Source organism: Tachypleus tridentatus, chromosome 13, assembly GCF_004210375.1.
Source record: "Tachypleus tridentatus isolate NWPU-2018 chromosome 13, ASM421037v1, whole genome shotgun sequence".
Lineage (NCBI taxonomy): Eukaryota > Metazoa > Arthropoda > Merostomata > Xiphosura > Limulidae > Tachypleus > Tachypleus tridentatus.
Genome location: NC_134837.1, coordinates 196924679 through 196996767, shown reverse-complemented (window position 1 = coordinate 196996767; position 72089 = coordinate 196924679). Strand labels below are relative to the sequence as shown.

At 34.2% G+C, this 72089-nt stretch overlaps 1 protein-coding gene across 16 annotated transcripts; it reads right to left on the bottom strand.

Annotated features, from left to right (window-relative positions):
- Window positions 1-43044: 43044 nt before the first annotated feature.
- Window positions 43045-70647, bottom strand: LOC143237964 (XK-related protein 6-like). Of its 16 annotated transcripts, XM_076477767.1 has the most exons (10): window positions 69950-70410; window positions 66772-66827; window positions 66027-66642; window positions 55494-55711; window positions 51223-51508; window positions 49518-49749; window positions 49364-49417; window positions 48028-48110; window positions 46555-46625; window positions 43401-43587 (listed from the first exon to the last, which is right to left on the bottom strand). In XM_076477767.1, the coding sequence occupies exons 3-9, from the start codon at window positions 66434-66436 to the stop codon at window positions 46598-46600; spliced, it is 1311 nt and encodes a 436-aa protein (XP_076333882.1). In that variant the 5' UTR covers window positions 66437-66642; window positions 66772-66827; window positions 69950-70410; the 3' UTR covers window positions 43401-43587; window positions 46555-46597. The 16 variants fall into 16 exon arrangements, with proteins under 16 accessions (XP_076333875.1, XP_076333871.1, XP_076333872.1 ...); XM_076477760.1 differs by lacking the exons at window positions 46555-46625; window positions 69950-70410 and adding an exon at window positions 70548-70630 and having other exon boundaries at window positions 43045-43587; XM_076477756.1 differs by lacking the exon at window positions 46555-46625 and having other exon boundaries at window positions 43045-43587; window positions 69950-70409.
- Window positions 70648-72089: the final 1442 nt, after the last annotated feature.

Here is a 72089-nt window from a genome sequence, read left to right as displayed (position 1 = left end):
GTAATGTTGTACTTCCTGCACCAGAAGAGTAACACGTAAAAATACATTGTTACTGTTTTAAAAGGAAAACTTTTAGTAATGTTGTACTTCCTGCGCCAGAAAAATAACACGTAAAAATACATTGTTACTGTTTTAAAAGGAAAACTTTTAGTAATGTTGTACTTCCTGCGCCAGAAAAATAACACGTAAAAATACACTTTCTACTGTTTTAAAACGACAACTTATAGTGATATTATACTTCCTGCACCAGAAAAATAACATGTAAAAATACACTTTCTACTGTTTTAAAACGACAACTTATAGTGATGTTATACTTCCTGCACCAGAAAAATAACATGTAAAAATACATTTTTTAGTGTTTTAAAAGGATACCTTATAGTAATATTGTACTTCCTGCATCAGAAAATTAACAAGTAAAAATATATTTCTTACTTCAAATGGCTGATCTCTATAATATTGTGCTTGAAACATCTACGAAGTAACTTTAAAACCTTACAAACATGAGGTTCGAGTTTCCTGCTTAGAGAAGCTGTGTTGTTCCAGTACAGTGTTTTACCCAGTGACTAGAAATAAACAAATATTTGCCACAATTTTGTAGAAAGAGATCACAGACTTTGAAGTACAGAATAAAAGATATAAAAATTGGTCTTCTACTTATGAAAAAAATCTTCAAAATATTACAAACTTTGAGATATAAAAAACTTATTCTGAGTAACGACATTACTAGACCTACAAGAAATATAACAGATGTTCAAAGGAAAAAAATAAAACAACAGGAAAAAAAAACACCACGAGTATCACACTGTTTCCAATTAAAACTAACACATATTAGCTCATGCGAGATTCTTTACTGGTGTTACGTGTTTGGAGGGGAGGCTTTACGTATTCACCACCTTTGTTTTTACATGATATATAACACACTCATTAGAGATTTGAAATAAATATACCGGAAAAGCTTTAATTAATTATGCATTTCAAACTTGACTATTTCTCAAGTGAAATACATATCAAAGATCTCTTTTGCGTCATAAGTTATTATGTGACGTCATAGAACTTGACGCACGACACACTCTATACTAATGTAATACCACAATGAAAATAAGTGATAAATATACGCAAGGGTGACCTCTATCTTTTATTATGAGCTTCGTGGAAGACATGTTTTGTTTTTGTTGGGTTTTTTAAAAGAAAAGTTAATGTAAGTTTTCACACTACAAGAGTTTGTGGATAATTTGTTTCTACATTGAAGCTATATTCAGATAAATAATTGTATAGATATTGTAAGTACTTATAATGATAAACTAACGTAACAATTCTATACAAAAACAGAGCAATGCCTTGAGTGATTAAGAAAATGAATCGAACACTGCGAATTCCGTAAACATTGTTTCGATTAGATCGGCTTGAAATAGTCGACAAATATTATGTAATCATCGCGAAGTTTGACAGGACTTCACATGCTCGCCTTGGGGTTTGGTTTGTTTTGAATTTTGCGCGTAGCTACACGAGAGCTATCTGCGCTAACCGTTAACTAATTTAGCAGTGTAAGATTAGAGCTATTCATCACCACCTACCGCCAACTCTTGAGCTATTCCTTTACCAACGAATAGTGGGATTGACTGTCACTTTATAACGCCCCCACAGTTGAAAGGGCGAGCATGTTTGGTGTGACGGGGAGTCGAACCCGTGACCCTTGGATTACAAGTCGAGTGCCTTAACCACCTGGCTACAATAACTATAGTTGGTTGAAAGTTTCTCTGCACAGTCTTTTAACGGTTTTCATAAATCAAATTACACCATTTCGTACTTTAGTAGTTTAGTGCCCTTGTTTAGTTTTGGCTAGGTTAACAATAATAATATTACACTATCAAAATTTATTTCTAAGTGATACGAGCCTGTAAGTATCACGTGACCAACTAGAGAAGGGGGAGAAAAGGTTATATGCAATGTTTTCCAACAAGTCGAGATGAAGTGCCTAAAATAATTCGTTTAAAAGAAGGTTGTTTTTGTAAAACACACTTGTGTATAATATGGATCTAAACATTATCCAAACAAAGTTATCTTCATCACCATCACAATGGACGCACTAATTCTGCTCTTGAGAGACTTTCCAAATGTCACGGCGCTATGTACATAGAGCTTTAAACGCTGACACTAAACGTTTCAATGTAGTCGTGCTTTTCGGCTCGGTCAAACTATTTACTTTTAGTCACAGCAACCGTCGTTCCAGCAACCAAGCCTCAAGAGGACTGAAGAAAATAAGCGCATTTTTACTGTGTTTATAATGATGAAGTAGCAGCACGTTACGCGATGACAGCTTTAATGGAAAAAGGAAAGAAAACAGTGAATTTACTTTTATATGTTGCTGTAGTTGGTCAGGTACACCAGTTGGTTTGTGTGTTTGTAGTTAAGCTACAGAGCTACACATTGGGCTATCTGCGCTCTGTCCAACACTTTTACCGAAACCCGGTTTCTAGCGTTGTAAGTCCGCAGACATGCCGCTGTGACACTGTAGGGTGGGAAGGGAGAGCTACACCAGTTGGCATTAAACAAAATACCAAGAAAAGGAAATATGTGTAAATACTTATTTTATGTTTGGGTGAAAGACAGACAACCTAATACATGTCATAAAGTAACAACTAAGTTGGTATTAAACATTTCTAATCACTCTGTATCTTGTATGGATTTATGTGAAACTTTTCTATAAAACAGATATGATGTTCTATTGGTGTTCATTTTGTCAAATTACAGTTGCGTCATATGAATGAACGTGTGGCAAAGTTCAGCAGGTTAAAATACAACAAAAAATGAATATTTTTTATTTACCATTCTCTGCTGGTGTTGTTTTAAGAATGAATAAAATTCCAGAACATTGGGGAATTCGAATTATTTGAAATTCGCTCAGAAAGAATCAAAATCAACTAATGGCTTCGACTGTGTAGATAAATTGTTTCTTACTCAGCGAGACAAAAATCAGTACAATAATTACTTGTTTGTTTCGTTGACAAGCGCTAACAAACACAATGGGTTACCATCACCGGGATCGAACCCCGGTATTTAGCTGAGCCACCAGAAAGCGGCAATTAATACACTTTTGAACCATCAAACAGAAAATACCTGCTTTAAATGTTACAAGTTTACAGAAGATTGTAAATATATATATATATATTATAAAGCTCTTTATGTAAAAATCAATTAACTCGACGCCCGGGAGAAGCAAACTGTGTGTGGCCTGGCATGGCCAGGTGGTTTAGACACTCGACTCGTAATCTGAGGGTCGCGGGTTCGAATCTTTATTGTACCAAACATGCTCGCCTTTTCAGCCGTGGGGGTGTTATAATGTTACGATCAATCCCACTATTCGTTGGTAAAAGAGTAGCCCGAGAGTTGGCAGTGGGTGATGATATCTAAACTGCCTTCCCTCTGGTCTTGCACTGCTAAATTAGGGATGGCTAACGAAGATAGCTTTCGTGTAGCTTTGCGCGAAATTCAAAACCAAACAAGCAAACTGTGAGTTCCACAAATAATAGTCCTGAGCTAATATGATTCTACATGAATAAACTGTATACGTGTTTGAATATCCATATGGTTTGGGGATTTTCAGATACCAAACGATCCTACATTTTACTTGGATACTTCAAAGGTTGTTTAACTTTGTCGAGATGAAAAATAGTATATAAACAGTATGATTTGTAACTTCTATAAATATATTCAATTATTAATTTATAAATTTCTATAACAACAGTAGCTTATTTATTGACGATAGGTTAATACATTGTACACTTTAAATTGTAAAGATGTGATTTTAGCCTTAAGAAAGGGGTTGAATTGTTTCCAACAAATGTTAACCCTAAGAGGTATGAATTTACACCTAACATAAATATATTATATATATATATATCATACTATATTTCCCGGCGTCGAAGACGCACCCCCATTTTGACTAGCTAAATTTTCAAAAAAATAAAAACATAACATAAGATTAACATAAGCATAAGGTCACAGTAGTTCCATCAATCTCACCATGATGTTTCCTGGATTGTTTAGTGACTTAAGGTTTAAAGGATTTAGGTTTAGTGGAGTTATCTCAACTAAAACAAGATGAATAAAGATGAACAATTTGGTGAGTTTGTTTGGTTTTTTAGTGATGTTTTCTTGTTTTGTTTTTAGACTTGTTGATAAAGGAACAAATGAAAATGAGTGTCGGTCATCTTTTAAAATAATTTCTGTCATTGTTGACAATTTAGTATATTTGTATTATGCCCTAGGCCATCCCTACATATATATCGTTTACTGGCTATATTGTAGACTGGATAACCTGCCTAGAAATTTGAGTTTTTTATATGTTTCGAATAAATAATATTACTTTGAGTTCGTTGAGAATATCAATACATCACGTGTTAGCCTACCCCTAGTTTTTACGTCTGTGTCACATGCATGCAAATAAATCACATTAGTTTCAGTTCTGTAATACCGTGGAAGAAAGTAGTGCATTGAATACAAAAATATAAGTATTTGTATTTTGTAATCATTTAGTTAATGCAGTGAAATTATAAAACAAAAAACAGGAGCACTAAACAAAATTCAGTACGGTAGTAAAGAAAATGTACATTTCTCTGCACACAATTAAATTTATCAAAGAACACTGCTTCTTAGTAACTTTCATGATTACGTTTGCATTTATAAACTAGACTTTCTCGTTTACAGTGAATGAAAAAAATAAGCTGTGAATTTACTTTTAAGAAGAAGAATAAAAAAAAGATATTAAAGATTTTTTGTTTCTCTAAACACATAAAACTTTCATGTTATTTTGAACTCTAGTTATTCATGCTTAACATGGACGTTTTAAATTGAATATGTATAGAAATAGTTAAAAAACACAAAAAATGGGAAAACTGGAAAGATGAGGATCATTCTTCTTACAAGGAAAACTTTTTTCTTTTAAATTTCGTTTATTTATCTTTAAAAAATCGGTGAATTTTGTGAAAACTAGTTTTTTCTAAAATTTTTGCGAGTCCTTCAGAAAAAAAATAATAAGTAAACGAACAGAATTCGTTCTCTGATTAACTGTTTTAATATAGAAATAGAGTACTTTTCCAAGCTGAGAGTAGACAGATCACAATGGAAGAAAGTCCTGACGTAATACGTGACTAACTGACGTCACTGGTGTCTCTGGATGCTACTTCAGAAAGATTTAACGAGGTGAGCTTGTAACGTCAACAATCTGGCAAGCACCTCAAATCGAAGAATCGATTTATCTTTTTTTATGATTCTCCGTTTACTTTGTGTTTGTGGTGATCAATATATTAAGGCATTATCTGCTTCAAAACGCATTTCTTGTATGTTTGCTTTTTCTTCATATCTGTCTGTTACATCGAAGAATCTCAAACGTTTTACAATTTCAAACAGTTAACACCGGTCTTATAAACTTTAAACAGTAGACTTTCTGCCAGGTAATTGTGGGTATATTGATCGTTTTAGAATTATATTAATATTTTGAAGTCGTTTGGTAACTAAATTATGGATCTAATTAAACACACGTTTATGAACTAATCAATGTAATTCTATACTTACAAGTGCTTTAATATCTGTCTTCCTTTTACACATCTAGATTACTTGCTATCCATATGGAAACTTAAGTTTAGTGCTCAGTCATGAAATTTATATATTATATATAAAAAATACGTTCTATACAAAATACATGTTCATATCAGTTAATAATTATTCAGACAATTAACGCACATGATGACTCGGAGAATTGAGGAAATCCATTTTCAAAAACCTAATTATCTAGTATGCAAAAACGGCTCGTTTGGGTTGAGAAAATATTTTACGTAGAAGAGCGAACAACGACCTTCTTCGGTCATCATCAGGTTCACAAAGAAAGAAAGAGGTAACTGACCGGAAGCTGACCACATGTTTGGAAGGGGTTGTGTAACTGAGTGTCGGAATGTAGAGGGCGGTGTTAGATGTTTGAATATATAATTTTATGGTCATCATCAGGTTCACAAAGAAAGAAAGAGGTAACTGACCGGAAGCTGACCACATGTTTGGAAGGGGTTGTGTAACTGAGTGTCGGAATGTAGAGGGCGGTGTTAGATGTTTGAATATATAATTTTATTTATTTTATTATATTAATATAGGTATAAAGGCGTTCCTTTATATTGGTTTATTTTGGGTTTAAATTGTTGTATAAGTAAGGCTTCTTTAATTTTGCGTTTGTTTATGCTTGTTTCTTTATTTAGTATTTGAGTGTTTTCTATGGTTATGTTGTGTTTATTTGACTTGCAGTGTTCGAAAACGTATGAAGGTGACTTTTTATATTCTTTGAATCTGGTTTCCATTTTTCTACTTGTTTCTCGAATATAGAAGTCGTGGCAGTTATCACATTGTATTTTATAAATAACGTTGGTGTGGTGTTTGTCAGTGTAGTTTTTAAATAGTATAGACCTCAGTTTTGTGCCTGGTTTTTAAATAAATTTGGTATTAACTGGAATGTCATATTTTGTTACTAGTTTTTGCCAAATGTTAGTTATTTGTCTGCTGATGTCGGGAATATATGGTATGCAGCAGTATATGGTTTCGTGATTTTTTGATTCGTGAGATATATTTACTTTTGTTGGTTGATTTTGCTTTCTGTCTAGGTGTGTGCGTGTAATGTTTTCTACGGTTTGTGGAGGAAACTTATTGACGTTGATGAAGTATTGTTTTATTTTGTCTAATTCATCGTTAATTTTATCTGGTGAGAATAGTTTTATGGCTGTGTTTATTTGGTTTCTTAGTATGTTGAGTTTTTGTTTTGTTTCATGTGCTGAGTCCCAAGGAATGTAAGAACGACAGAGACAAAAAGATCTGCCACAACAAAAAACTAGAAAAACTAAGATGCAAACAACAGAAAAGACACCAACACGACAAACCGTTGACTAACCTCATAATTAACAGATCCGACCGACAATTAAACACAGACGAGATACATTTCCTAACAAAGGACTCATCTTCGCAATAGCACCTAGGTACATTCCAACTATAGAAATCAAAACATGTTTAGAAGATCTAGCCAGGAGAATCGTGATAGTTTCTACAGAAAACAAAAACAAGAAAACAACCAACAGAAAGAAGACAACTTAGATAATTTTATTGACATCCAACAGCCAAACTTTCCAGGTAAAATTAAAAATTTATATTTTCCAGAAACACCTAAAAACAACATCTTAAACGATTTTTTAAAAGAATTTTCTCACAAAACCATCAACATAATTTCACAAAACAGAAAACTAAAAAACAATCTTACAAAAAGAGACATTAATTCCATTAAAAACCTAAAACAAGACAAAAACATAAAAATTCTAAAAGCATATAAAGGTAACGCTATAGTCATAATGAACACGAATGAATACATCCAAAAAATGAAGAACATCCTATTAGACACGAACAAATTTAAATCAAGACACACGAGACGCAACTAAACAAATTACTACTAAAAATGAAAAAAGTCAACACAATTTCACAAACACTTTATTCCTACCTACGTAAAACCGACTCACGCACACCACAAATATACGGCATCCCCAAACCTTATAATCCAGATTGTCCATTACGACCAATAATGTCCACATATGAATCGTTTAATTACAATCTTGGTAAATACATAGCATGGGCATTCTCCAAATATGTAACATCAGCCAGCTCATTCATCAAAGACTTTTAATTTCAAGTCTACTTTAAATCAGCTTAATCATAAAGCCTTAATGGCTAGTTTCGATGTTATATCCCTCTTTACAGAAGTTTCAAGGTCGAAACGTTGTTCGCTCTTCTACGTAAAATATTTTCTCAACCCAAACAAATCGTCTTTGCATATATATTTCTCTACAAGTGGGGTTTCTCGACATCACTGACTAATTATCTAGTATTTCTTCGTTTTGCTACAGAAATAATGCTAACATTAATATACTGTTCAATTGTGAGTATCGTGTAATAATTCACTTTCACTTATTATCGCGAAATATTGATAGATTCTATACTACCCTTGTTTGTTTTAGAGACCAAATTTTCTCAGTTATTTATGCATAAAGTTGTTCATGGTTTTAATATTTTGTTGACTGAAACGATCCTAACAACGTACGAGTCACAAAAATACTACAGTTAACATAAGTGGTGCTGGGACTTCTTTTGTATTTTATTGTTGATTGAAACGTTCCTAATAACGTTCGAGTCACAAAAATATCACATGAGGCTCGGCATGGCCAGGTGGGTTAAGGCGTTCTACTCGTAATCTGAAGGTCGCGGATTCGAATTCCCGTCACACCAAACATGCTCGCCCTTTCAGCCGTGGAAGCGTTATAATGTTACGGTCAATCCCACTATTCGTTGATAAAAGAGCCCAAGAGTTGGCGGTGGGTGGTGATAACAAGCTGCCTTCCCTCTAGTGTTACACTACTAAATTAGGGACGGCTAGCGCAGATAGCCCTCGAGAAGCTGTGCTCGAAATTCAGAAACAAACACAAATATCACAGACACTGGAGTTAACCTCACAAAGTGGTGCTGGGACTTCTTAGGTATTTAACCTATTTCAGTCCGTTATTTAAAATAAGTCTTGTAACAGCCTAAAGTTACTCGGTGAACGCAATACGTGAACCTCAACCATAGTGGACGCTGTAAAAACAATTTGAAGGTTAACATGTTTTTTATTCCATATTGTTTGTTTTTCCAGTAAAAGATTTTTGCGATTTAAATGTTTTACTAGATTTCATAATGGTTTGTTTAAGTGCAAAGCTACACGGTGAGCTACCGGCGCCTTGTCCACAATAAGTATTGAACCCCGACAGCTTAACGTTTAAGTCACGATGCTAACGGCTGTCATTGAAATAAATTATGTATATGTTTAGTTAAGTACTAAAAACAGACAATACTCAGGTATAATTTACCTATGCTATTTTCTTAGAGCTTAAGTACACTGGAGAAAGTGAAACCAGGAGATAATTTATATAATGAAAGTCCTAAATGTAAATATATTTATGTTTTTATTAAGGTTATAAAGTAAATATAACGAGTGAAGGTAGAGGACACTTAGGAACACTATACTTTTCGCCATGACAGTTTCATGACATTTTCTCAATATTAGAAAAAGGACATCCTTTCCTTCTAAATATCATACTGTGATATATTACCTAGATATCTTCAAGCTATTTTCAAAGGAAAATTAAGTCTTTGATAAACACTCAGCATGAGTTCCATTAAACGAACGAAACATTTCAGAAATACAACCTTAAATCCATCAGTACGCCCCGTAGTGGCAAGTAGTGTGTCTACAAGTTTACAACGTTAGAAACCGATACAATAGATAACCTATCGTGTCGCTAACTTCATACAAAACAAAACAAATCCGATAGTACACAAAGGAAAATATTATTTATGCCACGAAAATAAAAAAAATTAGATTGTCGGTTAAATATTGGTTTGGTTTGTTTTGAATTTTGCGCAAAGCTACACAAAGGCTATCTACATTAGCCGTCCCTAATTTAGCAGGGTAAGACTAGAGGGAAGGCAGCTAGTCATCACCACCCACCGCCAACTCTTGGGCTACTCTTTTACCAACGAATAGTGGAATTGACCATCACATTATAACGCCCCCACGGCTGAAAGGCGAGCATGTTTGGTGTGATGGGGATTCGAACCCGCGACCCTCAGATTACGAGTCGAGTGGCCATGCCGGGACATTTATTTTATGTCAGTAGATTTTTCATTCGAAATTCAAACGTTTAATAAGTTCAATAAATGTAAGTAAAGTCGTTTGGTGACTTTAAAACGTATTCAGTGACTAGTTTGATGACTTTATAACGTATTCAGTAACTAGTTTGATAACTTTATAACGTATTCAGTGACTAGTTTGATGACTTTATAACGTATTCAGTAACTAGTTTGATAACTTTATAACGTATTCAGTGACTAGTTTGATGACTTTATAACGTATTCAGTAACTAGTTTACTTGAATAAACATCATTGATTCTACCCAAGAAATACATGCTCGGTACCCTCCACTAGTGTATGAAAAATTATAACGCTAGAAACCGGGTTTCGATACCCACTATGGGTACAGCACAGATAGTTAGTAGTGTAGCTTTGAGCTAAACAACAAGCAGACAAGGTTATTTAATGTAGGCTAAAGTTAGAATTAACGAGCAACTAATATTAAATTTTAAAAATGATCTCATGGTTACAATCTCAAATCTGTAAGAAGTGTATGCCATAAAACTTATTTTGTGTATACACCTGCATGTAATCAGATTTATATAAAGCGGATCTCCACTATATATGAAATATTTCACGAACTTAATTCATTACTTTGAATGTTTTAAGTGTGATTCAATTCACTTCATAGGTGAAGTTTGTTACAGCACAATTATTACTCGCTATTCAACGTAGCTTGCAACCACGAAATATTTTAAGATTTTAAATTCAAGTTGCTATACCTAACAGTGTGTACGTCGATATTTTCTTCTTTTATTTTCAAACTACAAGGAAATAAAACCATAATAAACAATGTTATCCTTGTAAAAGACATATATAATTAAGAATATGGCCATAGGTAATCGTATTTTTGATGTACAATTGTGAGTCTCAATTCCAATTTTGCACGACTTTCTTTTAAAATAATCTTTTTAAGTTGCCATTTCACGATCGCCTAAACAACTGAACGAATTCATTCACATTGTTTTGATTTTACTAATATTTTTACACGGTCTGCAACTATCAAGAAGGCCCCTTACCTATCGCGTATTACATTATAGTGAAATCTAATAACACTCTGAAAAGTTGGATGAGGGGTATCGATCAGCATCAGGAACCCAAGAGAATCACTTCTGTTTGCAAGTCTGTTCTTGCACGTGGAGTTTGCATAGCTTGCTAACGATGTTGAATCTTGAATAAAACTAAGTGGAGATTAAATTATAAAAGTGGGTTATAAGAGTGACCGTCAAGTCGCACTATTCGATCATAAAAGAAGTAAGTCAAGGGTTAGCAATCAGTTTGTTGCTTAGCTGCCTTCCTTCTAAACCAGTGACTAACTTTTTCATCTCTGGGCCACTTAGGCAGGGTAAAAAACCCTTTGGATCAGTCCTACAGTACCTATTCTGTTAATCCTTATGGTTTCGATGGTGGCGTTGCTTTATTTTATTTATTCTATTTGCTGTTCGTGGATATTAGTATCCCCCCCTTTGTCCTGTTCGTGATTATTATGTTTATCTAGACTGAACTGTATTAAATGTAATAACATTGGGTTTCAAGATTTTATTCGTGATTTAAAAGTTCACGGAGAATTGGTACAGGCAGATATGACAAAGCAAAGGCCAAGACTGACGTTTAGAATTTCGACAACGACAAATGGCCTGTAATCGGTGTCTCAGGTTAGCGACGGGGGATAGATCCAATGCCTTGTCTGGGATCAATAAATTCAAATTCCATAGAATTTGGGCTTTGCCATAGTTATGTGGGGTTCCACGGGGGAATTTTAGAATGTCAATAGTTTTCCTAAGACTATAAAACTGAATCAGAATACACTGTACAAAAACGTAAAAACTAAAATATATCTTTAATATAACACGTTTATCTCATATTGGTCCAGACGATTTATTTTAGCTTCGGGAAAGTTCTCACGATGAAAGTATTAATACAATCTCAATTAACTTTGCTGGTTGCTAGTAGAAATGGAACCTCAAGTAGAAATCTAGTTGCTAGTAAAAATCTCAAGATCGCATGCGTCATTGGAAATGCAAGATAGCCTGGTAATTTTCGTATGAAACATCGGTCAACCCTGTATTTTAAAAACCAGATTTGGATTAGCGGCTAAATCCCAAACAAAATGAAATATGACGTCATCGCTGAAACTTGTCCAAATTTAAAACATTGTAATGTAATTAGATGCAGTATCAATTGTTTCAATTTCAAAGTATATTTATATGAAGTGTAATTATATTTATAACAATTATAATTGATAGTCAGTGATGTCGAGAAAACCCACTTGTAGAGAAATATGTGTGCAAAAACGGCTCGTTTGGGTTGAGAAAATATTTTACGTAGAAGAGCGAACAACTATATACAAACAAATAGCCTAAGCATGGGCAACCCAGTATCACCAGTTCTAGCCAATATTTTTATGACACAAGTTGAAACACAAGCAATTAACACAGCATTACATCCACCACTATACTGGTACAGATATGTAGATGGCACGGTTGTGGGATTCAGATCTACAGAACACACACTTAATTTTTTCAATCACATTAACTCTATACATCCCAACATCAACTTCACATGTGAACAGGAAGAAAGCAATCAAATATCATTTCTTAACCTTAAAATTACAAGAACCGACACACAATTCAAAACAGAAATCCACTGAAAAATCACCCAAATGCATTCCTTGGGACTCAGCACATGTAACAAAACAAAAACTCAACATACTAAGAAACCAAATAAACACAGCCATAAAACAATGCTTACCAGATAAAATTAACGATGAATTAGACAAAATAAAACAATACTTCATCAACGTCAATAAGTTTTCTCCACAAACCGTAGAAAACATTATACGCACACACCTAGACAGAAAGCAAAATCAACCAACAAAAGTAAATATATCTCATGAATCAAAAAATCACGAAACCATATACTGCTGCATACCATATATTCCCGCAGACAAATAACCAACATTTGGCAAAAACTAGTAACAAAATATGACATTCCAGTTAATACTAAATTTATTCAAAAACCAGGCACAAAACTGAGGTCTATACTATTTAAAAACTACACTGACAAACACCACACCAACATTATTTATAAAGTACAATGTGATAACTGCCACGACTTCTATATTCGAGAAACAAGTAGAAAAATGGAAACAAGATTCAAAGAATATAAAAAGTCACCTTCATACGTTTTCGAACACTGCAAGTCAAATAAACACAACATAACCATAGAAAACACTCAAATACTAAATAAAGAAACAAGCATAAACAAACGCAAAATTAAAGAAGCCTTACTTATACAACAATTTAAACCCAAAATAAACCAATATAAAGGAACGCCTTTATACCTATATTAATATAATAAAATAAATAAAATTATATATTCAAACATCTAACACCGCCCTCTACATTCCGACACTCAGTTACACAACCCCTTCCAAACATGTGGTCAGCTTCCGGTCAGTTACCTCTTTCTTTGTGAACCTGACGATGACCGAAGAAGGTCGAAACGTTGTTCGCTCTTTTACGTAAAATATATTCTCAACCCAAACGAGCCGTTTTTGCATACATAATTATATTTGATAATTGTCAGGTTACGTTAGATCCGTTGTAGTTTAATTAGATAAACTTGGTACCAATGAGCTCTATGACGTCATACGCCCGCATGACGTCATGTTTCATTTCGTTCGAGAGTTAGACGCACAAAAGATTTGGCTTAATATTTTATTACTTGGCTTAAAAACGTTTGTTAAAAAACAAAATCATATTGTAAAAATAACAGGTTACCCTTTTCCTTAAGAAAAATATATTATTCTAGTGGCCTAACCTTTTTTTCCACAAATCTTTATTTCTGACTTCGTTATGACAACACTGATCTCAGGTCAAAATGTCATTGTATGATAATAAACCTCAAGTGCTTGAACGAGTTTTCATTAAAAAGCTATTTTGTGTCCGTGAAAATACTTTTGAAGTGCTAAAGATATAAGAATACGTTTTTAGAGAAATTAATAATTAGTTTTCACCCTCATAATAGATAAGTGGCTAAATACATGTAATAAATCTGATACAAGTAAAAATCTTACCAGGCCAAGGCTTATACGAATTCATCGGCGTTATCGTCGTAACACAGGATGATGTAAGAAGTACAGAAACAAGAAAGAAAAGAAAGTATGATGAAAGTTTTATTGAATATGGTTTAACATGGACAGGTAATGAAGATGGACTCAGTGGGTTGTGTGTTGAATGTGGAACAGTGTTGAGAAACAGTAGTTTGCATCTAGCAAAGTTAAAACCTGCGTTTAGACACCAAACACTCTCTCAATTAAAAAATCCAGCTTCCGAGTATTTCAAAAGAAAGTGTTTGCAATCAAATGCAAGGAAAACTACATTTCGTTCGTTTTTCCATCAGGACAACAAAGGTGCTCTTATTGCTTCATACCGTGTTAATTACCGTATTGCAAAAGCAGATGAAGCTCATACAATTGCAGAAGGTTTGATAAAACCATGCGCAAAAGATTTGGTAGAGTGCACGATTGATGAGAAATTTCTTTAAAACATTAACTCTGTGCTCCTTTCTGACAACTCGGTTTCTCGAAATCAAGGATATGTCAGCGAATTGCTTAATGGACTTAATAAGGCGAGTAGAAGCGAGTCCAATTTTGTTGCTTCAGATGGATGAATCAACAGGTGTTGCAGGTTTTGCAATGTTGCTTGTGTTTGTTCGCTATATTTACGAAGCTAGTTTCGAAGAAGACATACCAATTCAAAACTTTTGTCTACTCAAACAACAGGCAAAGAAGTATTTAAGCTGATCGATTTAGTTATGGAAGAACACGAGATCCCATGGTAGCTTTGTTCAAGTATTTGCATTGATAAGGCTGCAGCTTTGATTGGAAAATTTTCAGGCGCAGTAACACACATAAAAATGAAAAAGCCGGACATTAAGAGTATCCACTGCTGTCTTCATGATCATGCACTTTCAATGAAACGAATGACAGAAGACTTAAAAAGAGGAATTGGGTGAGGTCATAAAAATAGTTAATTTTATAAAATCAAGACCACTCAATGTGAGGATCTTCAGTTTACTCTGTGAGGATATGGGAAGTTTGTATAAAAATTTGCTGCTTTATAATGAACTCCGATGGCTTTCTCAGGGAAAAGTGCTTGCTCGGTTTTACGAACTGCATGAGGATATAGGTTTCTTTTTATCTGACTACCATTTTGAACTTGGGTACAAATTGAGGGACAAATGCTGAATACTTTCAGGGTTTTTGCTTATCTAAATAAAATACTTCAATACTCAGCGGAAAATGGAAGCGCTTCAATGTAAGCTAAAACTTTGAGTTAAATTTATACTTATGGAAGAACTTGAATGCTTCGAAAATCTCAGTGTTTTTTTTTTTTAACTTATGAATGAAATTTCGTTAAATGAAGATGCAAAAGTTTCAGTCTTGCAGCACATGTCTGATTTGTGTACAACTATTGTGGAGTACTTCCCTTCTCATTTAGAAAAATTACTGTGGATTCAAAATCCCTTTGTTGACTCTGCAAATACCAACTATTTGTCTTTCAAAGAAAAAGAACTACTTATAGAAATTTCAGCTCAGTACACCCTAAAAGCAAAATTTCAGCAGGAAAAAATTACACAATTTTGTATTCAAATGGCCATGGAATAACCTGAAATAAGTAATAGAGCTTTGAAATGTTTGATCTGTTTTCCAACAACACATCTTTGTGAGTAAACATTTTCACTGTATACTGTTACAAAGACCAAATTTAGAAACAGGCTAAATACACTGTTGGCCAAAATTGTAAAGCCAATGAACATATGCATTTTATGTTGTTAGACTCGACCACTTATTTGAAAAGAGCTTCAAAAAATGAAAATAACAAAAGAGAAAATAAAAATAAAAAACCTTTTAGCAATTAATACGGAAAATGTGAACACTATAAATTAGCCTAAATACTAGCTGGTCAAAAGTTTAAGACCATACTGAAACGAAGCGTTAATCGCTAAACACGTAACAAAATTTAGTCATTTGTGTTCAAGGATTGATGTTGTCAACATCTCCTGGGTAAAAACATGGCAAAAGCTAAAAAGTTGAGTTTGAACGTGGCAGAATTATCGAGCTGCAAAAGCAAGGTCTCTCTCAACGTGCCATCGCTGGTGAGATTGGGCGTAGTAAAACTGCTGTTGCAAATTTCTTAAAAGACCCTGAAGGATACGGAACGAGAATTTCAAGTGGTCGGCCCAAGAAAATTTGGCCGGCGTTAAGCAGAAGGATTCGACGGCTTGTGCGGCATGACATCAGCCGATCGTTGACCATATTAAGGCCCTTATGGACGCAGAATGCAGCTCAAAAACAATAATACGGCATCTACGAAAGAAAGGCTTTAAAATCCGTAAATGTCTTCAAGGGCCACGCCTCCTTTTACACCACGAAACAGCTCGATTAAACTTTGCTGAGAAGCACCAAACATAGGATGTAGAAAAGTGGAAGAAGGTTTTGTTCTATGATTAGAAAAATTTAACCTGGATGGTCCAGATGGCTTTCAACGTTATTGGAACAATAAGGATATCCCATCGTAAACATTTTCTACACGACACAGTGGAGGAGGTTCCATCATGATCTGCGGTGCTTTCTCCTTCCATGGAACAATGGAGCTTCAGGTTATACAGGGGCGTCAAACAGCAGCTGGCTATATTGGCATGTTGGAGAGAGCATCCTTATTGACTGAAGGCCCTCGATTGTGTGGAAATGACTGGATCTTTCAGCAGGATAACGCTGCAATCCACAACGCCTGCGAGACAAAGGACTTTTTAATGGCGAATAACGTGATTCTTTTGGGCCATCCAGCGTGTTTGCTCGAACTGAATCCCATTGAAAATGTTTGGGAGTGAATGGCAGGGGAAGTGTATAGAAATGAACGTCAATTCCAAACAGTGCATGATCTTCGTGAAGCCATCTTTACCACTTGGAATGACATTCCAGCCAGCCTTCTGCAAACGCTTATATCGACCATGCCAAAGCGAATGTTTGAAGTTATTCGCAACGACGGCCGTGCAACTCACTACTGTGACCTCTTGTTGGGCATTTCCTACCCTGTTTAGGATTTCTTTTTGGTATGGTCTTAAATTTTTGACCAGTTAGTATTTAGGCTAATTTCATAGTGTTCATATTTTCCCTATTAAATGCTAAAAATGTTTTTATTTTTATTTTCACTTTTCTTATTTTCATCTTTCGAAACTCTAGTCAAATAAGTGGTCAAGTATAACATCGTAAAATACATATTTTATCTTTATGTTCATTGGTCTTAAGATTTTGGCCAGCAGGGTATCTTCCATATAATTTTTCATGTTTTTGAAAATATTTCAATTTGTTTCAAACTGTCAAAAATAGAATAATAAACACAATTATCTATTTATTAATATCGACCTATGAATCATTCAACTGCAACCACGGTAAATATATAGCGCATCATTTTCCAAATATGTCACATCAGTTGGCCTCTTTTCAAAGACTCATTTAACTTGATCAGCTAAATCATAAAGCCTTAATGACCAGTTTTGATATAATCTCCGTCTTCAAAGAAGTCCCAACTGCCGAAGCCTGCAAGATAGTTTTAGAACTTTATATCCAAGACCCCAACCCAATGATACCAATTAGCAACCCTTATAGAATTTACTACCATAAAACGTTTTCTTCTATGACCAAAACTGCCTACAAATAAATGGCTTACGTATGGGCCATCCCGTGTCACCAGTTCTAGCCAATATTTTCATGACACAGGTCGAATCTCAAGCAATCAATTCAGCCTTACACCCATCACTATACTGGTACAGATACGTTGATGATACAATTGCTAGGTTCACATCTACAGAACACACACTTGGTTTTCAGTCACGTTAACTCCATACTTCTCAACATAAAGTTGACATGTAAACACGAGAAAACTAACCAATTATCATTTCTCAACCTTAAGATCATATGAACCGATACACAATTCAAAACAGAAATCCACAAAAAAATCAACCATATCGGACTATATATTCCCTGGGGCTCAGCATATGAAACAAAACAAAAACTCAACATAGTAATAAACCAAATAAACACAGCCACAAAACTATGTTCACCTCATAAAATTAACAATGAAATCAACAAAATAAAACAACACTTCATCAACATCAACAAATTTCCTTCAAAATCCGTTGGAAAAAGTATATATATATATATACACACACACACACCTAGATCAACAACAAACTACAAAATCTTACACTGCTGCATACCATATGTTCCCGACATCAGCGACAAAATAGCAAACATTTGGAAAAATACTTTTAACAAAACTCAACATTCCAGTAAACACCAAACTTATTCAAAAAACCAGGTACAAAACTAAAGTCCATACTATATAAAGCTACACTGATAAACACAACACCAACATTATTTCTAAAATATAATGCAACAACTGCCACGACTTTTATATTCGAGAAACTATGGAAACTATATTCAAAGAACAAAAAAACACACCTTCACACGTTTTTGAACACTGCAAATCAAATATACCCAACATAACCATAGAAAACACGCAGACACTAAGTAGGGAAACAAATATAAGCAAACGCAAAATCAAAGAATCCCTACTTATAGAGCAACCAAAACCAAAATTAAACCAATATAAAGAAACACCTTTATACCTATACTAATTAACAACTTAACGGCCCGCCATGGCCAAGTGATTAAGGCACTCAACTTGTAATCCGCAGGTCGCGTGTTCGAATCTCCGTCACACCACACATGCCCACCCCTTATTATGCCGTGGAGCATAATAAAGTGACTGTCTGTCCCACTATTCGCTGGTAAAAGAGTAGCCCAAGAGTTGGCGGTGGGTAGCGATAACTAGCTGCCTTCCCTCTAGTCTTACACTGCTAAATTAAGGACGGCTAGCGCAGATAGCCCTATTGTAGCTTTGCGCGAAATTTAAACCAAACCAAATTACCTAACATCTAACTCTCTAAGACATGTGTCCGGCAACGGTCAGTTTCAAACTCTCTGATTATCTGAAGATGACCTAAGAAGGTCTAAACGTTGTTCTGTTTTTATTTTAATTAAAGTTCTAATACCCATACCAGCCGATGTCAGAATAGTATTTATTTTATTCCATTTCAGAGAGTTGTGTTAATTAACCACGATTACCATTTTGTTTTGCACCATTTCAAGAAACTAAATATAGATTATGTATAAATTTGTGATATCGTAGAAGAAATCGTTAACCCAGTGCTGCCAAAATACACCATTTGTCAAGAGAAGTTTCCAGACTATAAATTAATAACAAATACCGTGTACGAAAGATATCTCACGTTACGTCATGAGATATTGTGGAAATAGTTATTGCAGTTTTTAATTTTAAATATCGTAATGCTACAACATATTCATTCTTTAGCTGAAATAGCAAATTAAATTGGATAAGAAAGCTCGTAATCCTTGAAAGGTTTCTTAAAGACGTTTGTGAAGCCAGAGAGTGTTCGTGAGCGAAGTGCAGTGTCTATACAGAACATCTAAATAGAGTTCTGTTGGAAGAAGTGGCTTTGGAAGTAAGCCTAGCATGGCACTCTGTCTATCTCCAAGCCTTTTACGTAAAATCATTTAAAATTTGGAATTAAAACTGGGATTATTCGTAGTTAATTCAACCTACAACGTCTCTTATAGGGACATTCGTAATTGATTCAACCGTTGTGAACAACGTCTCTATACTAGAGAACATTCATTGTCTACAGAGGAAAAGATATATAGTCAGAAGTGGCGGTGAAAGGAGGTTTACTAACCTCCGCCTCCAATGAATATCGATTACTGCTAAAGCTGGTCCTAAATATGTGTTCCTACTAGATACACAGTTTGCCTCCCCTTCGTTTGTTTAACCAATCTCATCCCTCTCACCAAAAGATAGTTTCTGCCGACACTGTATATCGGTATTCTTAAGGAAACCAAAGATAAAAGTGAAATAGATTATAAAAGACAGAACTTTAGAAACAATAACTTAATTATATTTTCTGAAAAACAGAAGTTTCAAATCATTGTAGAAAAGAGAAAGATATGTTTAATACTGATGACGAAGGTCACTGATTGGTTGGTTGGTTTGGCGTTTCATGACGCAAAGCAGCTAGGCTATCTGCGGAAACAACCGGTAGAAAGCTAGAATTAAAGTAAAATTATTAACATTTGTAAAAATGAATCAAGGTTAAAACAAAACAAAGTTTAACTTATGAATTGAAAACATAAATAACGTTAATTCTAATTTTTATATCTAGTTTACAGTAGTAAGAGAAAAACTACAGTAATACAAGTTGTAAAGGACTTTTTTATAACATAATTTTAGTTATCATAACTCGCCAGCTTGACTGACGGGTAAGTTCAAACATCAGCCTTAGTCACCTAAAGTTGGCCTTTCTAGGCCTGGTTTCGAGTTATTTGACGTTACGGCCGTTTTCTGATTTCAGATCGAACTGGATGGACTTTAATTCTTAAAAGGGGAACACATTTTTTTAAAAAAGTCTAATGTATAAAATAAAAAGCTTACATAGCATTAAAAAGATTAATGGCCTTAGAAAACATTTCCAAGATGGACAGTGTCACCATCGCCAATAAAATTGTCTAACGTTACGGATAAACCTTGGGACAAAACACGTCTAAAATGGTGCCATCGTTGATAGTTGTAAAGACAGCAAGATAGTAAAATGTGGGTTATTGTGACTAGAGTGTCACACAGACAACACATTGGTGAATCAGTCTCAGATAAAATAAAACGATGAGTTAAAAAACTGTGACCAATGCGTAGTTTAGTTAGAACAACTTCGTCTTTCCAATCCTTACAAGACAGCCAAAGTCCAATACAGGGTTTTATTTGGAAAAGCTTGTTTTCATGTTGCTCACTCCAAGTTGACTGCCAGCTGGCAAGGAGCCGAGCCTTGAATATAGGACCAAATTCTACGTATGGAACAGGCATAGTGGTGATAGTGCCAGAGCAGACATATTTAGTTGCGGTATCGGTGAGCCTGTTCCCGCGAATACCAACATGGCCTGGTATCCAGAAAAACTGGATAGAAGTAGATGATAAAGAGAAATGGACCAGTCGGTTTTGAATATCGGCGAGAACAGGGCGAGAACTAACGTGAAGCGATTCCAGGGCCAGTAGAAGACTAAGCAAGTCAGTATAAATAGTGCAATTCTAGGGCAAGAGAAATAGTTTACAATTCGGCAGTGAACACAGAAATTGTAGAGGGGATTCTGTGTGCAAACATCGACCCAAAACAAACCATGGCAGATCTCACAGAGTAGCCTGATTTCAAACCATTCGTATAATTAGGAATGGAGGATGGTTCTAAAGATGTTCAGCAAATAACAGACAGTATTTCCAATCAGGATAATCTGATTTTCTCAGATAACTTAAAGAAAGGTCACATTTTGGGATTGTTATAAGCCATGATGGGATGGGCTGACCAGTGGATACAGCAATGTTATCCAAGGACAGACCTAATTCATCCAACTGCACCTGTGTACGAAGGCCAAAAGGAACAATGGTATATTGTCTGTTCTGAAAAAGTATGGCCCACCAAAGAAGGAAAATACAACCCAAGTGAGATACTGTGGAAAAGAACGAAGTTTCGAAGCATACAGTAAAGACAGTGGCAAACGGCGGAGGTGTAGAAGAGGTTCATGAGACTCTGGACTAAGGAAGTGCGGAAAGACCCGGTGCTGAGCCGAAGTCCCTGATGATGAATGAGGTCCAGCATCTTCAAGGCCGAGGTCCTGGCAGTGCCATAAACCAGTAACTCACAGTTTAGTTTTGATCGAATAAGAGCACGATATATCTTTAGCATAGAGCATCGATCTGCTCCCCAAGTAGTGGAAGAGAGGATACAGCAGATGTTCATTGCTCTTGTACATTGGACTCGTATCTGCTTGATGTGTGGTATATAGATCAGCTTACGGTCAAAGATAAGCCCCAAGAACTTTGCTTCAGGGACCACAAGTAGCACAACTTCACCGATACGGAGTTCAGAATCAAGGTGAATACCCCGATGGCGACAAAAGTGCATGCAAACAGTTTTAAAAAGCGAAAGCTGTTTTTATGTGTGTTTTGAGGTTTTTAAAAATTATATAGGAAGAAAACAACTTTTTATGTCCTAAGACAACCTTTCATTAATCATGAATTTACATAACTTCTGCCCAGATGTCGGGTACTCCAATTTGTGGCCTATACCTTCACTCGTAATAAACTTTTTCACACACTCTAAAACACTCGTCATCTAAAAAGCCAGCTGTGAGGTTAATCTCACTAAAATTACGCACCAATAGCGGCTCCAGTTTAGGTCTAGCGTCATCAAACACATTAGAACGAGTGATGGACGAGTGCACGTAGGGGTGGTACTGTTGGTTGATCAGCATCTACCCACCCTGTCTTTGCTACTCGACACATCCGTATTTCCTTCTACCTGTCTCTAGAATAGATCTATAATCAATCAGACCTTGATGCTCTCGTTGAACAGTTGCCATCTCCCTTTTTAATCGTGGAGGACTTTAATGGACATAATCCCCTCAGGGAAGGTACTGATATTTGTAGGGTGGGGTCACGTATGCTTTCGGATCAAAACTTCTCTCTTTTCAATACTGGTTCATATACTTATTTTCATGCACCTAGTAAAACACACATAAAAACAACAAAACACAAAATGTGAAACCGTAAATTTTCACGTATCTCCTCATGGACCCAACAAACCAAATTTGATGAAGATCCATCAACAGAGGCAAAGTAGTGGTAAAAGACCCTGCAAAAACACTCATAAAAACTGCAAAATGAAAAATTAAAGATTTGTGTTTATTTCTCCATGGACCTAATAAACCTCCATACCAATTTTGGTAAAAGTCCATCCACACCCTGCGAAGTACGGGTGGTTTTCGATTTACGAGAATTCGTTTTAAGCGTTTTTGAATTAACACGATCGATTAAATACAATTTCTCGATCTACGCGCTTGAGACACGATGAGACGTGAGATCTACGAAGTTCGCGATCTGTCAGGTCGTGTGCGATGATCCCGCCTCGAACTTGTCGATAATTTCGCTTTACAGAGGTCTTTTCACTCTCATTCTTCTGTAGCATATTCCTGCAGTATATTAAGGCTTCACTAATGTCATTGCCACTGAGATTGCACGCATCGTGTACATTCTATGGGAAATAGTGTTTGATTTACGTGGCTAATTCCTGGAACGTAAATCGAGAACTACCTGTATGTATGTACATGGACATAGAACAGACAGTACTATTATATCCGCGTCTGACGTATTCATGACATTATATATGCACCCTGAGAATGGAGAAAAATAAAAGATGTTTTCATTGTATTCATTTCCTGAGAAAGGTGTAACTTTATCATTAGATTCTCATTACGCTGTTAATTAAATTTAATGTGTTAATGAAAACAGCGTAATTCACACTCTTCTGTTCTTTTACTCCGTAATATATACTCTTCAAGACAAGAAACGCAAAAGGGATATTTTTGTTATTTTAAAGAGAAATATATGTAATAACGTTACAAGCTCAGAGTATGTGATGTTACACGTGTTAAGGCACTGATTGTCAGACCAAAATGACATTATAAGTTGTGCACTTTGAAAACGGAGGAAAACATCGGATTTTTCGCCAAAACGCATGCGTGTCCAATAAATTTGTTTGAGAGATCTGCATGTTCTGCAAGTGCAACATGTGCAAAATCCCTATAAAAGTGACGGGTTCTCGGTTTCCATAGCTCAGTGTTAAGCCACCGACACGCAATACAGTTACGCCAAGACTGACTGAAGCACAACGCAACAACGCCATTGGTCGCTTGGAAGCAGGCAAATCTCGATTAGATGTTGCCAGAGCTGTGAATGTCCACCCAAGCACCATTACAAGGCTATGGAATCGTCACCAACAACATGGATCAACTCGTGACTGTCCACGATCTGGCAGACCTCGTATGACCACGCCCGCACAAGATCGCAACATCCGGTTACGTCACCTTCGGGATAGGACCACCACTGCGACCTCTACTGCCTCAACCATACCAGGGCTGCGTAGGATTTGCTATCAGACCGTACGCAACCGTCTACGAGATGCAGGAATCCGACCTCGCCGTCCAGTCAGAGGCGTCATCCTCACCCAGCAACATCGTCAAGCACAGCTGCAGTGGACTCGGGCACATCGGGTATGGCCTCATCGATGATGGAGGCATGTTTGGTTCAGCGATGAATCATGTTTTATGCTTCGTAGGCAGGATGGAAGGACCCGTGTTTACCGTCGCCGAGGTGAACGTTTTGCAACAAACTGTGTGCAGGATGTTGACAGATTTGGCGGTGGCAGCGTCATGATGTGGGCTGCCATCTCCTACAATGCCAGAACAGACCTTTTGCACATTCAAGGGAATCTTAAGGCTCAACGATACGTCGACGAGATTCTTAGGCCCCATGTGCAACCCATCATGGTGAACGCCAACGACGTTTTTCAACATGACAACGCCCGTCCTCACACAGCCCGACTCACCACTGTCTTCTTGAGACACCACAACATCAACGTTCTTCCCTGGCCCTCCAGATCACCAGATTTAAACCCCATCGAACATCTTTGGGACGAGTTGAACCGACGTCTGCGACGGCGACAACCTCAACCGCGGACTCTACCTCAGCTTGCAGCAGCTTTGCAGGCTGAGTGTACAGCCATTCCACAGGATGTGATTCGTCATCTCATCGCTTCCATGGGCAGGAGATGCCAAGCAGTTATTGATGCTCACGGGGGGCATACTCGTTATTGACGTTGAGTGACGTTAAACTTCACCTAGTGAGCGTGGACTTCGCCTTTGCAGAATTTGGATGTTCAGCAGTGAATGTGCAAGGTCACATGTCATACAGAACTACCCGGAATAAACTTGTTAACAATTTGTCTCATATTTTGCCTTTTGCGTTTCTTTTTTTGAAGAGTATATTTGCGTAATCAGTATTCATTTGACATACTAATACATTTTTTGGTTTCTTGTAAATATTTTATACGTTAAATTTCTAACAATATTACGTCAGTTAAAATCAGTCTTCACAATATACACGCCCTTACAGCCGTGGGGACGTTATAATGTGACGGCCAATCCCACTGTTCGTTGGTAAAAGAGTAGTCCAAGCGTTTGCGGTGGGTAGTGATGACTAGCTGCCTTCTCTCTAGTTTTATATTGTTAAATTAGGGACGGCTGGCTCAGATAGCCCTCGTGTAGCTTTGCGCAAAATTAAAAAAACATACATTTTTCAGTTTTCACTCACTCTAATGGAAACAAAGAACAGTATGAATCGTGTTTTTTTTTTTTAAGTTTCTGTTTTTATTTCTTTATTGACCTTTAGTAGTTTGTTGGAAAGTTTGAAGACTTATAACACTAAAATTCAGGTATGAAACTTGTGGCGATCTGATATCCATCCTTATCATGGTGAGTAGCCCATAGAATCACTAAAGACTAAATATTAGTTAGTAACCAATACGTTACATTTGGCCATTACTAGGTAATTATTATTTTCCAGTTTACATCATAAATTTCGGCTGCTAATCTACTGTCCTCTTCAAGTAAGTCCTGAGAAAGACTATTTCTTTAATGGCAATGGTCAGGATTCGAACCAGGGTATTCTTGACTCGTCTGGGGCCTTAGCTATGGGATGGGCACAAAACAAACGTCCACATATGGGTTTAACAGCAATCAATTTACATTGTTTTGTGTTTTAAGAGTCCTTAATTTACACCATATGTTAACACTTCGAGGGTGAAGACCGATCAATGAAACCACAACAGTTTAAAATCATAAACGGTTTTTCATCTAATAAAACAACAACGTAATTCAAAAATTGTCAAATATGACATCAATCTTGGAAACTTAAGTGAGGTAGAAAAATTCACAATTTTTTTCTCGTAAATTCTTTAAATATTTACCTTCTGTCAAGTCGGGAAAAAATATAAGGCTGATAGATTTGAACTTTATTGAGTGTAAGACTGTCAGACTACACTGTTCTTAGACACACACAGTGACACGGGTTACCATGTGATCTGTTTAATTCAGAATAAAACTAATTAGTGCTACAGAGATTTTGGTTATGTGTCATTATTAAAACAAAAGCATATACATACACACATATTTTTATATTAATAATTGTGTTTTATGAGATTCATTTACGTGTTGAAAACATTAGTATATATAACTATAAAACCAGTTATATAATTATAATAAAGGAAACCAATTTAACTGAGATCTTATATAATTCAGTTAGCAGTTCTAATTTAACAAATTAATTTTTCAAATATCTGAACCACAAAAGCGAATGTTATTGTGTGCTACTTTTATAAAAATAAAATCTGCAAAAGCCGTTGAACAGATTTAGAAAGAAAATCAACAAAATCGTTGGTTTGAAGGAATTTGTTAATCTGTTTTATGGCTTAACCACACTAGAAACAAAATACGCCTGTTTTCAAAGCAGAAATTAACTCACTAACACGAAACACCAACATTACAGGGTAGTTGGAAGTTAATTTATTAATATCATATCATATCGGTTTATGTCCGCCACTGAGTCCCACGCTTGGTAGAGAAAGCTGGAGGGTTGCCCCCAGGGCGTGTAATCCAAGCGTGAAAACTTTGCAAAACAAATATGCAGAAAAATCACATGATATGCTGTAGAACTTTGGTGCGTCCCCTATAAGCAACTTGTCCCGCTGTTCCCAGGACGGTGTAAAAGGTTATCAACAGGTTCCACTGGACCAGCGAAAACAGCTAACGAAAAGGGCAAGTAAACTTCGAACAGTACATAGAATCTCGGTACAATAACTGGGAAAAGCACTAGACAGAAGAACAGCGAAAATTACTCATGTTCAAGTAACAAGTACGACAGAAAGTCTAAACGACCCTGCTTAGACCGATGTTCCATTCGTGTACAATTCTGCAGGCTCTTTTTTTTTTTTTAACGTTTTGTTTATCTTATGAAAGTCATTAATTGATTTTATGGTATGTCTGTTGTCGGTTTGTTTTGAATTTCGCGCAAAGCTACACGAGGACTATTTGTGCTTGCCGTCCTTAATTTAGCAGTGTAAGATGAGAGGGAAGACAGCTAATCATCACCACCCATCGCCAACTGTTTTTCCAACGAATAGTAAAATTAATAGTTACATTATAACATTCCTACGACTGAAAGGACGAACATGTTTGGTGTGAGAAGGATTCGAACCTGCGACCCTCAGAGTACGAGTAGAGTGCCTTAACCATTTCACCGTGCTGGACCAACAATTTTGAAGCTAATTGACAAATAAGCGACTTTGAGATAGAACATATTTCCCTATTATTCAGTTCTAATTTTAAATGTTCTGTATTTTTCGTGGTCATGCAAAATTGAATTGAAAATATTAATTATTTAACGTATTGTTTGTTTGTTTTTCACTTCTAGTAAATTGAATTAAATAAATTAAAAAAAACAATAATTTAATTAGTAACGAAACAAAATTGGGCCAAAATATTCCATTATAGTTGCCAAATGTAAAAAATATAAACGATGCAGCTATATAGAAAGATTTTTAGTCATAGCGCCCACAGAAGCGTTGGGAAGACGCCATATCTCCAGAAGTCTTGCAATGTCAGCTAATACAGAAGGGCAATAAAATTTAAATTAAGGAGGAAAAAGAGTGCATGGTATTTACAAATTGCAACCCCTACATTCCGCTGCATGTCGCTGTTCGAGGATCAATTGTGCGAAAAGTATTCACTCCTCGATGTAAAGTAAAGAAAAAAAAGAAATTATACTTTCTTATACTAAGTTCGATATTGAACATCCATAGAAAAATAAAACACCTCACTCTAGAAGCCAAATCTAGAGTGAAGCTTGTTATTTACATAAAATATTTTCTTTGGACGAAATATTTATTCGTTAGCCTGAAAAAGGTATTTGAATCAATAGATTCAAATGCTATTACAATTTCCAAATGAAGACAATCGGGACATTATTCAGGCTTTTTCGTCACACTTAGATCAAAAAACAAAAATATTTCGGTTGCCATGAGAAACCATGTTTTTTTCTATTTGTTTTTTATATCTCGTGTGTTTTCGAGGGTTATTTTCCCTAGCCATCCCTATTTAAGAACTAACAGACTAGAAGAGAAAAAGCAACTAATCAACATCATCCATTGCAAGCTCTTGAGATTGACTGACACGTTATCATAACCTCACGGCGGAAAGAGCGAGCATTTTCAGCGACGGAATTCGAGCTAGTGACTCGCACAATAGGAGTCAAGTGTTCTGACCATATGTAGACTATTTTCAATCACGTACAACAAATGACAAGCTCAAAGCTAACACTAACTCGGTGATTAACAATGATATAGTGGCAATTGAAACCGACATTAAACTACTACAAGCAGCCTGTACACAAACAAAATTACCTTTTCTAAAAGAAATAAATATTATTATTATTTTAATATAATAAACAAACTAAATAGCAGTAATATTACCTAATATAGTTTGGTTCACACGCTTAATTCATAAGAACGATATGAGAACAAGGATATAAGTTCGATAATTGTCTTGTAAGTGTTTACTGCAAAAGTTTATTTTTTTGTTTGTTTTGGATTTCGCGCAAAGCTACACGAGGACCTTTCTGCGCTAGCCGTCCCTACTTTAGCAGTGTAAAACTGGAGGGAAGGCAGCTAGTCACCATCACCCACCCCCAACTCTTGGGCTACTTTTTTACCAACGAATAGTGGGATTGGCCGTTACAATATAACTTCCAAAGGCTGAAAGGGCGAGCATGTTTGATGTAACGGGCATTCGAACCTGCGACCCTCAGATTACGAGTCGAACGTCATAACCATCTGGCCATGCCAGGCCCGTTACTATTTCTACAAAAGAGTTGTTTATGTTAGAGGCGATGTGTATTTAATAAGAATTTGAAATTCTTGGTTATTTCCGGTTTTCACGAGCAAAAACAAGTACATTTAACAGCGCAAAAAAATTCTTAAAAAAGTGAAAAATGTCTACAGAGTATGTTTTCTGTGTGATAATATACATTCTTTGTTGTCGGCGAATTTCCAAAACCCGTCAAATCGATGTGTATTCCCGCTATAGTATTTTAGGCCCAACGGAAAAGCTCAAGAGATGTTACGACTGAAATAAAAAAGGATTAAAAATATCTTTCTCTCGAGAAATTCTGGCGTCATGACATCACAGATAGTAAACAAAACATCCATACATGATGAACGTATGTATTAACTACGATGCTGAAGAGAGTGAACATAGTAAAAGTAAAGTTAGAGATAATGGAAAGAAAATGCCCATTCAGCCGTACATGTTCGAGCCAGTTGTGGTAAATTATAGGAAAACAGAAATTTACGATTTACAGTCTTGCTCTTTGTTCTTCCATACTCTAATAACTCTTGTGTTGAATATAGAAACTAGCAGTAAAATATATAAAAACATGCAGGCATAAACTAAAATTAATTGTAACCAAGATAACTAGTCTAAATAGAATACAAAGTTATTACTTGTTGAGCTCATTTTGCAATGGATATAAAAACTGAAAGTACAAACTATGATATCAATAATGTACTTTTGCTATATAGAAAAAGAAATACCTTATGAGTGTCATATCTAACGCCAGGGTAAACGCAAACTTAGTACTACTTCCAATATTGTACCACTAGGCCTAACAGCTGTTTTACAGCTGCCTTCAATACTTCACGATAAACACGTGGAGTTACGCATCTCAGTTTTAACAGCTTTTGGCTAAATGTACTTACGTACAACTTCTAAGGTCATCTTTAAAAATAAAAACAAAGATAGCATATGAGGCCACTATTTCCACATGGTCCCCTTATTTTTGGGTCCTTCTAACCCTAATAACTTCCTGTTTAGGACAGTAGTAAATACTATATATGGTGCCTGGTTTAGATTTACATCATAAATCAATAAATTGATTAATATAACTTTGAATTACAATAATTACATTAAAATAAACTAATAAACGATTCAAAAGCACACACGATTATAATGAACACATTCGCGACTATCGATATCCCTAAAATGATGTCATCCAATGACCTCTGTCGGTTTTTCTTGCTTTTTTTTGATACTTATAATGAATACCCTTCAAGACTGTCAATGATATTTTGAGCAGTGAAAATGATAAAAACGTAATCACCACATAATTTTAAACGGGTCATAGGCAGGTGGTTATGACGTTTGACCTGCAACCTATCGGTTGTGGGATCAAACTCTTTCATTGACCATGCCCGCTTTCTTAGCCGTGGAGGCGTTATAATTTGAGATTTTTTGCTGTTAAAAGAGTAGTGGTAAGTCGTTTTTACCAACTGCCCTCCTTCCAGTTCATTGCTTCTAAATTAGAGACGACTAGCACAGATAGGGAAAATGTGCTTTGCAAATCAAAATATTTTGCGGTGGAAACTACGCTACAGGGCTATAATAAGTGTGCACAGTCGTCAGAAATGGTATAATCGGACGAAACGACATGGGCTTTCATGACGTGATTAGGCTTAAAAAGCGTTTTAATATAATGTATTCAACTTCTGTATGATATAAAATAGACATACCGCCATTTAAATTTTCAATTAAATTTAAGCACTGTATCGAACTGACTGGGAATATGTAGGTGTGAACAACGACCACAGCCTTCTGAAGCATATTTAGTGACCCGAGCGTAAATGAAAATATGAAGTGTTTATTCTATCCAGAATGTGGTTTTACAGTAAAACCTTGCCAGTAGAATATAAAATGGTGATGTACCTGCTCATTGTGTGGTATACAGCCATACCACACTCTACTACCATACGCAGTGATATAATTATTTTTGTATATGATTGATTATTTAGTTTCTACCCTGTCACGACGCCAACAAATGATCCAAAGACTGTATTCTAACTAACCAAACATTTGGTTCTTATGTTAGATTATGTGTTCTGACCCAAGGATATTTCTCGGTTAAAACTAGAATATTATTTGCTGTTAGAAGTATGACGTTAGCCGATCATTGTTGTCAGAGTACAGAGGTCACGAGATAACATTATCTCCTAGACAATTGTTTGTTTTGGATTTTCGCACAAAGCTACTCAAGGGCTATCTGTGCTAGCCGTCCCTAATTTAGCAGTGTAAGACTAGAGGGAAGGCAGCTAGTCATCACCACCCACCGCCAACTCTTGGGCTACTCTTTTACCAACGAATAGTGAGATTGACCATCACATTATAACGCCCCCACGGCTGAAAGGGCGAGCATGTTTGACGCGACGGGGATACGAACCCGCAACCCACAGATTACGAGTCGCACGCCTTACGCGCTTGGCCATGCCAGGCTCCTCCTAGACAAAGAAAGCAGGTTGTTCTTTGGAATCAGACATTCTTCGTATCATTTCACTCCTTGTTTCTGCAGAAAGAGGACTTTTAAAGGTTGGTTAATGTTGAAGTAATCTATCTGGTGTAAAAAAAAGGCTTCAAACTATTCGTTGTATAATTTGAAGTTAGGATTGTTTGTCGTTGTCACGCGATTTGTTTTCTTTTTCTGAATAAAGCCTTTTGTTTGTCTCATCAAATATTTATCTAGTCTATTCACTTTCACATAAAACAAACACTCAGTTCAACCGCCATTAATCACAAGAAGTCCCGTAATTTTTCCCGTTTGTATCCTACTGTTATTGCACACGATACTTGTCGGGAAATTGGTTTTTCACTGAAAATGCCACAGTTTTTACTGTGTAATAGGGAAGCTGGTCGTCCAGTGCGTCAATGTGTTAAAGAAAGTGGTTTTTCCATTAACCTGCAAGCCAATATGGCGGCTCATGAATTAATATTTGTCTCTAATGTAAAAGTGTTCTTTCGCAAAAACACCCCGAACTCCCCTGCTAGTTGAAACTTGTTCAATAAAATAATATGAAGTAGAAATTTCTCCAATAATTGGATTCTTTATTTTTTCCAAAAAAGTTTCAACAAATATATTGAAATTAATAAAAGTAATTATAAACAACTGTAAAGATTAAATAAAAAATAAAAATCTTAAAAAACTGGCAGGTATAAAATAAATTATTCTAAGAAAATAAAAGTGTTACGCGATTTATTTAAATATTTCTTCAGTTAAGTGATATATATTTTTTATTTCTTTAAAATATTCAAAATGAGACTGTGTTTTAGCTTTCTCTTTCGTGACCTAATCGCTACAAATTCTACATTATAAAGATATAACACAGGGAAATGTTGGTTTGAATTTCACGTAAAGCTACGCAAGGGTTATCTGAGCTAACTGTCCCTAATTTAGCAGTGGTATACTAGGGACGGCAGATAGGCACCAACACCCACCGCCAACTTATGGGATACTCTTTTACAAACGAATAATGGGAATGACCGTCAATTTACAACACCCCCATATTCGGCAAAGAGTGTTCGAACCCTTGACTCTCAAATTATGGGTCGAGCGCCTTAACCACCAGGTAACAGCAGGCGCCACAGGGAGAGCACTATATACCTTTGAAAACGTTTTTTGTTTAAACAAAATACAATAATTTTTCATCTCAGTGAACTGAAAATCGAACGTTTCTAGTGATAAATGATACTAGGATGTTAATCCAGGCCGTGTGTTCAGTAAACAAAGAGATGGGATGGATAGTGGATCGATACACGAAACAGGAAAAAAAAAGAGAGTGGTTAGCGCGGATAAAGTATTGAAGCAATTTGGACTGACATTACAGAACGATGGAACAATAAATGAAAAGACGAAATGTCGTCTATCAACCAAATGTGGGTTTGAAGACAAAGACAACCGCGAAAACTAATCTGACAAAAAAAAAACACTTCTCTAACTACGTGAGGCTTAACGGTATACTAATGATATGTTATAACAGATTTATATCAAAAGCTCCCTGATGGTTCAGCGATAAATCTGAGAGTTTATAACGCTAAAATCCAGGTTTCGATACTCACAGTGGACCCATTGTATATCTTTGCACCTAGCAACGAACAAACTCTCAATTAACGTTTAGAAGAGCACTCTTTTCTCATAAGTTCAGAAAATAACTCATAGTGCTGCAACCCAATAACGATATTAAAATATATAGGATTTCTTTAAAAACTGAAAACATGAATTTACTGAAAAATCTGTGCATAAAAAGGAAACAATCATAACAAATATCGATAAATGAGTAAGAAAGAATAATTTAGGCATAGTAGAACGTTAGGATATTTACTTTAAGGTTTATTATTAAAATATTAGATATTAATAGCATGTAGTAACTTTAAATATCAGTTATTAAGGTGAAATATTGGATATTAATAGTTTGTAGTAAATTTAAATATTAGTCATTAAGGGAAAATATTAGATATTAATACCTTGTCGTAACTTTTAAATATCAGTTACTAAGATGAAATATTAGACATTAACAGCTTGTAGTAACTTTAAATAGTAGATATAAAGTTGAAATATTAGGTATTAGTAAACTCTTGGTATTTCTGACATTAGTAAATGGCAGAATGTACTTGCAATTGATCACAAAGCTAGCTACACATTGGACTGCCTGTGCTGTGCCTTCTACAGGTATCGAAACACAGTTTCTAACCTTAGAAGTCCGCATAGGAATCACTGTGTTGGGTCATGATGTAGAATTTTTAAATATTAGTAGAATATTCCGATTTCAGATATGACTGGAACACTGGATTTACAAAACACACACATTAGAATGTTGTATAATAACTACAACTATAATTTACCTACACAAACACATTGTAATGTTGTATAATAACTGTTAACCGACTTATTGTAACATGTGTAAACTACAGTTTATATGTTAGTTTGATAATGCCATGGACTGTTAACCGTTTGTTTTGGAATTTCGCACAAAGCTACTCGAGGGCAATCTGTGCTAGCCGTCCCTAATTTTACAGTGTAAGACTAGAGGGAAGGCAGCTAGTCATCACCACCCACCGCCAACTCTTGGGCTACTCTTTTACCAACGAATAGTGGGATTGACCGTCACATTATAACGCCCCTACGGCTGGGAGGGCGAGCATGTTTAGCGCGACGCGGGCGCGAACCCGCGACCCTCAGATTACGACTCGCACGCCTTACGCGCTCGGCCATGCCAGGCCAGACTGTTAACCGACTTATTGTACAATAACTACAATTTACCTACACACACACGTTACAACGTTGTATAATAACTATTAACCGACTCATTGTAACGTGTGTAAACTATAGTTCATATGTTAGTTTGATACTTTCGGGGGACTGTTAACCGTCTTATTGTAACGTGTGTAAACTATAGTTTATATGTTAGTTTGATAGTTCCAGGGACTGTTAACTGATTGTAATGTATTATAAGAGCTGATATTACATGCAAAAAGGTAAAGCACTCACGGTAGAATAGAAGTGATTAAAAAAACACTGTTAGTCGTACAGACACCTTTATGAAAATAATGTCTTCGTCAGGCGATTACGTCACTATCTTCAACATGACGTCGACGTGTGCCTTTCCTAAACATGTCAATCAGCATTTTGAGATCTGTTTTCATATAACAGATTTGGCAGAAAAAAAAAAAAAACACATGAAATTTCATCAAAAGAAATGGCATTGGAAATGTTTAAAAGACAGACCGGTAGTGTAGTAATATTAGACAAAACAACAGCAATAGTGACCTGTTAGCAACAGCGATGAGACCAGACGGGACCTGGTGGTTCCTGTGCTAGAACCTCTGATATTTCTGTAAAAGTAGCATTGTCCATGAGGAGTGCTCTATACTGATATTCAATAAGCTATAATAAAGAAATGGTTGAGACTCAACCAGTTAGAATTATGCATATCGATACTAAAAACGATAAGACCAGTTAGAATGGTCGGAGTTTACGCTATGAGAATTAGAAATATGTTAAATTCAACCTATGAACTACTGAATTCTACAGATATTACCAATGACAGAGACTTGGTCGATTCGAATTTAAAATATTCCAGGCACAGTAATCTACCTTAAAGGACATTTCACATTCGGCCAGTATACATAAGGAATAAAATATTTTAAAATTGCTCTGTAAAGACATTGAATGCATCATAAAAATAACATAAATGTTTCAGTTAAGTTTTCTTAGAAAACGTATTTTGCTGGCCAAAATCTTAAGGCCAATGAACATAAAGATAAAATATGTATTTTACGATGTTATACTTGACCACTTATTTGACTAGAGTTTCGAAAGATGAAAATAAGAAAAGGGAAAATAAAAATAAAAACATTTTTAGCATTTAATAGGGAAAATATGAACACTATGAAATTAGCCTAAATACTAACTGGTAAAAAATTTAAGACCATACCAAGAAGAAATCCTAAATAGGGTAGGAACTGCCCAACAAGACGTCTCAGTTGTGAGTAGCACGGCCGTCGTTGCGAATTACTTCACACATTCGTTTTGGCATGGTCGATATAAGCGTTTGCAGAAGGCTGGCTGGAATGTTATTCCAAGTGGTGAAGACGGCTTCACAAAGATCATACACTGTTTGGAATTGACGTCCATTTCTATAGACTTCCCTTGCCATCCACCCCCAAACATTTTTAATGGGGTTCAGTTCGGGCGAACATGCTGGATGGTCCAAAAGAATCACGTTATTCCCTATGAACAAGTCCTTTGTCCTGCGGGCATTGTGGATTGCAGCATTGTCCTGATGAAAGATCCAGTCATTTCCACATAATCGAGGGCCTTCAGTCAATAAGGATGCTCTCTCCAACATGCCAATGTATCTAGCTGCTGTTTGACGCCCCTGTATAACCAGAACCTCCATTGTTCCATGGAAGGAGAAAACACCCCAGATCATGATGGAACCTCCTCCACTGTGTCGTGTAGAAGATGTCTCCGGTGGAATATTCTTATCGTGCCAGTAACGTTGGAAGCCACCTGGACCGTCCAGGCTAAATTTTTCTCATCGTAGAACAAAACCTTCTTCCACTTTTCTTCGTCCCATGTTTGGTGCTTCTCAGTAAAGTTTAACCGAGCTGTTTCGTGGTGTGGAAGACGTTTACGGTTTTTAAAGCCTTTCTCTCGTAGATGCCGTCTTATTGTTCTTGAGCTGCATTCTGCGTCAGTACGAGCCTTAATCTGGTTCGACGATCGGCTGGTGTCTTGTCGGACAATCCGTCGAAATTTTCTTGGGCCAACCACTTGAAATTCTCGTTCCATATCCCTCAGGGTCTTTTAAGAAATTTGCAACAGCAGTTTTACTACGCCCAATCTCATCAGCGATGGCACGTTGAGAGAGACCTTGCTTTTGCAGCTCGACAATTCTGCCACATTCAAACTCTATCAACCTTTTAGCCTTTGCCATGATTTTACCCAATGTAACACAGGAGATGTTGACAACGCTAATGCTTGAACACAAATGACTAAATTTCGTAACGTGTTTACCGATTAACGTTTCGTTTCAGTATGGTCTCAAACTTTTGACCAGCTAGTATTTAGGCTAATTTATAGTGTTAACATTTTTTCTATTAAATGTTGAAAAAAGTTTATTTTTTCCCTCTTTTCTTATTTTCACCTTTCGAAGCTCTACTCAAATGAGTGATTGAGTCTAACAATGCAAAATGCATTTTGTTTTACATTGGCCAGCAGTGTATGTGAGAATCACTCACTAAATTTAATAGCTAGGTGGGTATGGCAATCTAAGGGTGGTGGGTTCGAATCCCCATCACACCAAACATGCTCGCTCTTTAAGCCGTAGGGACGTTATAAAATTTGTTTAATCCCACTATTCGTTAATAAAAGAGTAGCCTTCCCTCTAGTCTTATACTGCTTTAAAAAAACAGGTTGGAATGTTTAAGAATTGCCTCTTATTAAATAAATGTGTAAGAACCCTTTGTCAAACAGTGGGAATAACCAAGTGAATATTGGTTGTGAATATTGTAGACTCAAACAGAAATGTTGAAAAACGCCTTATGTTTGATGTTATTAAGTTACAGCCATTAAATAGAGAAGACAGTCAACAGCGTTATCCGCAAATTCTTGGTCTACTTTTATCTGACCAAACAGTTTAACCATCACTCTTATAACGTTTTTGAGACAGTGAGACGCAAACCCTCGGGTTTACAGTCTGAGCGTTCTTGGCTACATCAGAAGTAAGCCAACTTATTGAAGTGTGAAAAGATCTAACAGCGATCTGGTTGATTAATATTTCTGTAAAAGTTCATTTGAGTATGGGTTAGTTTGGTACAATAGTTTCAACTTAATGTACTTTCCAGAGTTCAGCCTTAAGAGTCCGGTACAATACCCACTGTTGAACGAAACATGATTGCCTCTTCATCCGTTGTAGCGTTATAATATTACGGTCAATTCCACTATTCGTTGGTAAAAGAGTAGCCCAAGAGTTGGCGATTGGTGGTAATGAGTAGCTGCCTTTCCTCTAGTGTTACACTTCTAAATTAGGGACGGCTAGCGCAGATAACCCTTGAGTAGCGTTGTGCAAAATTCAAAAACAAAACAATACCCCCTCTCAGGAGTGAGATGAATGGAGTAATTATTGTCGTAAAATCCAGGGGGGGGGAGGTCCACGGTTTCCCGATTTTGAATATAATTTGTAATTTTGAATTAAGCCATTCAGAATACAAAAAAATTACATAAACACATGTTAACCACGTGATCATCTTCGGGTGAAAATCTTTGCAACAAAACATATCAGGTTATATTTCATTTAATAAAGATTTCTATTGTAAGATTTGTAATGAAATTGTGAAACATTTCAAACAGGATGAAAGTTTTTATAACAAAATATAATGTCAGATCAGATAACACTTAATCTTTGTTGCAAAATGTACACTACATAATATTTATTATATGTAATTTAATAGAAAAGTTTGCGAAAATCTTTACCAGTTTACATTCTTCTAAACATTACTTTACGTGAAAGAACAAACATTAAATTGCATCCCTGCAAATGGTCACAAAATTATATATTGTTGATGTTCAAAAATTTTAAAAATACACCTACATTTAAAACACAAAGAAACCATTGTATTTACTAAAAATACGCATATTCTTAATGCACAGTTATGTCATATGTTCTTAACCATAAGGGTCACGTACTACCACACTTTGAATGTTTTTGGCAAAAATAAATAAAAAAAACTTTCTCCATTCTCTCGCCAATTCTTCATTACACTTGTTTCTCACCTCCCAGTTTCAGCAAGGTTAGGCGCACGTGCATTATGTTATTCTAACTTATGTATTAACAAGGAAGGAAACTCACGTAGCCACTTTTATTACTGGAAATAAACATATAAGCCATTCTTCTGGAATGAAAACATGATTTATACATCCGAGTGACGTGTTTAATTTTGCAAGACAAATAGACTACCAAACCGAAATACTGAGAACACGAAAAACAAAAACAATCGAACTCGTCGATGAAAATATTTAAAAGTACAAAACCAAACACGAGAAATGCGGTATTAATTGGCAATTAGCGTTAAAATAATATAATAAATCCCTTTCTTTAATTCACCTATCTTCTTTTGATTTAAAAAAAAAATGTTTGCAATAATGTACAAAAGTGTGAGGACAAGTTTTTGAATTTCACACAAAGCTACTCAAGGGCTATCTGCGCTAGCCGTCCCTAATTTAGCAGTGTGAGACTAGAGGAAAGGCAGTTAGTCATCACCACCCACCGCCAACTTTTGGGCTACTCTTTTACCAACGAATAGTGGGATTGACCGTCAACTTATAAAGCCTCCACGGCTGAAAGGGCGAGCATGTTTGGTGAGGACAAAGTCAAACATTAGATTTCAGGCTACTTTCAAAGAACAGTGAAAGGTAAATCAACAAGATTTTATCAATCTTCAAATTTAGTACAACACAACTCAGTGGAAGTGCTCAAGTTTAGCAAACAGTTAATATTCTGTGTATCCCCTTTTGCTTTAGTAACTACGGACAACCTTTTAGGCATGATTGCAACATATTTAATCAGTGTCTTTTGAGATTTTACTTTAAATGTCTCTAATACACTCAAGTTTCTTTTTAAGTAACTTTCAATTTGTCAAGTATTTGATCTATTAAATCCCAGATCTGCGCGAATGGGTTGAGATTGGAGCTCTGTGGGGCCATTATATCATTAGAGTGACTTTAATAGCTTCGTTCTTAGCTAAATAATTCTGCATGGGTTGGATAAATGTTTTGTGTCATCTTCTTGGCAGTATAATTCTTTACCAATAATATACAAACTACTGAGTATACCATGATAGATCAGTATTTGATGGTAATTGCACGCGTACATTGTTCTATCTGTATTGTAAATATTTCCTGTCGCTTCAAAAAAAAAAAAATCACACTGCCTCCCATACTTCATGGTAGTTGCTATGCATTGAGGTATATTTCACCTTCCTTAGTTGGACGTACAACCTACTCTTTGAACCAAATATTTCAGGCTTGGACTTATATGTCCATAACACTCTTTTCCAATCATCAACAGTCCAGATTTCATAACTTTTCGGCCAATTTCAGTCTCGAAAGCTTTTAACTGCTACAAGACAAAATATTCCATTCTCGTTTTGTCTTCTTGATACTGGAGATCTGGACATTTTTCTGTCATTTGGTACATGGTCATGTATCTCGTACTTGACAGCAGTGGCAGTCTTCCTTCTGTCCAAAGGTTACATAAACAAAGATACTTAACATCAGCATTACTGAGTTTAGGTGTTCTGTCTCTTCCTTTCTTATTTTCAAATTTACCTGTCTCGATCTCACGATCTATAGGTGTAAGTAGGTAGGTAGTTATTCAATGTTTATTGGCACAAAGCTACAAGGCTATCTGTGCCAGATAACATGTGGTACAGTATAGGTATAGGGCAATTAAGGTAAAATGTAAAATATATAAAATTAGGAACTGCCAGGAAGACTGAAGGAAGAAGTACACCCTTGCTGACAGTCACCTGAAGTTGGTCCTTCCAATCCTGAGTTTAGTTCAAAAGAAAAAGAAAAACTAAAATGTGTAAAATTAAGCCTTGCCAGGAAGACTGAAGCAACAAGATCGAAATTGCAGTCAGTCATTGAAGTTGGCCTTTCCAGTCCTGGGTTCAAGTCAAAATAAAAATTGAAATGTGTAAAAGAAACCATGCTAAAACCCTATATAGTCCGATAAAAAACATTAAGTGTAAAAGACTAATGGCTCTTAAAAATGCAAAAAAACGAGTGAGATGAGCAGTATCACATATAACATGGGCCAAAGTCAAGGGCAAATCTGCCTTACAAATATCTTTAAAATGGTGTCGTTGTTCTAGGCTGTAATGATGGTATGATAATAAAATGTGGATGATTATGATCCGAGTGTCACATAGACCACACATTGGTGCAGCAGTTCCAGATAGAAAGAAGTGGTGGGTTAAAAAGCTGTGACCAATGCGTAGCCTTGCCAAAACAACTTCCTCTCTTCAATCCTTACAGAAACAAGAAAGCCAAAGACCTAGAGAAGGTTTGATTTGAAAAAGCTTATTATTGTGTTGCTCATTCCAGGTTGCCTGCCATCTGGTGTACAGTCTGGATTGGATAACTGGACCATAGTCCATGTATGGAATGGGTACTGGGATGACAGATCCAGAACACACAGACTTTGCTGCTCTTTCGGCCAGCTCATTCCCACAAATACCAACATGACCTGATATCCAAAAGAATTGGATGGAGACAGATGAGAGAGAAAGATGGGCCAGTTTGTTTTCGATATTGATGAGAAGACGGTGGTAACTAACATGGAATGATTCCAGGGCCAACAGACAGCTAAGTGAGTCTGTATATATTGTACTAATGGTATATTGCATTATTTCAATATGATTTAGAGCAAGAGAGATGGTATACAATTCGGTAGTGAAAACAAAAACTGTAGGGGGGAGTCTGTGTGCCACAACTGAACTGTTACAAACCATGGTGGAATAGGCTGATTTGAAGAAACTGCAATGTTATTCAAGAATAAATCGAAATCTTCTAATTATGCCTGGATACGAAGACTAAAAGGAACAATGGCAGACTTTCTGTTATTAAAAAGTGTGGTCCATTGTGGTTGGAAAACACAACTCTTCTGTAATAAGATAGAAGAATTAGTCCATAAAATAGAAAGAATGACAAAATATTATCTTGTCCTAACACTTTCGCACAGTACTGTATTTATCACCACCACAACCTCAATGTATTGGAACAAGTATTGCAACAGCGAACCTTTCGATATAATTTATCTCAAACGTATTTACTTTTACAATTTATTTATTCTTCTAACCTTTCCAAGTAGAAACGGTTGGTGGATCATCAAATATACCCGCTTATTTGAAGGTTTATTTCATTGTAACCGTGACTATAAATATATATTTCAAACAAAATCAAATACACCAAGCTTTAGCATTCGCAGATTAGTCTCCTTGAAAATTATTTTATCAAGCAGAGCCACCTATGTTTTTCCATTATAAACAAATATAATACTAAAACATTGCCGTGATATTTTTAGCAAACGACCGAAAGGAATACTGTGCAAGAAATGCAGAAGTTATAGGAATGGGAGTTTTGTCTTTGTTTCTATTAAGTACAAATCTTTTTGTTTGAAGCTAAGCACCAAAGTTACACAATGGGCTACCTGTCCTTTGCTCACCACGGGTATCGAAACCGGGTTTCTAAAGTTATAAGCCCGCAGACATGCCGCTATGTTCGGCCCAGCATAGCCAGTGGTTAAGGCGCTAAACTCGTAATCTCAGAGTCGATGATTCGAATTCCCATCACACTCGCCCTTTCAGCCGTGGGGCGTTATTATGTGCAGTCAGTCTATTAGGTGGAGAGTAGCCAAAGAGTTGGCGGTGGGTGATTATACCTAGCTGCCTTCCCTCCAGTCTTACACTGTTAATTTAGAGGCGGCTAGCGCAGACAGCCCTCATGTAGCTTTGCGAAATTAAAAACAAACATTGTTTTATGGTTACAATTCGCCATCTATTGACACATTTTGTAACACGTTAATTCATACAAGCTTAAGCGTACAAATTTAAATTTTCTCTTTTTAGTTGATCGAGCATCGACTATTTACTTTCAACTCACGTTGTTGAAGTACACTAACAAACAATGTTCACATCATTATGCAGTTGATATCCAACTGAATGTTAGAAAAACAAATCATGCTGCTAGGCCTAAGTTGCTCTTGGAAATAAAATTTAACAATTCAAGCAGGCTGTCATCTTCACATGAACTCAGTGGCATAATATTATGACTCATTCTCCAAATGAGACACACTGATTCCAAAACTTTCTAATTGATTTTTTCACATGATTTGAATTTCACAACGATTATGTTTTTTTAAAAAAAATTACCAAATGTTTTATTACTTCATGAACGATTCATAATTCTTTATCCTCTGTAACCAAACAAAACGTAAAAACTTTTTTTCTTAATGGAAATTTTAAAGTACAATACTAATGCAAGATTTTTTGACGTCATATAAAAGTTATGCCTTAATTTGGATATCCTGGGAAAGTACCATAGAAACTTTAAACAGATTTCAATGAAGTATAATGCACTACGTTAATATAAGGAAATAAGACTTTTAAATAAATCCAGATAACATTACAAAAATAAACAGTACTTCCAATTTGCTTTTACAATTGTTCACACACACGAATTTACTGTACAAAAACTAATTATTTTTGGCAAACATTTTACAAACTGTTACTAAAAAAAAAGTTCAAACAACATATTGGCTTTAGAGCAGTTCACAAGTCATCTTCAGTCATACCACAGTTCTAAAAGTGCAATAAGAGCGTGAAAAAAAAATGAAATTTCAAATTACTGGTAGAAGTTACATCATATGTAACAAAGTAGGCTTATTGTACTGAACAGGTAATTACCTATAGTCTAAGCTTTCCCCATTCTCTGAATTTGTAATGATGTTGAACATACCTTGAGACACTGTAATATATGAAAATTAAAAAGTTGAAGTTGAATAAGTGTTTCACCGTTACAATGCCATCTTTAGAAGTGATGCCATAAACCCAAAGAATGAGACACTATTGGGACACTTATGATTTGGAACCAAAATCCAGATTTGAATAACCATCAAAACACTACAATTATGTTTTCCTTTAGAACTTGTACAACTGCAAACTTGTCATTAATCTGGTTGAAAGAATGCACATTATTTGAATGTTTTATAAACTGAAACATAGCAGGGTTGGGTGAGTATTATAATCACTTGAAAAGTTTGAATCATTTCTATGCTTACTAGAATCCACCCTATCAAGCACCTTTTATTCAAAATATATACATCTCCTAATATACAAACCTTCACAGATTTTAGCACAATATATAAATATATATACACCCCACACACATATACACATTATCAGTATTATAATAAATAACCTATACAGCAATGCTTAACAAACGTTTTGTTTGTTCGCACCACTTGATTCTGGGCCACAGTGCAATCTAGACACCATAATTCTACTTCCTTTCCATAAATCACCTGATGGAGGCCCTTGGACCATGTGCATATTTTTCAAGTGTCAGGAGAAACATGGTGCCCAACCATTCATCTTTTGCAATACTAAAGATCCAGAACTGGGGTTCATAATTAAATGATTTGGTTTCCAATATTCAGTTGACTGAGAGTAAAACACACCATCATTATGGAATGTACTGAGTTCTTGACTCTCATCCTTGTTGTACTTTCCATTCCCATAACTAGAGGTTTTCTTCCAAATGTCACTTGATCCATCTAACTCTTTCAAACTTTCCAATTCATGAAAAGGCCTGAAACAATTATTACAAGTATTAAAGCTCACATAATTTATGTTTACAAACTTGCATGATTGTGCAAAAAAATGTAATTGTGAATTAAACTCAAAGGTATTTCACTTCCAGTCTTTTCCTTACTTTATCAAGCTGCTTGCATATTTTGTACTTTTATTTGGTCAATACCGATCACAAGACATGAAGCATACTTAAAAGTGCAAATAGAAAGGGTGATTAGAAGGACTAACCTTTTACAGTACAAGTAACCTTTTTTTTTCCTTACAAAAACCTACTGAATTATACAAATCACAATATAATTACCAATTTCCACTTGTTATAAATACTTCAGCTCACAACTATATTACCTTTACCACATCACCAAAAATCAAAAACAGTTTACATACCTAATCAACCAACTCTTTTATACCTTGCCAGAGTTTTGTTTAATTATCATGAAATTGTGAATTTATTTTGTACCAGTTAAAATCATGAAATGTTTACTAGGCCTTTTACATGTTTACCAAATTCTTTATAGTTAAAGAATTAAACTGTGGACCAAGTGCTTTTCACAACAAGTACCATAACACTCAGTAAAATTCAAAACACATTTAATATGTAAAATGACTTTCCAGTTGCTGTCATGAAAAAATATGTTCTTTAGAATATGCATGTGATATGATCCTAACAAAGATAATTTGGAAAAATTATATAAAAAATATTTTTTTTTACATTGCCTGGATTTAGGTAATACAAGAACTCAGTAATAGGAACTTAACTGTATCCAAGTTATCAAAATTATTACAAATTTTGGCTTTATTCATACAATAGAAACTGCAAGAAACACTACAAGGTAAAGCTATAATACTGTGCAGTTATGAACAAAAACAAATCTAAGTTTCACATAAATGTGAAACTCATATATATAAAAAGTTAATGTTGACATAAATGCACACCTTATAAGTTAAGTCATTAATGTTGGCTGAAATATATTATTAGAAACAACAATGTCACAGTATTTGATAATGTCAACATTTCTATCATCAAAACCCTATCCACACTTACACAGTGTTTCCTACTTAAATAATTTAAGAATAAAAGGATGTTGAGTTAATCTTCAGGTTGCTATTATGAAGTATAACAACAAAAACTTCATAAAGTGATTGTAATCATAAAAATATTGTGAGATTTTAAAGAGGCATCATCACTGTGAACATATTATGTTACTGATAGACAAGAAGAAAGGAAACAGTTTGGACAATACATTTTTTCTTCACTATTACTCACAGTGAAGATATTCAGTGTCAATGTCTCTTCTTCAGCACTTGCATGTACATAACAGTGCTAGCAAATTTCTCATTAACTATCTATTAGACTAGGAACTTTGATTCATTTTCAAAGAAACAATTTGCTGTTCTACTCACAGCATAGTTTTGGATGTTAAAAAGACAGTTCTAGCAGGTAAATAAAGAACAAAAATAATAAGGAATTGCAAAAGAAATTTGTAAAACAATATTTACCTCATGAATTATGTTTGTTGATTCACAAACACTCAAATAAAAAATAATGTTGAATTTCGTACAAAGCCACACGAGGACTATCTGCATTAGCCATCCCTAATGTAGTAGTGTAAGACTAGAGGGAAGGCAGCTTGTCATCACCATCCACTGCCAACTCTTGGGCTACTCTTTTTTCAATGAATAGTGAGATTGACCATCACACTATAATGCCCCACAGCTGAGAGGGCATGTTTGGTGTGACAGATATTCAAATCCATGCCCCTCGGATTAAGAGTCGAGTGCCTTAACCACCTGGCCATACCAGGCCTTGAATTCATTTAGAGCACTGATTCATAAAAAGTTTGATTTTACATACAGTAAATTTTTCTATAGCAAACTTTAACAGAACATTGCAAACAAACAAGACAACTAACCACAAATGTATACAGAAAACCCACCCACATGGACAGATACCTACACTTCCAGTCCTATCATCCAATCTCTATAAAACGTGGTGTAATCCAATGCTTGAATAACAGTGGAAAACATTTGTGATAAGACATCCATCGAAGCAGAACGCCAAAAGATCGTAGAGTTTTAAACAGAATGGTTACACCTCCTCCTCCATCAAAAACTCCATAAAGAAGACTGACAGAAAGTAAAGATCAGAAGTAACCACCACTACCACCATTTACCTACCATACCTACAACATTTCAGTGAAAAACTCAAACACATAGCCGAGAAATTCAACATAGAAGTCCAGTGGATATCCTACAATACCTTAAGATTCATTCTGGTAAAAAAACAAACAGTGACCTATCAAAGAGAATCTCAAAAACATCATCTATGAAATTCTGTGTTCCTGCAATGATACATACATTGGAGAAACGGGAAGAAAACTCACAACAAGAATAAAAGAACATAAAGATAGTACAAGACTCACGAAAACACAAAATTCAGCCATTGTAGAACACGCCATGTCAACTGGACACAGAATAAACTGGAAGAAAACTAAAATAATCAACACAGACAAATTCTGGAAGACAAGAAAAATCAAAGAATCATTTTATATTAACACAATTAAACCTTCACTAAACATTCTGGATTAGCGGTGAGTAACCTGTGGTTACCATTAGTTGAATCTACAGGAAATCTCTCCTCCAATCAGAAACAGCAATAATCTAACCAATCCATAACATGGTCTCCACAATCCACCAGGACACTACAAAAGACTGACAACACCTACACACACACTGACCTGAAGACAAAAGGTGGAAGTCTTTCAAAACATCATCCTCTACACTTGTGCCTCCACAACTGGCAGTTGTCATTTATTCTACAAAGTTTCATCATGAATACTCTGCCTAAACAATCTAACAAAGAGGTATTTCAAGTTCCTTTATTCACATTGAGCTGCTGGTGTTTCTTACTATAACAAAATCACTGACCATAAACAAATGCTCTACCATTCAAAACCACTTTACACACCTTTCTACCACTAGATGTTCAACATGGAAAGGCTTGAGGCTATTTACTCAACAATGTTACATGTGAGTACCCTTGGTGATGAAAGAAAAAAACAATATTAGAAACATTGAAAATTTATAAGGTATAGTGATAATTATGAGGGAAGAATAAAAACAATACCAGCAGAATGAACAAATATTTATGGGTTTAAAGAGTTAAGTGTTATGGGAATTGATAATGTAGATACACCATCATTATTCAGCATTCCATGGTGAGAATTTTAAGATAAGTGGTCACAAATACAATTTTTGCCAGAGTAGGAATCATCTTTAGCTAAGTTATTTTTTTCTAACAGGGTGGTTGGCCTTTGGAATGAGTTGCCTTCAGATGTGATTGATGCAGTTAATATAATTTTATGGGAAAGCATGATAAATATTTAAATAATAAGGGCTATATTTGAGTGTTTTAAAGTTTAATAGATGACACAGCCTATATAGACCAATTGTCCTTAAATTATATCAGTCTATATTTCTATATTTTAATTAAAAAATAATTTAAATTAATTTTAAATTTAGCAGTGCTGAGGGAAGAGTTGCAATTAGATCTAACAATAATATAAATTTTAAAAATTATACCTTAAGTTACCTTGTCATACATAGCACCTATTTCTACAAGTTTATTTTCTCTCATTCTTTTCTACCATCCTTACAGACTTAAATACAATGGTATTACTTTCAATTGCAGTTGTGCATGAACAACATACTTCTCAACACTCAGAGATTTTGATTTTAATTAACTGTATGAGTCACTGGTCTCAGAAAATTTTTTACCTTTAAATAAAATCCTAACATTCAACAATGTTTATCCTATGTAACAAATTAAACTTTGACTACATTTTGCGCTCATCATGGACCAATCACTTTCTTAAGATTTACTTTTACATCAAAGGCTGAAACATTCCATTAACGTATTTGCTGCCAATATGCCCCACTGGTGGGTCACAAACAACTTTTAGTTACAGATCATGTGATATACCTGTGGGTAACAGACAATTATGTTTCAAAGACAAATTTTTCTTGTAATATATAAAGTTTGGGACAACGTGACTGCTCATTGACACCTCTTGAATGTTTAGTTTTATTAATACTGCAAGTGATAGTGAATACATTAAGAATGTTATTTACCATAACAACCTTAATTACTAATATTTTAATATTTCTTCAAAGACATTTATTTAAATATGATGTTCTTTACATTACACTTCACTTTTGTATTTATGTTTTTCTAAAATATTTTATTTCATTTTGTTCAAGACAGTTTAGTGAAGTCAATTTATCTCACTTTCTCCCAAGCTGACACACTGGCTGCTCTCTAGTGGGACATGTTTATTGCTACCATTTCCTATTTTAACAAAGCATAAATATTTTTGTCCTGGAATGGTAAAGAAAAGTATGACTTTCTTGCTCTTTTGAAGAATGAAGACCTATCACTGACCTTTGTTGAATAGGGCATTTTCTTTTATTAGTTCTCCAGACCTCAATGTTTCCAGTAGGGTGACACATTAAGTAATATATGAGCTGAAATATTCACAAAAGCAAAGAAGTCAGTCTTGCAACACAGAAAAATCAGGACATTTTCCACTACTGTCACTCTATCTAAACCAACATATATTAGTAATAAGATTTATTTTACTATGTACACAATAATTAAAAACATAACAAAACATAAATTGTTCAAAATGTTACCTGCAAGATACTATGAAATTTTCAACTTGATTCTTTTTATGCAAAACAAAGATTCAAGCATAGCCATCCCTAAACCACTGGTCGAGTCCAACAATGTCAACTGTATAACTTTATATGTTACAGTTTAAATGCTGAAAGCCAAAAAAGTGTAAAATCAACAAGTCTAAAAAACCATTATAAAAGCAAACTTTTGATTTTTTGATACATAGGCAAGTTAGGAAGAATGTGGAAAAAAAAAGCTGCAGGTAACTTGGTTTATGTGGAGTCTTTTGTCTCAATGTCAAGTCAAATTAATAGGTTCTGGTTTTGAATGAAAATGTTATTTGATGGTGACTTGTGGGAAACCCATGATGGATCTAAAATTCTATTTTTTTGTCAACACAAGCTCTGATTCTAAATGCAAACCTTATATGATAGTGACTTGTGGGAAATGCATATAGGATCTAAAATGCTAGTTTTTACACAAGCTTTGGTTCTAAATGAAAGCCTTATTTGATGGTGACTTGTGGAAAACCCATGATGGATCTGAAATGCTTTCTTTTTTTAACACAAGCTCTGGTTCTTAATGAAAACTTACTGGGAACTGACTTGTGGGAAACAAATAATATATCTAAAATTATAGTTTTTAGACAACTGATTTTTCATGTTGCAGTGGAAAAATTAAGAGAAATGTAGAACAAACATATGTAGTTAACTTTTTTTTATAACAATGTTTTAAATATTTGATGGTTTATTATAATATTATAATAATAATAATATACAGATGGTTATACTTGTGTGCACTGGCACTTTTTAAACTTTTCTTTAAATTGTTAAAATGCACCGAACACAGAATTCCTGTCTTCAATAAAATAAATAATCTTGCATTATCTGAAATAAGATAAGAACATGTGACCAAACAGCATAACCTTGAAAAGGTATATTTCTAAAATACAGAATAAACAACAAGTTTTCTAAATGCAAAAGCTTAAGCCCTAAGCAAAACGTTGTACACACCAGTTACAAACCAGTTATTATTATGCTGATTACTTTAATATTCATAAGTATTCTACGAGTTAAAATAGGTCAGAAATTTAGATTCTTACCACACATAAAAAGGAAATAGTTGTCATTATTGATGTTTTTTTCTTGCATTCCACCTTCAATGATGTTAACATAAGAAGAAACAAAGTTCAAGAACATGACATATTTAAAACAATACAAACACAAATATAGATGAATTACCTGTACCATACATACCATAAAAACAATTCCAATTGGAAAACTGATAAACTGGAAGCACATTGCAACCACATGATACCAAAGATCAGGACTCGAGTTATAATACCAAATAAACATAAGAATGGTATTTTCTATAAATACCAGGATGTAATATATGGTGATTCGTGATCGAGTAGGACTGTCTACTGGATTAAAGTAACAAAAAATGAACTGAACCCCTAGTACCGCATCATATAGATACTCTTCATATCTGGAAAAAAATAAAAGTTAAGTAATCAAAATTAAACATGCACATATGTTTTGTTAAAAAAAAGAATGAAAGAGGTTTTCTGTTTAATTTTGACAATAGAATAAATCTTCCTTCAAAAATAATACAACACAAAAAAAAGGAGACACTTTGTACTAATGAATATCAAGAAGTCAATAACAAAGTTTATAGTCACAACAATAATTATATGCAACTTTCTAAAACTTATCAGTAAAAGTGCAATTTATGAGAACTTTATTAGTATCATGCAACAATTTGCTGTTATAGGGAAAAGTATACACTCGTCCAATTATGTTTTTACTAATAAATCCAACTCTACTGGTAAGTTATAATTAGTTTCAGGTAAAGGAGAATACAGAACCACAACCATGACCACAGATCAATAAAATATGATATAATGTGAAGCCAGATATAATTGTACTTCCTATACATAGATGTGAAGAAGGTTGCCAAAGTATAATATTAATTAATAAACAGCCCTGGCCATTTTCATTCTTTCTACTTTTAAGGTAGTTCAATTGTAAATAGATGTTGACAGAAAATAATATACTTTATTTAGAAATAACAATTAATTTGAAAGTACAACTTGTCAAACTAATAAATCATGTTTGAACAAATAAAATGTAAATATATTTGCATTTTTGTAAAAACAAACCTCTTGTGGCCAAGAATATTTGATATCTGTTTATAGCAATAGTTCCCATGCTCTGAGAAGAATGAAATTCCCTAACTTTTCCTTAATATTTCTTTGACCAAAATATGTTATTCCCTGATCATTTGATCTCTGATTGTAATACATCATTCAACAACTGCTTATCATAACATGCGACTTAAAAATCATTATTCATGCATTGTTTAATAAACTCAGAACAGCCTGCGTTAAGGATACATTTGTTCAAACATCATCTCGCAAAGTGTCAGTATGATTGCTAAAAAGGTTATTAAATAATTATTGCTCTATTAGAACTTAAACAATAAATGCACTTTATCCAACTATTTATAAAACGAGGCAGTCGATAAAGTAACTTGCTGTTCATAAATCACTGTGACAAAATGTGGAGCAATTTTAGATAAATGTTGGTGTGCAGAAAAAAAAACATGAATAGTGTTATTATTAGCTCATCTTTTCAGTGTGATCTAAGTATTCAGCCATAAATACTGTATTAAAAATCTCAAACATACTTCTCAAATAGAGAAAGAATTTGAAGTATAAATAAAATAATCAGAGGTAAAAGGAGAGTTAAATGACTATTGAACAAAATACAGAACACTTACAGTTGTTGTTTTTATAATTTCTTTTAAATAATGTACAGCTGTAGGTTCTGGATGCATCTAAAGGCAAACATCTATACAGAAGTTGTACTTTACATTCTAATGAGCAGAAAAGTTTTGTTTTTTTTAAACTATTTACACTCAATAAATCCAAACATTCAATACATTCAAAAATGTGCTTACTTGTTGTCATAAAAGTCTGTCTTCATTGATATTATCCACAAAGTCATCACAATCCAATGTATTCCACAAAAAATACCCAAGGCTATTGGGTTGTAGGATGCAAAGAGAGACAAAGCAACCACCCGCGATGCTATGACGAACAGTCTCCACATAAACATCACTACTTTCCCAATTTTGGATAAATCGTTCTTATTAGGAAGTGAACGGCGCAGTGCAGACTGATAGGAAACCAGAGATGTTGATAATGATATCAGAGAAAACAGAATGGATAACCAAGGAAAAATTGCTGAAAGCAATAGAAAAAAAAATGATAACAACTGAAAGCAAAAAATAAATACACTGGAACAAAAAATATACAAATGAGAAAAAAAAACAGGTTATGAGGAAAATACAAAGTAATAAATATAAATAGATGGTTAATTTTTAAATTCATGTGCATTTTCCTCAGTCATGAATAATTTACAACATAATAATAACAGTAATTTAAAGTTAAAATTACTTCTTGAGACTTTAGAATAATGAAAGATAATTCTACATTTCTCTACATACTGAAAAAGTGTGGTAAGACCAGCTGAGATCAGTGATTTCTAATAGATCTGTGTTTTCATTGCAGTTTACAACAAAAAGCACAATAATTATTTTATTAACCAAAATAATTCAAAGGCAGTGAATGACTGAAGAAATGAAAATTCTTCAATAGCATTAACTTATGCTTCCAGGATATGTCAATGCAACACAAATGTCAGATACAGGACCACATTAAACTGGACAAAACAAATTACTTTCAAACTAGCACAAGTTGTGAAAACATAGCAAACAGTAAGGACAGGTAAAAGATGACATGAGGAGGTAGTCACATTAACTTTTGTAGCCAAATTTTCAGCAACAATTCTAGTAGCAATTTTTACATAATTGTGATATCCTTCAAAAAAGCAACACTACTATAAAATAAAACTGAGGATGCAAGCAGCCTTGTCAAAAAATTAAAAACTAGGTTTGGATTGTACAAAAAAAACAGACATGTGTTAGAAATGGTTAACTCAACACATTATTATCCTTGCAGAGAAAGTAAATTTCAGTACTGATTTTCTATCAACACCAATACAGAGCAGATATATTTCAAGTACTATTCATAAATGTAGCAAAAATTTTACTGTGAGAAAATAGTAAAAAAAATTAAACCCCCAGTATTATTATTATCATAAAATGAAAAATAATGACCTTGACTCTACACAAACAGGTGTACCTCAGACTGCATGTGCCACAACCTATTACAGAGTACAATTCAACACCATATGACACACTTGATGTCAAATTATAAATTATTCCTTTTACTTCAAATTGTTGATTTAGTAACAGTTCACAGCAGGAAAGATTAAATACTAGATACAATATAGAGGGATGCTGATTAAAATTACAGTTACAAATTTCAGAGGTTGTTCAAATACAAATACAACATCTAAACTTTATGCTGAAAGAAAAATATTTTCATTCTTCAGATTAACTTATCACTGAGTTCTCAAAGTCCATATCAAACTGACATCAACTCAATCATATATTTTTCACATAATACATCTGATTTTTTCTTTATAACGTACTTGTACATTTGACTAAAATCTTGTCATATTTCATATAGATACATATAGTAAATTTTTAACTATAGTCAATATTTCTTCTTTCAATACAGAGTCTACTGGACTAACCCTATGCACAATCAGTTAACCCATAAAAATAAAGATCCACCTGCAAAAAGCACAAGCTTGTTTCAATTTGAGTTACCAAACTTTTATTATACTGTGTGTTTTTGCAATCACACATGAAATAAAATAATTACATAACAAACTTTCACTAATTACAAGCATGTGTATCATAAAAATATGGAATAAATGGTAGTTTTATAAAGAACTAGCCTTTTTCAGTATTAGTACATTATTGATATTGCTCACAAATGACACTTTAAAAATTTACAGAACTAAGTATAAAAAGTTTTGAGAATATTTAATGGCACCATACGTGGCTCTATCATTTTATAAACAATACAAATACTATGTATGAATCAGTTGTATTACATCTTGATGAAGAATATTTAATGGCACCATATGTGGTTCTATCATTTTATAAACAATACAAATACTATGTATGAATCAGTTGTATTACATCTTGATGAAGAATATTTAATGGCACCATATGTGGTTCTATCATTTTATAAACAATACAAATACTATGTATGAATCAGTTATATTACATCTTGATGAAGAATATTTAATGGCACCATATGTGGTTCTATCATTTTATAAACAATACAAATACTATGTATGAATCAGTTGTATTACATCTTGATGAAGAATATTTAATGGCACCATATGTGGTTCTATCATTTTATAAACAATACAAATACTATGTATGAATCAGTTGTATTACATCTTGATGAAGAATATTTAATGGCACCATATGTGGTTCTATCATTTTATAAACAATACAAATACTATGTATGAATCAGTTGTATTACATCTTGATGAAGAATATTTAATGGCACCATATGTGGTTCTATCATTTTATAAACAATACAAATACTATGTATGAATCAGTTGTATTACATCTTGATGAAGAATATTTAATGGCACCATATGTGGCTCTATCATTTTTTCAACAATACAAATACTATGTATGAATCAGTTGTATTACATCTTGATGAAGAATATTTAATGGCACCATATGCGGCTCTATCATTTTATAAACAATACAAATACTATGTATGAATCAGTTGTATTACATCTTGATGAAGAATATTTAATGGCACCATATGCGGCTCTATCATTTTTTCAACAATACAAATACTATGCATGAATCAGTTGTATTACATCTTGATGAAGAATATTTAATGGCACCATATGCGGCTCTATCATTTTTTCAACAATACAAATACTATGCATGAATCAGTTGTATTACATCTTGATGAAGAATATTTAATGGCACCATATGCGGCTCTATCATTTTTTCAACAATACAAATACTATGTATGAATCAGTTGTATTACATCTTGATGAAGAATATTTAATGGCACCATATGTGGCTCTATCATTTTTTCAACAATACAAATACTATGCATGAATCAGTTGTATTACATCTTGATGAAGAATATTTAATGGCACCATATGTGGCTCTATCATTTTTTCAACAATACAAATACTATGTATGAATCAGTTGTATTACATCTTGATGAAGAATATTTAATGGCACCATATGTGGCTCTATCATTTTTTCAACAATACAAATACTATGCATGAATCAGTTGTATTACATCTTGATGAAGGATGCTACAATGGATCAACAATTTAAAATATGATGAAATTGAGGTATTTCAGTATTTCATATTTTAATTAGTTTTTAAGATGTGAAACATGATACTAGTATTGTTGCATTAACTTATTATTTCAGGATTAATATTATAATAATTCTTCAGAGACAAATATAAAACTGCCTTTTTCCAAACAGAAAACAAAAAAGAAAAAAATTACATCTCCAATACCTTTCTACAACAGAGGATGTAAAGTTTAGTAAAGTGACAACAAATGATATCAGCTTAATAGTATCACATTAAGGGATGTTAGTTTCATTAGCTCACAACAAGATGTCATTTTCATTAGATCTAAACAACAGGTGTCATTTTTGTTGGGTCACAACAAGAAATGTTAGCCTAGTGATATCACATTAAGAGATGTCAGCTTCATTAGGTCAAAAAAAAAAATCATCTTAGCAGTATCACATTAGGGAATGCCAGTTTCATTAGGTCTCAACAGTAAGTACATATTTCAGCAAGTTCACAAGAGATGTCACTTTGTCTCAACAAAAGTAGCTTTGGTAACATCACACAACAAATACCAGTTTAGTATGATCATAATAAAGAATATCAGTTCAGTAAAGTCAGAACAATGGAAGTCAGTTTAATACAAGCAAAACAAGATGTCAGCTAGTGAAATCAAAACAAGGGATTAAGATTTCATATGGCCACAACCAGAGATGTCACTTTAGAAAAGTCATAACAAAGGATGTCAAATTAATATGGTTATAACAAGGAATGTATAGTTTGACAGGGCAATTTAATTGTTGGATTCCCTCTCTTTGCTCAGTTCAAAACTTATACATGATAACAATAATCATGACAGATGCAAGTTAAAAATGGTTCCATAAAGTGTCAGAAATAAATAATTTCAGATAAAATCACAAACATGCACAAATTACAAATAAAAACAAGAAGCCATCAAACTTACTTTGCCAACTGATATGCTCAGGGTATGGGCTCCTAGCTAAAATAAACAACTGTAGTATCAACTGTGGAGCAGATTCCATGTAGCACTCAAACAAACGAAGCATGGCAGCATCAGAATCTTCATATACCATTTTACAATAATAAACCTTCTGTTCTTTTGCACTTGTTGTTTTATTTGAAGATCGTACTTTAAATCCATACCACAGAGTTTCAAGGTACCTGTATATATTAATATCTGTAATTCATATAAATTGATACTATTTCTCTTAAACAGTACATGATTGCACTTTGTGAGATACCCCAACCATCAATAAAAACACTTTATGAACAGTGTTTCCACAGGCCAGGCATCCATGATTTTGCAGTACTTAATTTTTCAAGTCAATCCCAGATCATTTGTTTATTGGTCAACATTTTTACCATAACCTGATTGGACACAAAGCAGGTGGTTACTGCACCCTTTGTGAAAACCAAATTTGTGGCTGGCCACAAAACAGATATCAACATACTATCGAGATTCATTGAGTAAGTGTACTGATCTTGTATTGATAAAACAACATTAACATAGGAAAAGAAGAAAATGGCTTGCAAGTGCAAAGTGTGTTGTGCGATACTTGTGGGAAATGCCCTTGATGTTAGTGTGGATACAATGGTTTAGACCTAGAAATCAAAATGGCATGAAAAATAGGTGGGAAACAGCTACAGAGCAAACTAAAAGCACAAAGAAAGAAAAATGAAGGATTGATTACACTATTACATTGGAGAGTGATGGAGATGAAATGTTTAGTGATACTTCTGAGGATCCCTTGGATTTTGTGACACCAAAGAAATGATGCAGATAATCTAAGAAATCAAGTGTGAAAGCAAGGCATTCAAGACATTCTTGTGGTACTCCAACAGGGCATAGGAATGATGTCTATTCAATTTGGAATTTTTTTTTGGTATCAAATCCACAGTAACATCAAACTTTCAAATGAAAAGATCACCAGAAGGCATAAAGTTTCAGTGCTCTCGACAAGAACAATCAATTATTTGCGTGACTTTGCCTGAAATTCTGCATGACTGTTACGAATTCTTTGTACCATGTTACTTCTAGAAGATCCAGATGGTCTTGTGAACACGACTGGAAATGACATCTGTAAGAAATCTGATGACACAAAATTATTCTCATATGTCAACAATGTGCATCAAGTTCTGCCAAAGAAATGTGTTTAGAGAAAAGTTATACTAGCACTACTATGTTAGTCAATGAGATTCAAAGATGTAAAAGACAGATGGAAGATTGGAGTACAAGCGTTTGAAACAGCTAGATGGCACTTTCATAGACTGAAGTCTGAGTTTCAGCTAAAGCTTACAGTAAGAATTCATCCAGCACAACTGTAAGCAAGCTGCACTGAAAGCAGTAGAGTACCACTGTTCAAGGTGACGAGAATTATCCAACTTACCCCAAGGTCAAGACCTTCATATCTATTCTAAAAACAAAGAACAAGAATGGAAACAAACAGCCAAGAACACAAAAACTATACTTGATCTTAGCCAAAAGGGTGAGCAGGTAAGTCAACAACACAACACCACATGTACATCTACATTTACTACCCTCTATTATGGGAGTCAAACACTTGCAACAACATTACTTAATCTCCAACTTTTTTCAAGGAATGTTGGGTGGAATTTTAGTTCAACCTGAAAACACTAAAAATAATAGTTTTAGTTTATTCCTGAATGATGTTATATATTCAAGTCTGCCAGACAGCCCAAATCATACATTCCTGGCCTGTGGAAGCACTATTAAATCAAAACTTCAACCAGCCTACTCCAGCCATTGTCAAGTTTAAGATGAATGTGACTGAAGGAAGATGGTTAAAACATCACTCTAATAAAAATGCATTACAAAAACAATTTCTCTTGACAATGGAGAAAACATTCAGTATAAGAAAAGCAACAGTCAGTTACAGCCGGGTAACTAGAGAAAGTTGCTAGTAAATAATCAAGTTAATTAGTCAACTACATTAGTCGATTATCCTCACATAAAATAATCTTTTACTTTTCAGCTTTTAGACCTATTCAGGTATAACAAATTAAAAGTGATTTACTTTTTAAATGTATGAAACAAGCAAATTTTATAACATAAGGGTGGATAGATTATCCATAGGAATGGCCAAGGGGCATAATATAAATATGCTAAAAAATTAACAATTACAGAATTTTACTTTTAAAGATGATTGGCACTCATTTTAATTTCTTCCTTTACCCAAAAAGCCTGAAAACAAGGTAAGAAACCATCACTAACATATCAAACCAGAAAGTGACTAGCACACTTAATTGTTCATCTTTATTCATCTTGTTTTAGTCAAGATAACTCAATAACTACTTCATCACTAATATCAGTTTTAACCTAAATCAACTCTGTTTCTGGGCAGTATGCAAAGTCATCCCTTAACCATAATAACTAGTAGTAATAAAAAAAAAAAACATAATTCTATTTAAACAACATTATCATTACCCCTTGAAGTTAGCTTTCTTACAGAAATATGGTGTTCCTTTAAAAAAAACTTAAGTACAGAGCAAAATAGGAATCACCAGCCAAAAACAGATGAACACTAAATGACTAACATATAGAAAGCTCAAAGCTTTGTACACTATACAATCAATGTTTTCAGTATGAATTGAAGGATTACAAATAAAAACAATACATGGAACATCAAATTTTATTACACATAATGACAGAAGACACAAGTTTACAGTCAAAGAAAAAATGTCACAAACAAGTAATAAAAAGATTTTGTAAATGTAAAATGATATAAGCATGGTAGTGCCAAATAGAATATAAACAATATAGGTATAATACAGCTATTAACAGATCAACCCTACATGATTTTCAATATTAAAATTTAATGTTACACTATAAATTGTATGCCTGACTTTAATATCACTGCAGTTGGAATTTATATAATCCTATACTTTTAACTGGTCATATGAATACTATTGTATTATCATGATCACTTCAGGGTGGACATCAATGTAGTGTAACTATGAGCCTAACCTAACTTGCGTACAAGTTCAGTCAAAACAAGTTTTCATCATTAGACCATTTCTGTCAAATGTGATGTTCACCAATTGTCAATTAAAGGATTCTACTTATACTTCTTAATAGTTTAAATATATAATGTGTTGTTGTTGACTTAGGATTATTGTATAAGGTGTCTGTGATTTGTTGGTGGCAAATTTGACAAAAAAAAAAGCAAATAGCACTAACTTTACTTGTTTTCAAAATAATATATATACATATAAATTTTCATAAAACGTATGTACAACAAATTTTTTATACTAAAGATTATCATAGGTGTATCATAAACATGATATTGTTCATTTAGGCTCATTCAATTGCTTAAGAATTTTAGATAGCAAGCCAAACTATTTTTCTCTGTCACTATTCCCAAACAATTCAAGGAAAGTTCACTTATTTTTCACTGAGTTACCACTGGTGCATTCTGTGCTTCTAAAATCATCTATTCCTTTTTTCATATTTAGGTTTAATTCCAATAAACATCTACTTTTGTCAAAGCCCACACAGACAGGTTCAATTACTTTAGAACTCTCTTTTATGAAATAAACCATTCTTCTTATCACTTTCAAAATCATTGTTCTCACTCTTAACATGTTTTAACCATCAGGCCTTCCTTCTCTGTCTGAACATTTCTTTTATATGACTTTACTTTGTTTCTTGTCTGCTATGTCTTTGCCTGTCTACCTACTTTTCCCACTCATCTCACACTATTTATATGTTTATTACTTAATCATGTGCTTGCAACATCCTACACATCAATAAATTTCATGCAATATTCAGTAATCTCAACATCAACTAGTTTCAAACAAAACATACAACTCTTACTGATTACATAAACTTGTTATAACATTTACTTTAAAACAACTGCTTCTAACTCTTGTTACAAACAAAACTAATCAGTCATAAAATATTCACTCAAAAAATAAATGAATTAGTAACATCTACACTAAAGTGTTTTATATCATGAAAATTACAAATTCTCCCTAACATTGGTCAAACTGACCAATCTCATAACCATTTCATACTTGTGCACCATTTTCCAGCATAACATTAAATTCTGATATTGAAAGTCATGTAAAGACAATCTGTTTATAGCAATATCATCCCTATAATATTGTTTGTATTCTTTTCAGCACCGTCATCCATACATTTACAAAATGTTTTATTACTTGTATTAACTCTGTAACAAACTGAAAATACAATTAACACCATTCAATAGATTTCTCCCTATGTATCTTCACAAGATCACTCTTTACAAAACTACTGAAATTTTGTTAATATAAATACACTGATTATAAATCATGAAATACTAAAGATATCAGTACACTGTACACACTACAGCTTAGTACATGGTCATAACCTATTAAACGAGTCATCACACATTGCATTGTGCGCTTGCTGCCTGTAATTCAGTAACATTAACCCTAGTTGGCTAATGCAGTTAGCCTATGGCTTTGGCAAGTTTGCACATAACATTTATCTAGCCAAAATATTGACATATCCTATTTCCTTTCTTTTTCTATAAAACAGAGAATTCTAAACAGCCACAGTACATTGAAATTCTTATAGGCAGGATTAAAGTAAATTAATCATTGAAACCATAGGTCTGGTCAAATACATCAGTAAAAAGGGTTTGACCTTTTCAGTCCTCCTCTGTAATTAGATTTCAAATTGGTCAAAAAATGATGGAGCTATAAGCTGAAAGTCTGTAGTTGACAAAAAAACCAAAAAACTTGGAGCTATTCTATGAGCCACTACGCTTTAACTAAAAATCATGGTGTAATCTAGTTACTTACTAATTTAAGTCCCCCTGTTGGTACAGCAGTAAATCTACAGAGTTACAATGCTAAAATCAGGGGTTCAATTCTCCTAGGTGGACTCAGCAGATAGCGCAGTGTGACATTGCAATAAGAAAACACACATACAAACTTAAAAAAAAATCCAATTCTGGCACTTGGCCACCAGAAAAATGAAGTTTCATGGCATTCTCCTTTTTAATTTGTTCCTTTTTCAGCATGTTTAATACAAGAAGTATTTCCAGTTTCCCATTTCACTCTGACTAGCATATGTATTTGTTGACTTTGATCATTACACACTGCTGTCACTGTAGACTTTAGCATAAGCTCTGTGGATTTGTTATCTGAATGTCAATTTGTGAATTGCTTGTTACTACTAAGAGCCTGCAGTATGGTATGACTCAAATTGCATGAAAATTTTACTGCAGATCAAAGTGTAAACTTCACTCTCTCCACTACATATTTTATGTGATATATTATTTATAAGAAGGTAGTTGCAGCTTCAGTGTTTGCAATCCCTCATGGTTTTCTCTTTACCATGGTAATTAGTACAGATTTAGATTATGAGGACATGATGGCTATTGCAGCTGTGGATTTTAGTGATTTTCTGAGGGCCCCACAGCCACTTTAAAAAATACCGTGGCAAATGCCACCATGAATTTCCTGTCTTGATCCTTGGTTTCCTGTTCAAACTCTAAGCAAGTTATAAGAGTAATATTCATACACAAAGAGTGAACAATACAAAAAAAGACAAGGAAAGGAAGGAAGGATGATTGGAGGAATAATCCAATGGCCCACTTGAACAGCCTATCCATTTGGGAGGAAGCAGCAGTCTGGAAAGAAATTCAACCTGTCACTATGAGAAAGAATGCAAGAATTATTCAAAGAGAAACATCAAAGCAATGTCTTGAGCAAGCAAGGAGGAACAGGAACATGTTGTGTAAGAAAAACAACATAGGAATCAGTGGCAAAAAGGTATGAATGGAGGTCATGTAAGAACTACATAGAAGATCCAATCCAAATGAGAAAAAAATTGATTAAAAAGTCTTGAAATAGGTCTATAAAAACCAAAACACAAGGAGAAGGGACATAAAAAGGATGGAAAATTACCAATAAAGCTTCACTGTAACTTGTGATCAAAGACATGAAAATACTGTCCTAGAAAACAATTAAAAAGTACATGAGATAAGTAGGTCATACAACCTGGTTCAAGGAAATGGTGAAGGTACTAAGATCAATAAATCATTCACCCACATTGATAAACTGAATGGATGGATGATTGTTAGCAAGAAGACAAATTACTATACAAGAGAAAACCCACCTGTCTTACCAGGGACTAAACAGAGCCACTCGTGAAGATGAAAGTGTGGAAAGTCATGATGAACAATGCATGTTCAAAGCTGATGTAAAAAAAGGGACTTTTGAGACTGAAGACATAAAAGAAATGTAAATCATGACTGAGCTGAGCTGACCAAGCAGAGACAATGTGAATAACCCAGTACATGGTGCTACGAATTAAAAAATATTATCGTACAAAAAAGTTGAAGAAATAACAGACACACAAAAAAAGATAAACCAATCCAGACTCTCAAAGAATAGTGCCAGAACCATAGTGTGTCACACTTGGAACAATACTTGTAGAAATTTGGTGTAGAGAGAAGTTGTACATGCACCAGTAGAACTTTCAAAGTGGGAACAATGCTACAAAAACACCTCAATATGTAAATACAAGTATTTCTAAAAGATTAGGTCTAGATGTGACAGCTGATTAGCCACCAAATTCAAGGCTTCAAGAACATAGAAGGCCAACAACTATTTTTTTTCTTAATTAATAGCCCAAACATGGAACTTAAGAACAAGATGCAGAAGTCCAGAGAGCATTTACTTCATAATCAATTGTAGTATAGAATGACAAAGGAGCTGCTGAACTAATTCAAAACATGATGTACAATTATTGTAACAAAAAATTGTGGCAGGTCCATTGAACTACCAACATCTTTTAAAAACTGCTCTGCAGAAGCTTAACTGAAAACAGACAGATGGAAGCCCTGAATGACAAAGAAAACTCTAAGAAAAAGTTGTGGGACTTAAAGGTCTCCTGGAACACAAATTCAGGGACCAAAGCTGAAGCATAATTTCAGAAATAAGTGATTAGAGATCCTCATAACAACTGGCCTCACAGGATGGGGAACTTTAAGAAAAGGGATACAAGATAAAAAATTCCCCCCTAAAGGTCTACATAAAAGAAACGTGTCATGTATGATTCCCTGAGAGAGAGAAAAAAACTATCCTGGAAAATAAGACATCTCTATAAAACAAATCCCAGAATCAAAGAATGTGAAGTAGGTAATAAATGGAAAAAAGACACAGTATGAAGAACACATCAGTGCAATCTAACCGTAATAAAACTGTGAGATTCTCAATGCCCAACCTTAGAAGGAGAGGGGTAGAGGGAAATCAAGATAAGAAGATGAACAGGCAAAATATGAAGAGCAGATTGAGGGTGTATTGTTTGTTTGTTAGCTGCACAATGGCCTATCTGTGCTGTATCTGTTGCAGGAATCAAATAATAAGTTTTTGTGTTGCAAGTCTATAACTCAGTGCTGACTCACCAGTCAAAGTACAAAAAGAAAACAACCTCCAAGCTGGGAGAAGAAGGTCAAGAAACAGGAGCACCAGAAAAAAGGAAGAATTAAAGCCAAAGGCCAAAGAGAAAGAATCTATGTTCATGAAGGAAGTGACAACTGAAAGTAAACACAAAGCACAGCCTGAAAAAATGTGTACTAATACAACAAATAGGTGGAGGAGGAAGAAAGGGTCAAGCTACATGCATAAAATTCACTGAGAACTGGAGTAAAAAAACTAATTTCACATAACTGAGCTTTAAATGTACTAAAGGACAAAGGTGGGCATTAGCCACTTCTAGTAAGGCATGGAAGAACCAGAAGAAATGTTGTGAGAAGAGCTGATCAAAGAAAAAGTAGGTTCAGTTGGAAGCTATCAGCCTTATGTTTCAGATGAACAAACTACGTGATACAAAATGGTAGTGATACTGTTTTCCATCTGACTAATTCTTATTGACATTAAAAAATAAGACAACTCCTATGAAGGAAAGTCTGGACTTCAGAAGGTTTCAGAAACACAACAAGAAAAATAGTATTAAAAAAGATCCTATGTGCAAAGAATGTCATCAGCAGTGTTCTTCAATAACAGAATAGATGGTTTCAAGGTTATTGCCTCACTTATGTTCGAATGAAAATGAACATCCATTTCAGTAGTACAAGTTGATTTGGGTAAATACAATGTTTCTTGACAAGTATGAAACTTTGGATTAGAAACAGTCTAATAACAATCTTAAGCAACAAGTAAACTAAAAGATCTAGTAAAAGCAACAGTCCAAAATAAGTACACACACACACAGTGTTTGTGTTTTAATAAAATTAACTTTACATTTTACTTTGTGTCGAGACTATTTCATTGTCAAAACTCAGTCATTTAAATATTCATTATTATTCCTTACACAAATGATCAAATCTCATGTAAACCTGTGATCTCATTCCATCACTTACAAGCAAAATCAGTTTGACCTGAATAGTCTACAGTAACCAGAATGAGAAAACCTGGTGCCATGACTGGAGTACATCCCATTGTGGAGTTTGTTGTTTCTGCTAAGAGTGTACTGCCCTGCCCTTTACCTCAACTCTTGTGCTTTAAGTTTATAAAGGGTTCCTATGGATGGAAATTGCATTTTCCACAAACAGAATGACTTGCATTCAAGTGAAAAGAGTTGGTAACTGAAGAGAAATAATTGTGTGAGAGTTGTCTCAGACTTTGGACTTCCACTGATGCTGTGAAATCCATCTCCAATCTTATTACATCTGACAACCCAAGATAAAGAACTACTGAATTTAGGGCTGTGCAATTAATGGTATTGCTAATTGTTTAATCAAAGTCCAATTACTGGTCCTATTAATCAATTACATTAAGTAGATTGGTTTGTGGAATGCTCCTCAAACCATGGTAGAAAGAAAAAAAAATTTATGCCAGATGCTGTTTTTCCTTCTAATCAGCAGTTAAAAGTAGTGACAGTGGCAAATGACTTCAGTAGCTTTGCCATAACAAAAATAGGGCAAGCATGTTTGGTGTCAAGAATTAAACTACTTGGATAGCTTGAAATAATCAAAAACTCTAACTCTGACGAGTTGAATATTTTCATGACGAGCAATATCACTGGAATTTCAATTAATCAACTGTATGAATATTTAAAACCAGTTATGACTGGAAACATATATTCCATTTTATTGAGTTAAACATAATTTCAATTAATGGACTAGTTTATGTGACATGAATCTATGTAATCACTGTTCATAGGTAACTGATTACACTGATTAATCAGTTAAATTAACCAGCTCCACTACCCATGTCTTGTATACCCAGAATACCTGTTCAAGCCCTTCACCTGAAGATATCATAACAGAATGGTCTGTATAAGACTCCTAGACTTCCACCAGTCAGAGTAACCAACTCCAACTCTGGTTGAGGTCACCCAAGGACCTCTGGGTGAGACTGGACACATGGTTGGTGGACATCTGCCAATGACTGAGACAGTGGGCACCAAATGATGAAGTAAAAAAATTATTGAACGATAGTGAGCCCCTCTGAGTTAGGAGGTACACTACTGAGACAACCATGAATCACATCACAGAATTATCTTATGGTTAGTTTTGAGCTTATGATAAAAGAAAAAAAGGAGGAGAGGACCTATGGCCCACCCATTCATTACCATTGTTTTCTTGACAAAATACCTTACTGGAATTGTTTTAGCCTACTCAACTGTACAATGGATACCAGGTAATGGCTGGAGGTTAAATTAACTTTCAATGGACTTACAGTCTTGTACCTGTCCTGGATATCTGTTGCCATTTTGATACACTTGTGCCACTGAAACCACAGTTATGCATCAGAACTTGTGTCATCTTGCCCTGGGATGAATTTAACTTTAATATCATTAATTTAAATATGAAAATGCACCTATTTCTGAAGCACACCACTAGTAACAAGAATCCAATCTGACTTGCTTTCTCTCACCCAGCATCTCTACTACCCAAGTCCTACCAAAATTATTTCCTCAATTAAACTATTGTGTGACATGTTATAAATTATTCTTGAAAATTTAATAAGTCAAAAGTCCACACTCATAGATCATTTAGATAACAAATTACATCTTTGAAATAAACTCAACAGATCAACAAAACTGAATTTTCATACAGGCAAAACACTGTGTAAGTAATAATACACATAATAAATATGAGAACAATACCTCTACATGGAACATCAACATCTTATCCCTCCTTAACTGATGACCCATTGTCCTTTCTTGTAATCCCTACCTACTCAAAATACTTAATTGCAAGTAATAACTGATTCTAAGTAACTTAACTGAAGTTATAAAATAATTACTAAACCATAACTATTTACATAAATTAATTTTACCCATTATTTAGAAATTCCTGTAATAATTCTTTATTTCAATCTGATATTATTTAGCAATTTTAATTTCAGTATTCTGAAGCCCTACAGTATAAATGTTCATAAGCATAACCCACTCTTACTGAAAATAGGAATGTTAGGCCTAATATTCATTATAAGAATATACAGATGTATATATTACCTTATAACTGGTCCCAACTGCAATATCAGAAAGACCACTCGAACAACCCACTGGCCCCAAGATACACGCTCCACATCTCTGTTATTCAAATCCAAAACGTACCAACGAAGACTGAAGCCTGTCATTGTTAATGCAGGTATGATGACAAAGGCAGCTGTCAATCCAAAGTACCATATATTTCCAGCAGTGTAATGAAAATAACACATCAACAAATCACTGCCAGTATCAAACAGGAAGCTTCCTATACAACTTAACAGTAATACACACTCAAACACAGAGAACACAAACATTTCCTCTGCTGAAACACCATCAAGTTGTTCTGAAGCTAGAGTATTATCACACGAACAGGTGTTTTCATCAATTCTGTCATCTCCTTCATTATCTTCCATCTTCCTAGTAATATTCATCATGTCCTTATAGTTGTTTTTAGAATCAGAAACAGTCACTGTTGCTCAGGTAATGCCTTGCCTTGAACATTTTGAATATCATAGTGTGTGAAAATGTGGATATTAATAGCTGTCTGAACAGTGCTTTTCAGAACTCATTCCACACTTTTACTTGGAGCAATGAAAATAATTTGCAATATTTCTTCAAGCTTTTATTCTTCCTTTAAAACCTATTTAAAAAAACCAAAAACACCTGCAAGATGAAATAAATTTATTGCACACAGGTAAATAGAACTTTTTGTTTATGTTTTTAAAAATAATAGAAAGAAATAATGAAACAAGAAACTCTATATACTCACCTATTATTCATAAGTATCAGGAACGAAAAACTAGAAGTCTGACAGGATTCTAACTCCTACATTAGTAAAATGTAGCAAATTACTTTCAGTATAGATATAAATGTCAGAGACATCCTACATAATACAATGTTTTAAATATCCAAAAATCAGCTATAATGGTATGGTTAAAATATCCCATAAAACAGACTTTGAGCAACATTAAAAATAGAGAAATTCACTTCACTGCACATTTTTTCTATCCCGTTTCAGCCATTTTCTTCCACTTTTTAAAATCTTAAAGCACATGCATGATATGAAAGCTCAAGATCCATGCCTTAGTCACAACTAATTTCTCAACTTCCTTCCTGTATCATCCAACTAACTAGTAACGTGTATTCTTTGATCTCGAACAAGTCAGTTATCGAAAATCATCATGCCTTCTGGAACTGGATGCTTGATTCCAGTTATCAGTGTAATCTATTACCTAGGCATATTGCTTAGTGTCATTTAATACAATTTATTAATAATAAATAAATTCATTAATATTATGTAATAAATAACTAATTTAAATTTATGTTTCTAATGGCTCTCATTTATTCCAACTATCAAAACTCAAATTTTAATAGTTTTTCATATTCACTTTTCAGTGATTTAAGGTTAAGATCAGTTCACTAGTCATAACTCAGGAATATAAGTAATTAGTGTTTCTGATTATTAATACTTTTTATTATTATAACTATACACAAGTTTCTTGACAATAGTTAGTTGAATTTAATCAACGATCACATTTCACTATCCGTCAAGCTCTAGAGCTTTCCCTTCTACAGCAATTTTTCTTGTGAAAGATGAGGCTTCACAAAGTGCATATTAGTTTAACAATAAAATTTGGTATATACAGTTTAAAGTTTTCCTTATTCTAATCACATACCCATACACAAATAAATTTATTTTTCTTGTATGTATAAATAATGGGCAGCTGCAAACAAACTACAAGTTATATAATTTAACTGCTTTTTTCAAATGAGAGAATGAAAATTGTCTCAGTAATTATAAGCCTAATAGTCTTAATGTCAGTTTTGGTAAATGGTTTTGAAAATCTGATAACAGAAGCTTTGCCAAATCATTTAAGGAAGTTTAAAATTTTACTGGATAATCAAATATGATTTCATGAGGGGATAATCTTGCTTTACTATCGTTATGATATTTTGGTGAAAAGTTTCCAATTATGAAAATGAGGGTTAAAATTTTGATGCATCTGGATTTTCAGAAAGCATTCAACAAGGTTTCACCTAATGGACTTGCTAAGAAAAACTATATACAGCTATAACGGATAAGTTAGCCTATCAGACACAAAAAATGGTTAGATGGAATCAAGCAGAGTTTTTAAGAAATTAAATTTCGTAAAACTTGATAAATGTCTTAAATGTAACACCTCAGGACTCAGTGTTATGATATTTTCTATTTGTAATACATCAGTGACATACTAGAAAAATGGTAAATTATTTAAATTTGTTTATAAAACTGAAGTTTAGATGTTACTGGCTACTGGGAGGAAGATGCTTAAAAAAGCATTTGGATTATTTAGTTTGTTGGGCAAATAAATGGCAAATGGCATTTAATTATAATACATTTCATTAGGGATAACATGAATGAACTTGAATATAATTTTGAATGAAATAAATCTTGTTACAGAAGAAAAGGATCATGGTATTCTGGTTTACTAGACTCTTAAGCAATCCATGCAGTGTGCTGTTTTTAAATGATAAATCAAATGGTATTTTAGGTTGTATCTACAAAAATACTGAATATGACTCTAATAAGCAACAAATTAACTAGAAGGAAATTGAAGTTTAATGATGAATAAAAGCATGACTACAATAAACATTTGACAAAAAAGATGGCAAAAACATTTAATATTTATATGTTTTGGAATATACTTATTCTATCTTCAACAGACTATATTACATGAGGTAAAATATTAGATACAAACATTTCTTAAACTTATTAACTTAAATAACATACTAAGTTAAAAAATAATAATAAATTGAAAAAATATAACCAGTGAAGTATGCTATAATGTTATGGTTCCTCAGAGAGAAAAAAAAATGTGCAAGTTATTCAGACAAAATAGTTATTAACTACTTCACTATACTTCACTTTATCCTAAACAATTTTTATAATTCATTTCATTATTTAATTTGCATTTAACTGTTCTTTATAGTGTTGGAACTTAAACTTAGAAATCTTTGTGTCTAATATTTTATCTTGTTGAATATATAGCATGCATGTTTCAAAATGTTTAAGTATTAAATAACTGCTGCTGTCTCACCAATGTGAAGTATTCAATGTTTTTATTACATTTTCATTCACTGTTAAGTCTAAAGAGATTATAATATTATACACAAAACTGACCAGACCTTATTGGAATACTGTCTTCCATTCTAAGACCTTCATCATAGAAAAAGCTTTGAATTGTTGTAGAGTTAAGTAGCACAATCAGGATTTTACCCAGAATGAAAGATTGTCAAACGAGGACAAATTTGTTTTTATTTTAAAAGAGGAGAGTTACGAGGGATGTGATGGAGATGTTTAAGACACATTTTAAAGTGTTGAAGCATTATAACATTTAGTGGTGAGAATGGTTGTATAAGGAGGCATCAATATAAATTATGTGGGGTAGGAGTCTTCCTCTGGCATCCTTCTACTATTCTAGAACTTACTAAAATATCAGTAAGTGTCTCACTTCTCCAATCCTTAACCTTCTTCAAAACCCTTGGGGAAATATTAGCTAGCCATCATTCAACAGAAGCATAATACACATCTTCCATTAAACTTCCCAGTTTTTGTTTATAATCTCAAAAATAATGTTTGATCTTATACCCATCTAGCAACTGCTCAAATGAGGAATATCAGTTACATCCATTAATACAAACTGAAATACAATTCAGTACTCTAACAATCTAATAATCATCAAAAATGTACCTTCCTAAGTTTCTTTACCATTTCTCAACAGCCCTGCCACCATCCTAACATTTTTATAACCCTGTATGTACATAAAGAAATCCTCAGTATTAAGTTTTTCATATACCTATTTCAACTTACTGTTCCTGTTTCATTAACTCAATCTCTTAAATTTCACTTTATAGTAAAAGCAGTCAATTTACACTTCCTAAATCTATAAATAAATCTTATCCCTTACACTTTTACTTGATCAACCTGATATTTCATTTGCTGTCACTTTTTCCTTGAATATTTAGAAATTTAATTATAAAAATGTCCATACTTGATCAGCGTTTACAATTAGTTGGCAAATTTTCACAGCACGTACTTCTTGTCACATCTTTCAATATAAAATTTGTTGTTTTTTGGGCAATTTATAACCAAAATCATGTTACTTCTGAGCTGCATGTGCAAAGGTATTTAAGCAAATTATAACACAGAAGTTAACAATAAATCTGAAATTGTTTCTACAACGTTTCCTTATCCACTGATGAAGGAACACCTTCCTGTGCGATTTCTAAAGTAAAATAGCGCGCTAAAGATTTTTCTTCCTGTGCGATTTCTAACGTAAAATAGCGCGCTAAAGACTTTTCTTCCTGTGCGATTTCTAAAGTAAAATAGCGCGCTAAAGATTTTTCTTCCTGCCAATCAGAACCGACACCGTGACAGAAGATAAGTGGTTGTCTTGTAATTCATGTTCATGTTTAAAATACAGTTTTATTAAAATTGAACTTATAACAAATACTAATAATAATATTTTAAAGTTGAACTTATGAACTTTTCTTCTAACGACTTACTCTGTTTCACCCACTCTTTATTCACTTAAACAAAATATCAATGAACAATGGTTAAAATCGGAACTCTCTGACAAAACAAAAAAACAATGTGTAATCTCCTGTTACGTGCCGTTCCCAACCCATTTACAGTGCAACTTCCACATTGAACAGATATTTGCCTGTAAAAATTCTAAAAAACAAAAATATAAGGTGCAATAAGGGTGAAAACGGAGGACCTTTAATGTCGTAACTATGCATATAATATACAGTTATATCATGTGTTCAATTCCTTCTTTCGTGCTATAAAAATAATTTTTCAGTTATTTGACTTTCCCGCTATGATGGTGGCAGCAAGTGGTCCAGAAAGTCTTTAAGATTACAGTTCCTTTCTTTCTTTGTTCTTTATTAAAGCCGAGGTGATATCTCTCCGTTCTGCAGGGACTCTCCTGAAGAGACAGCGGTAAATCTACAAACTTTCAAGATTAAATTCCGAGTTTCGATGCAACGCGATGAAAACAGCAGAAGTTGCAATGTAAATTTGCTATAAACCAAACAATTCTGTCTGCAGATATATTGCAATAATTTGAACAGTATTTGGATTGGAAGCATTGGCGCCGTATATACATGTATATTTTGCTGGTCCATTATGACGATAAATTAACGCAAAAACCGATTAATGCTGTGAAGTAACAAAAGTCAGAATTAGACGCTGCAGAACGGACATTTTTGGACCTAAATTGTAATTTGGTCGTGTCGTTGTCCGGGATCTGAAGTGAACAAAAAGAGCAATTTTACCTTCTAAATTCAGACATACTTTCTTTGTTAAGTTCTGTTTTGTTCTTTTCGTGACTAGTTAGAGAAAGATTCATCATGGTTTGTTTTTGTTTTGTATTTCGCGCAAAGCTACACGAGAGCTATTTCGCTAGCTATTCCTAATTTAGCAGTGTAAGACTAGAGGGAAGGCAGCTAGCCATCACCACCAACTCTTAAGCTACTCTTTTACCAACGAATAGTGGGATTGATCGTCACATTATAACGCCCCCACGGCTGAAAGGGCGAGCATGTTTGGTGCGACGGGAATTCACCATGAGGTGCAGAAAGATGACGAGCTATTCTTTGATTCATTAGAGACGATTTACCACCTGTCTACAAAGGTACACACATTTTTTATTATTGTTCTGCCGAAATAAAGGTTGTTTTCGCTGTCTTTTAAATGTATCCAATATAATTTATTTCTCATAGAATTTAAAATTCGGTCCTGTTATCAACTACCTATTAAATGCTAAAAAGTTTATTATTTTTATTTTCTCTTTTCTTATTTTTGTCTTTCGAAGCTCTACTCAAATAAGTGGTTGAGTTTAACAACGCAAAATGCATATTTTTCTTTATGTTCATTGGCCTTAAGATTTTGGCCAGCAGGGTATTGGTATTTGCTTGATCTTTTCTGATAAAAAGAGTTTAAATAAATGCTTATACTCTAACACAAAGCTACACAATGGGCTATCTGTTCTCTACCCACATCAAGTATCAAAACCCGTTTGCTAGTGTTGGAAGTCAGCAAGC

Bases quoted from the DNA above. Each gene is read 5' to 3' on its own strand.
- LOC143237964 (XM_076477760.1), bottom strand. From the start codon at position 66,436: ATGATGAATATTACTAGGAAGATGGAAGATAATGAAGGAGATGACAGA. The intron at 55,712-66,026 runs GTAATATATACA...TAATATATACAG, and splicing joins CAGTTGGGACCAGTTATAAG to GTACCTTGAAACTCTGTGGT. The intron at 49,750-51,222 runs GTAAGCACATTT...ATTTTTTTCCAG, and splicing joins ACAGACTTTTATGACAACAA to ATATGAAGAGTATCTATATG.